This window comes from Cajanus cajan, chromosome 11, assembly GCF_000230855.2.
Source record: "Cajanus cajan strain Asha chromosome 11, NIPB_CcT2T_4, whole genome shotgun sequence".
NCBI classification, from domain to species: domain Eukaryota; kingdom Viridiplantae; phylum Streptophyta; class Magnoliopsida; order Fabales; family Fabaceae; genus Cajanus; species Cajanus cajan.
The window spans coordinates 31,488,462-31,560,550 of NC_138527.1; the positions used below are offsets into that span (position 1 = coordinate 31,488,462).

The following is a 72,089-nucleotide window of genomic DNA, read 5'->3' on the forward strand; positions in this document are numbered from 1 at the left end:
TTCCACAAAGTGAAATCATTCGATCCATTGAATTTATCAATATCGAATTTGTACGAAGACATTGCGTTTCTTCAGATCAGGCCCTAGCGTAACCTAGAGCTCTAATACCAATTGTTATGACACTATGTAAAAGAAAGAGATCAAGAGAAAGAAGACGACACACAAATTACGTGGTTCAGTCAGTGTGACGTACGTCCATGGGCAATTCAAGAGTTTCTTATTTATGAATGAATAGAGATGATGATACAAATGCCTTTTAGCCTTGTAACAAGAATAAAATATAACAGTCTTATTACAACCCAAATAAAGATAGAAATAGTAACGGACAAGATATAAATTCAAGGCATCTCAACAGTTTTATTATGTATTAATGTATTTTATTCTTCTTTAAAGGTTTTTATTTCGAGTATTTATTGTTTGATGTCCACAATTATCTTTTCCTCCTATAAATACCACATTTACTTATGAAAAAGGACATGACAAAAATTTCCTCTATCTCTTGTCTCACTTCTCTCTCTTTAATTTGAGTTTTGAACTTTCATGCTTCTTCAATCTCTGACCTCCATTTCTTAAATGAGATGTTCTTATTGCATCTTGGTGACTTATGTAAAATACTTTAGATTTATTTGTCCTTTAAGATAACGCTGAACACATCTCGACATTATTATATCCTTAGTTATTCTTTTACTATAGGTTGTTGCTTTGGTAATTATTTATTTATTTTTGTTAAATTACGTACATTCTCAATGATAGAAATTAAAGCTCCAATAATAATAATGGAAGATTTAAGTAGAGCATTGCACAATTGTTGATTCTTATTTTGTTTTGTTATTTTCATTGTAAATCAAAAGGAGATATTTTATATATGCTAAAATAAAGTTAAATTATATTGATGGTTTTATAATATTGGAGGTATTCATAAATCATTTGGTTTAAATTAGGGGTAAAATAAAGTCCATATTAGTGAACAATTGAAGTTGAACCGAATCTTCAAAAGTAAATCAAATGGAGAAACATTAATCTATATATATCGTTGTTGTTTCTTGTTTTTTCCTGGTTTAGCATTGTGTAGCTCTATATATATCAAGACTTTCATATTTGTTGTTTTATATGTTTTTGGAATTACTTTATAATCTAATTTGGTACAATTTCCTTATTTGGGGTTTATATAACAGTTTGTGAACCAAAGTTTTTATGTTGATTGATATGTGGATGTAAGTAATTTACTTTGTGAGAAGAGTTTCAAGAAATTTGTATTTCTAATTATGTAAGTTATTTACTTGGTACAATTTTCTTATTCGGGGTTTATACATACGTTTGTGGATGTAAGTTATTTACTTGGTACAATTTTCTTATTTGATATGTGGATGTAAGTTATTTGCTATGTTGATGGAGAAGGTTGGAGAAGTAGATTGAGTTTCTTCTGTGGTTTTTACCAAGCACAAGATCACCTTCTTTGAATTGGGAATCCGATTGAAAAGAACAAGAGAGAACTCGGATTAAAGACTTGAAGCTCTTAAACTAAAGATGGAAGCATCCTAGCAAAAGAAGCAAATGAAAGTTCACTTCAAGAGTAGGAAAAATGGTAGGTTTTCCTAAATCTAAAGCTAGCTCTCGGTGACCTTTGAGAGAAAATGTAGTTGAATGACTTTTCAAAAAATTCTCTATTATATCAAAAGTGATCTTACAAGGCAAGAAGGACTCATAATAGGTGCGGAAGTGACCTTGGTTGGTGCCAATCCGTGGCCACCTAAAATGGCCCCAAGTTTAAATTTCAAATTTGAATTTAAAATTCAAACTTTGGTTAGCCATGTGCTTCAACCGGTTCACTCTTCAATTACATGTAATTTAAAGGTAATTTAGGTTGAATTTGTGACTCACATGGCCGGCCATCACTATGCTAATCCATGTGACTCAAATTCAAACTAAATGACTATTAAATAACATGTAAATGAAACCTAATGCACCTAATATTGAATTCCTTGTGTAATCCTAATCTAGTGGCCTATACAATGGCCAATTCAAATATAATGAAAGGAAAAATTACAAGAACGAAAATGAGCTCAATATTGAGTATCAAAAGCCCAAAGGCCCATGAAACCCAAAACTAGGTCCAATAAGCCTAAAGCCCAAAAATCCTAATCTAGGGTCATTCATGTAAAATCCAAGTGAAAAGCACCCTAGGCCCACCAAGCCCATTAGACTTACTAAACTCTGAAACAGTCAAATCTTCAAGTAGTCTTCTAGCCATTGCTCTAGTGGTTGGACCCTTGGTCCATACTTTTCCATCATGTGATGAGGAGTTTTAAGAAATTTGTATTTTTAATTATGTTATGTTTGTAAAAAAAAATTATTTTTGGATAAAAGGGCATCACAACAAATACTTTGAAGGTCTTATTGATCTCCATTACAATTTAGATTCACACTCCATCGAGTGTAATTGCTGTGGGGCTCCACTTGATATTCATTAGGTATTTTAATGTTTCAACTTTCTTCGGTATTAATTTTTAATTTGTCAACATAGACTTCATTAAGAAAGCATTTGGTAAAATAATTTCTTTTTATATGAATCAAATACTTAAGAATTATGATTTTAGAAATTATTAAAATGTATTTGATTGATTATAAATATTTTTAAGAATATTTATATCAGTAATTTTTACTCTATTAAATAGACAAGTAAACGTGCTTATCAAAAAAAAAATAGACAAGTAAATGTTAAGTGATATTTTTATCACAATAAGAATATTAAATTTTACTTACTCCCCTGAATAGTTTTATGGGAAACAATATTTTTTAAGAAATATTATTTTTATTAATCAATAAATCAATCACAAAAACTAACTATAACCACTAGGGTTAGCCTAGTGATTGAGTAGAGAACAATTGAGATAGTTAGAAGCATGGAAACCTAGATTCAATTCTCATTGCGACCATCTTTGTAATTTTTCCTATCTTTACAAAAAAAAATCACAAAAACTAACTTTTTCTAACTTTAGATTGATGAAAAAGTAAAAATATTTTTTTACCAAACGTCTCCTAAATATGAATAAGTCAAGTTGAATTAATTTTGACCTAATTAAAATTCCAATCCAATGAAATATAATTAAGTGTGTTAGATTTGCATTTTTTACGTCAAGCAACCCAATTTGAAATAATTGGATCATTTATTAAAATATTCTAAAATTTAAAAATAAATAATACAAAAACATGTAAAATATATAATCAATACGTCTTAATCAAATACAAATTTAATATTTTATTATTAATATTAATTTTAGGCTGACGGCCAAATTAATCGGATTAGAAATATATTAATCAGTTATCTAACTTACTTTTAATAAGGTAAACTAAAATATGCCTGATTTAACTTAACCTAACTTGTTAAAATATAATGGAATTGGTAAGATAGATTGGGTTCGTAAATCTATCGATCTCCACTCTCTTACATGCCTCGACTTTATTACAATTTCTCTTGAAAAAAATTAAGATTTACATCTTTACTCTATATAAACTCTAACATAAACTAACTACCATGTACGTTACAATATATTTCATATTTATGAGGAGAAATCAATTCACGCTTAATCATTCATTTCAACAATAAACAAAATTTAAATTGAACAAGAATTCAAACTTATTTTCACATCTCTCCTTTAATTTGGCTCGTCAGTTAAGAAATTAAAATTTCCCAATTTTATTATCAACTTTAATAAAGCAATACGTGTTTCCCTCTGGACTTTCACTACAAGAAATGTTACATATAGTGACATATAAAAAGTGTCACTATAGGTACAATATATGTAGGTATATGTCTATGTGACATATAATTACACACAATTTTAGTGTTGATTTTAAATGAGATTTAACAACATATTTTGTGGGTCACTATAGCATATACCCACACTTTTTAATAATATACCAACATATATTGTAGTTATTGTGTGGGTAAAAGTAATTTTTAGTGACATGTATAGTGTCTCTATAGGGTATGTGTCACTATATGACAATTTTCTTGTAGTGTTCTTTACAGCAAGGTCCATTCTAGATTTTGGTTTGATGATCATATTCCAATTTAATTAACCCAATGGCAAGAAGGTTTACCCCCAAATGAACCTACAAACAAAATTATCAATAATGTCGCACAATCCCTTAGGCAACCAAAGATTTTGCATGGAATAAATAGGAATTTAAGATGTAGGAAAAATCCCAATTCTTCACTCTTCTAGTTAGTAATTGAAAACCCAATATTTCCCTAGAGAGTGTCTTGAAAGTCGATGAATCTTGAGATGTTTATGCACACTAACCTAAAGCCCAAAGCATGACAAAAAAAACCTTTCAGAACTAGAGATACCAATCTAACTTGAGACACTAAGGGCACACTTATTTTATCATTGAAGTTTGTTGAATAGAAAAAACACATATTTTAAAATATTAAATCCAGAAGTAATTTTTTCTATCTTTTTTACTAAATGTGATTTTGTGAGTTTTTAACAGAAAACTAAACACACACTAAGGCCTTAGTAAAAATGAGATAATCATTAACAAAGAATAAATGAGTAATTGTAGAGTCTAAGGACAAACTTTCTTAATTAAGTTCCCACACACCTTCATCTACTTTTTGTTGAATCAATAGTGTGATTGGATGAGAAATTTTACAAATTCAAGGAATTTTAAATTTTTAGTATTTGAATTACTTTGATTTTAATTTCTATCATTCTTAAAATATTTTGTTTGGATGAGTCAATTCAAATTTCTTAAATTTTAAATTGTTAGGTTGAATATGATAATTTGATTTCATCATAATAAAATTAATTTTAAAAATATATTTATATGTTGAGATTTTTAAATTAAATTTTATAAAAATAAATATTAATTCATTTTTAAATATTTAATAATTTAAAAAATTAATATTAGATAATATTTAATAATTTTAAAAATTAATATAAGATAATATTTAATAATTTTAAAAATATTTTTGAATATCCAATAATTAAAAGAATAAAGAGATAATTAAAAAAAATATGAAGAATTTCAAATTCTTCCATTTTTTGGAGAATTTGAAATTCTACTATTTTAAGGAATTTCACAAATGCTTGGATTTCAAATTCTTTGGTAAATTCCTCATCCAAACAAAGCATTTCACCTCAAGGAATTTGAAATTCTTCAAATAAATGAATTACCCTATATAAATTCCTCGTCCAAACACACCATAAGGCAAATTTTTTCATGCAAAGGAGAGACAAGTAATGGAATAGGGGTTCCCTTGTCTCAATCCTATTTTGAAAGTTACTATAAAAAAATTATAAAATGATATATTTTATAATAACACAATATTTATTATTATAAACTAATTTTATCTGTATTATATATATATATATATAATATGTTGTTATATTGTTAAAAAGTGTAATTATAAATTATAGTGGTATTAAATATATAATATTAAGTTTTATTTAAAATTAATACTAAAATTATATATAATTATATGCAAGGACGGAGCCAAGGGGGGACCTACGGGTGCCACGGCCCCCCCAACAATTTTAATTTTTTTTTATATTTTTTTTTATATGCTTTTGATACTTTAATTTTCATTTATTATAAATTATATATTATTTATTCTCGGCCCCCCAGTATTGAAATCCTGGCTCCGTCCCTGATTATATGTTAAAATGAATTTATATTTATATATTATATTTATAATGATATTTTTGTATGTTATTGCATGTATTTTTTTGTGTGTATATTATTAAATTTCTCATTATTCCATTTTAGAGCAGGATTAGTAGTAGTGGTGCAACTCATGATCATGTTAGAAAACCAAACTCCAACAAAGTGAGTCTCAAAAAGTTCTAATTAATACAACCGTAGACTTTTTCAAAATCAATCTTGAACATAAAAAGACTATTCTTCCTTTTTTCTTTTTTTTTTTTTAATCTGAGCATAAGAAGACTATTTTTCCTTTCCTTTTTTATTTTTTTAATTGTTTATATGCATGCAATGGACCATCTTCTGAGAAATAAGAACACTGTGCAATGATGACATAAAATTACTTTGAAGAGGTCCTATATATATCCGTGTCCAAATGTGGACAAATACAATCATAACCTTAGTAATGATCTTAAAAGGCACATTGGAGAGACTAATTTAATGATAATTCTTTAAAAATTATTTAATGATCACATCACCACTTAAAAAAAATTGAGAAAGAAAGAAACGAAACATATATAATTTTGAATTCTAGAAATAGAAGATATAGAGACCTCATGTATGACCTTTGTATATTAAATGGTTAAAGGATATCCTAATTAAGCTTTATAAATTATAGTTACCTTTATGTTAGGAATTTACGAGGGTAGAATAACAGGACCCGAATAGAACTCTAAGACCTAGGGAGGGTTGGAACTCACTAAACCACAAACAGAATATTATGCATAATGTCTCTTGTTGTTGTTGTTGTATTTTTTCATCTAGTAAATATAAATTCTATTGTTTGATATACTTTCTTTCATTCAATAAGTATAATTTGTTATTCAATATGTTTTTTCATCCGGTAAATATAAATATTAAATAAATAATATAATACTAGTATATTTATTATTTAATAAAATTTTTATACAATAAATAATATAAATTTATAATATTAAAATAGCGATGTATTAAAAAAATAATGAGATAAAACAGAGTTTAAAAAATAAAAGACAAAAGTGTTCATATATTTATATTTACTGTATAAAAATATATTAAATAATAAATTATATGATTTATTTGCTAAAAAAAATCTTATTATGTAATTTTTATTAATTAATTTCAAACTAAATTTAACATTCAATAAGAATTTTAAAAAAAATAATTAACTAATGTAATAATGTTATATAGAATATAGTCTTCATATTATAACTCAAAAAATTAGATGACCTAGATATTCAAATAATAAATTTGATAGTTAAGTCAAGGTCACTAATTCTGACTTCCATCATTCATGTTAACATTAAAATATCATGTCAAAGTCAATATATCATGTTATCGTCAACTAGTGAGAATGGTCATGCACTTGGAAGTGGAAACATATGAAGTTAGATTAGGCTTGACGTACCTGAAGTTGACCTACAATAAAATTAGTAAGCTAGAGTTTGATTTGTTTACTTGTATGTATTATATTTTTTAATGTGTTACATATGGTATGTTTAAAAGTATAGGCTAACTTTAAAATCTAATTTATACAAAAACCTATATATAAATAAGCTAATAGAATTAAGTATTAAATATATTTATTATTAATAATTATTAAATATGGTTATTAATTAAATTAAATTAATATAATATAAAATATCATTTTATATCTTAAATAGGTTGATCCATTGACCTATTAAGTTTTTTAATGTCTAAAATTTGATTTTTTTAGTTAATAAGATTCTAAAAGCCTTAAGTTTATAGCTTTTTTTAATAAATAGGTCAACTATAATTTTTGATAAATTGTTTCACCTATTTTTATTCTAAATGTAATGAGATACTTGTTTTAATTAAGATTATAAATAATGATTCCAATATGAGTTCAATAAAAAATAGGTCAGAAAAATACTCATTTTTAAAAATATTTTTCAACAAAAAAATAAAAATAAAAAATTCTCCTTAACATTAAGCCTCTAATAATAAAATAATTTCCAAGTCCAAGTTCAGAAAAAGCATCTGTTTTAAGATTCTAAATAAAGAAAAATAGTTTTACCAAACCAAAGTTACTTAGAAAGTTATTATTAATATTCTTTTTATTAGAAATAAAATAAATATTGTACTAATATAGTCCGGATACATACCAAGACCAACTACATAAAGACACGACATCATAAAAGCCTCTCGTCTTTGTCATGACTCGAGTCCTGGGTAGTTTGTGCATGTACTTGGTACTAATGTTTTTTTTTTTTTTTTAAATTTTAGGTAAATAACAAAATTAATTATAAAAGATAAAATTATCTTAACTTTCCTAATATTTCTTCTGCGATATTCATGAATAATTATTTTTTTAACTATATATATCATGTAGAACTAGAAAATACTATGATATTAGTTGTTTTTAATTTTGTGTTATCTATTATACTCATTTTCTTGCGATTTTCATTATGCTTATGATTCTCGTTTTTTGTTTATTTAAATATAATAGTTGGGTTCAATAGTTTTCATGTAGTTAAAATTAATTAGACTGAGTTAGTAAAAAATATTCAAAATTGTATTTCAAAATTGAAAATGATGCCAAATTATGATCTAATTTAAAAATAAATGATTAAAATAAATATTAAAAAAAAAAGAACTAAAATGAATCTTAAAATAGTATGATATTAATGCATGAACTGAAATTTATTCTTAGAAATGAATAAAAAATTTAATAATAATGGTTTTTTTTTAACATTCTTTGAATTGATGTTCCTAATTTATTTTGTATCATTTTTTAATAAAATAGTTTAAATGTCTATATTTGTTTGAAAAGTTAAAAAAAAAATCAGAAACACTATTTTAATCAAATAAATTCAAAAATACCATGAATTCATTAAATAAGCTTTTTCATGTATATTATGAATTTAATAAATATTACTTCTTCTGTTCTAAAAATAACTACACTTTTAGCATTTAAAAAATATTTTAAATTAAAATGATTGATATTCTCAGTTTTCATTATAATATTAATTTTTATTTCGTGATTTATCTGCTCTTAAATTCTTCAAACACAATAATTAAAAGTAAAAAATTTATTATTGTAAATGAGACTATTTTAATAAAATTATATTAAATGATATGTTTATTACTGTGCTTAATTTATGTGTAAAATATTTGAATAAAAATTATTTTAAGACGAAGGAAATGTGAATTTAAATTCTGGTTTAGAAATTTCTGTCAAAATTAAATGGATGAAAAAATTACTACGGGCATAAAGAAATCGTCACATGAAAAAAATAATAAAGAAATCGTCAATTGAACATATAAAAAATAGTTTATGTTTTCAATTGATGTTCCTAATTTATTATGTGTATCATTTTGCTATAAAATAGTTTGAATGTCTATATTTATTTGAAAAAAATATCAAAAATAAATTTTAAAATACTATAATTATGTCAAATAAATTACTGTAAGAAAATTCCTATTGTCATGAAAATTAAATGGATGTAAAAAAAGTACTAGAGGCATTAAAAATTCATTAAATTCATGAGATTGTTAATAATAAAATTACAAAATCTCTACATGAACCATTTAATTACAGTCAACTCAAATATTTAATGTGGAGAAAATAAAGTGATTAGAGGAGAAAAAATAAAAGAAAAATATTTTAACCTTCTAATTGCTTATGTATAACTTAATTAGAGATTTACTTCTAAAATTGAAACTTTAAAATTAAATTATTCATCTAAAAAATTAAATCTACTTGACGTACATTCATCAATCACATAATTTTTTTCTTTCTAAAATACATATATTATTTGTAAAATAGCAATAATAATTCCTTATATATATTTAAAAAATTAAAATATTAAAAAATTACCTAAAATATAAGTTATGTCAAACAAATATTAAATATATTGGCATATTAATTGTGGAGGAGAAAAAGAATACATTGGATCTCAAAATGCTCGAAAGTTAAATTTGAAGCAATATTATAATAGCAAGCTAGAGGATACCTCAAAACTCGTTACCATATATTTCTCATTGTCTATGTATATATAAGCACATGAGAGCAAAGAAGTTCCATAGAACTTGAGAGAAGCAAGTAGTGGATTGAGAGTTGAGACTCCCTTTGTGATCAAAATAAATTAGCAAGAAGAGTATTCAAACATGGTGGTTGCAACCAACAACAGCTTCCCTGGTTCCAATGGCACTATTTTCTCACCCAATGACATCATCGACCTTGAGAGGTAATAACCTCTTTAATTAGAGTCTTTCAAATCACACCAGATTCGAACATAAGATCTTGTGCATACTACACTTTAATCTCTTGACATATTTATGTTCATTGTTATTGTGACGTGAATTGTATTAATTGAATTGCATGTGACGTATAGGGGTGATCCATTGGTGTTTGAGGCATACTGGAAGAAGATGAGTGAAGCTTGCACAGTGGTGATAAAAGGGTGGGAGCTGATGAGTTATCTGAGTGATGATAAGAACGTGTGTTGGTACATGTTGCCAGAATTTGGAGAAGCTGTGAGAAGGCTCCACCACGTAGTTGGAAATGCTGTGACACAAGAGAGGCACATAGTAGTGGGGACTGGAGCCACACAACTCTTCCAAGCTGCTCTCTATGCTCTCTCTTCTGACTCACAGGCTCCTCAACCCATCAATGTTGTGGCTGCTGCTCCATACTACTCGGTAGCCCCTTTTGCTCTTATCACCTCTTCATTTCAGTCTCTCTAATGTGTTTTTTTTAATAACTATGATATGTTTTTATTGGTACGAAATGCTTCTTGGTTTTGTTCATAACTAATCTATATGTTGTTTAACCTTTTTTTAATGAGTCATTCTAAGATTTAGCTGTTGTTTCCTTGCTAAATTGTTATAATATTTGGTTTATTTTCCATTCATGAGTTAAGGGAAGACACAAAGGTAACATGTGATTTAGATCCATTTGCAACCATGTACCTCTTATTTAAATTACCATTTTTTTAAGCATCTTTGAAGAGTGGTCATGTTTGCTTGAATTTGTTGCCCTAAATATACTCTACAAAAAAATAGTTTTTTTTTTTTTTAAATTCATAGTGAAATGCAAATTTATATTTTGTTTTCAAGGGAAATACTAAATTGCGCAAAACTTAATGGCGCGAAAAGTGATGAATGTCGATGATATGATTTTTTTTTTTTTAATGTTTATCGGTCGTTATTTTCTGCCAAACATACACGATGTTTTTGTTGTTTTTAAAATATTTGCATGTACTGATTCGCATAATTCGCACACGACTGATCAATCTTTTATATTTGTCGATCGTTATTTTCCATTAAACATACACATTTTTTATCCTTTTTTTAAAAGTATTAACACACATTAATTTGTATAATCTGCCCAAATAAATTTTCGCTACGAATGTTAATGGTTCATCAATTTTTAATTTGTATACATCGACCATTATTTTTCATTAAACATACAATATCATTTTTTTGTTTTCTGAAAATATAAATGAATTTTGATTGGTATAATTTGTGTATATCATTTTTGTGTGACAAATTATGGCTTTTTTCTCCCGTATTTAGTATACTAAGATTTCTTTTTATTAACATGAAACTTTCAATAACAAAAAAATAAGAAAGAGAAGCTAACATGAAGCACTTCCTATATTCATATATAAGTTATATTAATTATTTATACAATATTTTTATAAGATTGTTTTTTCTTTATCTTTATTGCATCACCGATCTTGTCCTACATTTCTCTTTCTTCTCATCCTATGTATCTCATACTTGTAAAATGATTATTTTAAATGAATTTTTTTTCATAAAGTTTGAGTTAGATTTGCTTTGAACGTATATAGAAGAAAGACAACGACCAACCGAATGGAGTTTTTTTTTTTTCTTTTTTAAAGTTAAGCATAAATGTTTATTTTATTTGTCTTAATGTTACTTTTTTAATTTAAAATCTCAAAATATTCATAAAGAGTAATTTTTTTTAAGATCGTGTGATAATATTTTATAAAACTTTGAAAATAAAAAAGGTTAAAAAGGATTTTTTTTTTGGTCAAAGTTTGATCAGTTCACTCATATATTTAAGTTGAAGAGAATGAAATTTAAGAAGATAGCATTCACTCGGTCAAAACGAGAACTGCGAAAACCTCTTTCAACTAACTAGTTTTGATGATAAAGTAGTATTTGAGGGAAATGTCCGTGTTTGTCATGTGGGAGTGCGTCCACGATTGATCTCAAAATGCGTGTCTCTTGCCTAAGTTTGTGTTTTACGAACTAAAATTGTTATGACGGTTACAATAACTTAGAATACTGAGTTGACCACAATGACCAGTACCTCTTGTTCCCACTGTGGGAAGTGGAAATGAAAATTCAAATGAAACCTTCTCATCAATGTTTTAGGAGGCCAAGAAGTGACAGACATGTCTTTTGGAAACACTAGGCAACATGGAAACATGCAGCAAACACATCCACGTAGACACATGAAGATGTAGATTTGATTCTATATGCAAACATGGGTAACATGGTGTGTCTCTCTGGTGTCCACCAATTTCATAACCCTCGTTTGGTCAACCTCTCAGTATATATGGTTTTATTATTATTTTTTTATTTTATTTTTTTTTCTTTTCAAAGAAGCACTTAATTTTCTAATGGTTGACTTGATCTAATTAAGCCTGTGACATGCATTTGCATATTAAGCGGGGTATCAATTTAATGACATGATTATCGTGTGAATGAATTAGCAATTAATGTTTTGCAGGAATATCCAAGTGAGATTGAAATTTTGCGTTCAAAGCTGTATCATTGGGCTGGTGATGCTGCTTTGTATGACAAAAATGAACCCTACATTGAGGCAGTAACCTCCCCAAACAACCCTGATGGGGTTATTCGAGGACCTGTGGTGAAATCTGAAGCTGAAGGGAAACAGGTTTATGATTTTGCCTATTACTGGCCACACTACACTCCCATTACTCACAAAGCTGATCATGACATCATGAACTTCACATTCTCCAAGTGTACTGGTCATGCTGGTTCCCGTATAGGGTGAGTCACACACTTAATATATATACAATTATCCATGTCTCTTTTCATATAATTATGTATTATCAAGTGATTAAAATTCGATATACCATTCAAATCCGATGCACTATTGTACCAAGGGAAATATTAGAAATATAAATTACACTACTTATATATAAACTCAATCATTATTAGTTTTCAACTAACCCTTGGTTATATTAGTTTAAAAATGATCTTGAGGTCCAGTGTCATGTACTAATTTCAACCTATAATAATAGTCTTTATTGTCTCATAGAAAATAAATGTCAATCTTGTGCCAAAAAATCATAATAGGTTTGCATTCTTTTTAACTCTCATCTTGTATTTCTCTTACTCCAATATGGTGTATATTTATACCCTCAAGGGTTTCAAATATTATTTTTCACGTAGTCATGACCTCTTCCATTGCCATGGAGTTATGGTTAGCTAGTGCATGGAAAACTTTATACGTAAATGGTGCTGTTGAAATATGCTAAGTTATGATTTTGCTGTGAAGGTGGGCCATCGTGAAGGACATTGAAATTGCTAAGAAGATGACTCGGTATGTGCACATGAACTCCATTGGTGTGTCAAAAGAATCCCAAATTCGTGCTGCTAAGATCATTGGAGTGATTTGCGATGGCTACCAAAACTTTGGATCCATGGAATCTGAGCTCTTCTTTGAATATAGCAAACGCATCATGAGGGAGAGGTGGGAGAAACTCTTGAAAGTTATTGAACAATCCAAGGTCTTCACTGTGGCCAAGTTCCCAACATCCTACTGCAAATTCACTAATGAGTCATCTGAATCAAACCCTGGTAATTAATTAATTAGTTAATTTACCCTATGCTATTGCTAACTAATTAAGATATACGTTACATATATATATATATATTTTATCTTATACTGTACGCATGCATTTATGTTGTGCAGGTTTTCTATGGTTGAAGTGCGATGAGAGCATAGAAGATTGTACTAGTTATCTGATGGCAAAATTGAAGGTTCGTGCAAGAGGAGGACAACGATTTGGTGCCAGTCCAAAGTATGCTAGACTTAGCGCCATTGGAACAGAAGATGAGTTCAATGAATTGCTGAAAAGGCTTTCAAATGCTGATTAGATATGAATTGGAAAAATGTCATGTAGCGCTATGGATCCAGCACCCGCCTGATCGCAAATATTATAGTTTTTAGTATGTGATAAAGGATGAGTGCCATAGAAACTGAATAAACAATGTTACAAAGACATTTCATATATACATATATACAAATAAATCTTTACCTAAAATTTATAACAAGTGCTACCTGTTATTAATTATGTTCGAAATTTAAGTTTTCATCTCTTTTTTTTCTCTTCTCTTAATTTTAGAGTTCGATATATGAAAAAAAAAATGGATTCTCTTCAACCTTACGTTTTCCCTCTAGCACAACAGAAACAAAGGTATCAAAGATGAAAAAAAATGAAGAAATCATAAGTAAAATTAGAGAGTGACAGAGAGGATAAAAAGAGGTTGAATATATGGAGCTGTCAGAGAGGGGATCAACCCCTAAAATTTAATTTGAAGTTTGATTAGTTTGAATCAAGTTGAGTTTGCTCCAAAATCCAAATTATGCTTTTATCTATTATAACATAATATTTGCTGCATGAATTAATGCATGGATATTTATTGGGAAAGGGCTGCTAATTAGTTAGAACAGTTACAGTGCCAATTTATTATAAGTTTACATGTTTATATTTTATTGGACGTCAACAGTTAAATTAAAATTAATAAGGGATTTGGAATACATTAAGAAGTCGTGCAACAAATTTGAACCATGAAGCATATATCTAATGAAAATGAATGTCTGATATTTAATGAAAAATGGGTTGCTAAATGGGTTTCGGAAGGTGAACTGCGAATGTGACTGCCTGGGAGCTGTTAAATTGTTTCAAGATCGGCCAACGGATAGGGATTATCTGCACAAACACTATGATGTTATTCGGCGTGTTCAGCGATGGCTAGCCAGGGATTGGGTAGTTTACGTAAGTCATATCCCTAGAGAAATAAACTCAGTAGCTCATACGCTTGCTAGTTGGGGTGTAAGGAACCTAGGTTCCAATGTATTTTGGAGGAGTCCTCCAGATTTTGTTTTGTTTTCGTTAGGGAGAGACTCTATGTCTTGAGCTGTGTGCTTTGTTTAGTTTTCCTACTTTACCAAAAAAAAAGAACAGTTCTTGCATGAATTTATTACAAAGACAAATATTATATATTTTATTGGACAAAAGTTAAATTAAAAATTGAAAAACAAGTAACAGATTTGACATAAGTTAAGCATGGTTTTGTAATACAGCTTTCATCAGTTAAATTTGTTCAATAAATCCATACCATCGACCGTTTCTCTAATAAAAATGAATGTCTAGTTATTATTTAATAAAACCAAGGACTAGCTCCTAATTACTCAGAACCAGTATGAAGTTACAAATTTATTACAAAGTCACGTGTTAATATTTTCTGGGACAAAAATGAGAACAAATAATGGATTCGCATAATTTCAGCTTGGTTTGTATTAAAATTTTGGTCAATTTAATTCATACAACAAAATCGTAGAATGGAGTTTTTCTCTAACAAACATGAATTCCTGCATATTAATTTTAAAAAAAAAAAGAAGAAGAAGAAGAGAGAGGCTAATTAGTTAATTAGAACAAATATGCTGCAAATTTATGACAAAATATGTCTTTGTCTCTCAAATTAATTTATTTATTTTAAAAAAATTCTTTTAGTCTTCTAAAAAGTTTTTGTACTTAGTCTCTATAAGTTAAAAATGTTTTGGTATTTGTCTAACTGGTTAACTTTGTTAGACCCAATACTTATGTAGCAAATAGAGATACACATGTAATATTAGAATAAATTTTTTTATTAAGAGATTTTCCACATAATTTTATTATAAGTTTTGGGGAAAAAATAATTTCTTTTTTATTTTTTAGAACGAGAATACAAGCTCAAAACAAAAATAAGTTTCTAACTAAAGGGACAGTCTATGTCAGAGAAAAGCATAAACCTAAGTTGAGGGGGGGATACATCGGTGAGGAGCCTTGTCTTACTAACCAATATGTACATTAAGGTTACATTTCCTTAAGAGTATAGTTGAATACTTTAAGGATGTAAGACTTAATATGCTTAATACCAGTAATAAGTGACGGTAATACCAGTAATAACTAGCGAATAAAAAAATTTTGTTAAGTGGGGTTAATAAAATATTTTATAATATTTTTTATTAAAAATATAATAATTTTTTTTAAAAAAGTATATTTTTTGATAAAAAATTTAATATATCTATTTTTATAAATTAAAATTTTTCATAAATAGAGTGATAATTTTTATTTTTATTTTTTTCTGTCTGATATTATATTTGAATGTGACTTTATAATTTTTAGTAATTTATTTAATATATTAAAAGAATAAAATATTATAAATTATTAAGATAAATATAATATAATTATTATTTGTTTTCTTTTGTATCTTTTCTAAATTTTCACGTTCATTTAAAATAAAAATATTTTATGAGAACACTTTTTTTTTATAAAAGTAAATTTATTTTTTAATAAATATGTTTAAATAAAAATAAATAAAAATTTTACGTAACAATTATTTTCATTTCTCTTAATTTGAATCATCTCCTACTAACACACAATGTACATATACAAGATCAAAAGGGTTAAAAACTAAAATTAAAATTAAAAAATAATCTATATATTTGTAAACTAAATTATGACATCTTTAATGAATAAAGAAGTAATAAATTTTTTGGCCAAAAAATAAAATATATTATAATAATAATAATAATAATAATAATAAATTAAGACAATTTTGTGATAAATTGAAAGAAATTATACAATAAAATAAAATATAAATGAAATATTAATATATTTTAACAAATTAAATATAAAAAATCATTACAAAAGATATTACATATACTCACATAAAAAAAATGTTACTGTAATTTATATTTAATCTTTTAATAATATATCAACATATATTATATCTATAATATGTATAAAAATAATTTTTAATAACAAATATCATGTCTTCATAAAATTTGTTAATTTACTTAACAATTTTTTTGTAATACATTAAAATATAATTAATATACATAATCATATATATATATATATTATGAAAAGAAAATAATAATATATATAAAAATGAGAAAGAGTAAAATTTTAGAAGGACACCTACTCCCACTCCCATAGCCATGGATTCATCCCTGCAACTATAATGATGGTTTCATAGAATGCTAAGATGAAACTTCTTTTGTAATGAGGTTTAACGCCATTAGAGTCTCAGTTTCACATATGATCATTATGAATCTTTCATCCCAAGCTACTCTTAAATTAACCATGTAAGATCACAAGCAACTCGACCTTCATGTCGGTAGTGTATCCACAACTACTTGAGTATCCTACTTTTGAGTTGTCAAGAGATTCACAAATGACCCCGCCAAAACTAGACAAATTGAGATTTCCACTTGAGTTGCCATTAGTGTTAACCTTGACACAAAGTCTTCACAAGGTTCCTTACTAAAAGTGACAAAACATTGCGTTGAGGTGGAGGCTGACAAGTAAGGTTATATACATGATAGGTTGCATGGATTTGGCTCGTTGTATACCATCCAAACCATCATATCCTTAAAGATGTTGCCATTGTCCACAAGAACCACACACATCGGTCGCTAACTCCACTAGGTATGTAGGTGGCGAGAAAATCCCAGCATCAACAACTATCATCCAATACTTCATTTAACAACACTTGGTTGTCACTAATATGGACAATATCAACACTAGGTCCTCCTCGTTATCCTCCCTTCTTCGACGCACTACGATCTTGCTCTTAATGGCAATCACTTTGGGGTCACTTTCAACCGATCGAGCACCCCCACTTGTCGCGCTACTCAATGATGCAAACGATGATGATGACAACTTTAAAAGAGAGTGATACCTTAGAGCAATACAACTAGTTTTACGTGCTTAAAGACCTTTAGGATAAATGTCCCTATGTAAGAGTCATTTCCCTTTAATTCAGCATGAATGAAATGCTAATTAAAAAGATATTGGTCTCACATTGTCATGATGACTTAACTTATTCTATTTTCTTATTCTGTTTTCTATTTGTATTTTTTAATTCAGTTAGGAGGTTAGGAGGTTAGTTAGTCATAGTTTGTTTTCTGTTGTATTGCTGTAATTATATATACTTGTAGTTGATCATTGTTAAATAGGGTTTTTCAATATATTTCTGATTTCACATTCTTCTTCTTCTCCTTCTTCAAGAAAGTTTCTTTCATGATATTTTCATGGTGATTTCTTTATCAAAATTGTAATATGGTATCAGCCTGTGCCAGGGCTCTGTGTTTTTTTTTTCCTTCCCTCTTCCATCAATTAAAGATCTAATTTCTTGATCTGTTCCCCTTCTTTTTTTTCCATCTTCAAAATCTTCAATCATGACTGTTCAAACAAACCCTCTCCTTGATCCTCTCAGTCCATATTTTCTTCCTTCCAACGAAAATCCTTCAATCAGTTTGGTTTCTGCACCTCTAAATGATCACAATTATCTTTCTTGGTCGCAATCTATGTTGCTTGTTCTCGGAACCAAAAACAAACTCGCATTCATCGATGGATCTCTCGCTCGACCTGTCACTGCCGGAGTGGATCAAACAGCTTGGGATCGTTGCAACAAGTTGGTTATTTCCTGGATCGTACAATCGCTGGATACATCCCTAATTCCAAGTGTAATCTGGATGCCAACAGCTTCTCAAATATGGAACGATCTCAAGAAACGGTACTACCAAGGTGATGCCTTTAGAATCTCTGAATTGCTTGAGGAAATCTACTCACTAAAACAAGGTAATATGTCCATTACACATTACTTCACAACCTTACAAGGACTATGGCAAGAATTAGATCATTTCTGTCCTATACCTTCCTGCACTTGCTTTACTACCTGTTCTTGTACACTCATCCCTACCATTCAGTCATACAGGGAAAGAGAATGTGTCATAAGGTTTCTTAAAGGATTGAATGAGCAGTATTCCAATGTAAGATCTCAAGTAATGTTGATGGACCCTTTGCCATCGGTGCAAAAGGTTTTCTCCATGATCTTGCAACAAGAAAGAGAATTCCATGGTACCAACGATAATCAGGTATTGGCAGTGACTTCTAATAATGAAAGGAACAACTATAAAGGATCCAAAACATTTAAAAGAAATAAAGACTACAACACAAAGGTATGTTCCCATTGTGGGAGGATTGGTCACCTAGTTGATTCATGTTATAAGAAACATGGTCCTCCACTACAACACAAGCATGGCAGAATTGTGAACCAGTACCAATCTGTTTCTGATGAGGATACTGATGATGATCAATCTGTCCACTCTCAGAGAGTAGTCTCCCATAATTCAGGGAACATGTTTACTCCAGAACAACATCAAGCCCTTCTAACCCTTCTTCAACAATCAGGTAGCACATCCAGTCACTCTGTGAATCAACTTGCAGGTCCTTCTATCCTTTCTTCTCCAAAGCCACCAGGTATGATTCTGTCTTTCCCTTATTCTCATAATAGTGATTGCTGGATCATAGATACTGGAGCCACAGATCACGTTTGTAAAAACATCAATTTTTTTCAATCCTATAGAAGAATCAAGCCTATACTGATCCAACTTCCAAATGGATCACAAGTTAGTACTTGTGTATCTGGAACTGTTCTGCTGTCCAAAACATGTTACCTAACGGATGTTTTATTTATTCCTAACTTTCATTTTAATCTTATTTCGGTCTCCAAGCTTGCTAAAACTTTATCCTGCACACTTACCTTTTCTGATTCTGATTGTCAGATTCAAGCAAATCACTCCATGAGGATGATTGGTGCAGCTGAGTTGCGGGCAGGATTGTATGCAATGGTTTCCTCACCTGAGTCAAATGTTGTTCATCACTGTACAAGTCATTTTTTTACTTACCAATCAGATTTATGGCATTTGAGATTAGGACATTTATCACATGACAAACTTTCTGCTCTCAAGGGATCTTATCCTGAAATTCAATGCAATAAAATTTCTTTGCCTTGTGAAATTTGTCATCTTGCTAAGCACAAAAGATTACCTTTTCCAGATAGCTTAACCAAATCTGAAAATGTGTTTGATTTAATTCATGTAGACATTTGGGGACCTTTATCTGTAGCTTCTATTTTTGGTCACAAATACTTCCTAACTATAGTAGACGACAAATCTAGATTCACTTGGATATTTTTCATGAAAAATAAGTTTGAAACCAAGTTATTGTTGCAGAACTTTGTCTCTTTTGTTCAAACTCAGTTTCAGCAAAACATTAAAACTATAAGAACTGATAATGGCTCAGAATTTCTTTTAAAAGATTGGTATGCTAAATTGGGAATTGTGCATCAAACCTCTTGTGTAAATACACCACAACAAAATGGAGTAGTCGAGAGAAAACATCAACATATTTTAAGTATGGCTAGAGCACTTATGTTTCAATCAAATGTAAGCAAAATGTTTTGGAATTATGCTATTGGACATGCTGTCCACTTAATTAATAGACTACCTACTAGATTTTTGCAACAAAATTCTCCTTATTATGTGCTTTATTCAGAAAAACCTGATTTCTCACATTTGAAGGTCTTTGGTTGTTTGGCTTTTGCTTCTACTTTATCTCATAATAGAACCAAACTTGAACCTAGATCAAGAAAATGTATGTTTCTTGGATACAGTTCAGGCACAAAAGGATTTATTATGTATGATTTAAAAACAAGAGAGACTTTCATTTCTAGAGATGTACAATTTTATGAGAATATTTTTCCACTACAAAAGGATTTTTCAATTCAATCTACTGATGGTCCTGTTGTACCTATAGCACAAATGCCTTTAACTAGTTGTGACCCTATTCCTAGTCATACTCATGATAATCTTGATGAAACTGAACATGAACATAATTCTTCAACTTTACCTATGACAAATTCCAGCAATAGTGATCAACCTAACATTGAAATTAATATCCCTGAAATTAGAAGAACATCTCAAAGAGTCAAAAACAGACCAGGATATTTGCAGGACTACCATTGCACTCTTGCAGCTTCAAAAGTTGACCAATCATCATCTACAGCCAGGTATCCTATCTCTGATTACCTTCCCTATACATCTTATTCTGCAGTTCAACAGTCTTTTGTTTCAACTATTTCTTCAATCATTGAACCGAGGTCTTATCAAGATGCTATTAATCATGATTGCTGGAAGGAAGCTATTAGAGCAGAATTAGATGCTTTAGATAAACAGAAAACCTGGATATTAACTGATCTTCCTCCTAATAAAAGGGCTGTTGGTTGTAGATGGGTATTTAAGGTGAAATATCATGCTGATGGATCAGTTGAAAGATATAAGGCTAGACTAGTAGCCAAAGGTTTTACACAAATACCAGGTTTGGATTACATTGACACTTTTAGTCCTGTAGTAAGAATGACCACTATTAGAGTTTTTTTGGCTATAGCTGCTGCTTCTAATTGGTCAGTACATCAACTAGATATTAACACTGCTTTCTTACATGGTGACTTAGTAGAAGAAGTTTATATGAAACCACCTCCTGGCCTTATCTTATCTTCTCCTAACAAAGTATGCAAATTGCAAAAATCTCTTTATGGTCTCAAACAAGCCAGTAGACAATGGAACATTAAACTCACTGAGACACTCAAACTGTTTGGCTTTGTTCAGTCAAAGTCAGATTATTCATTGTTTACTAAAAGAACTAATATCGGTTTTATAGCCATCCTTGTGTATGTTGATGACTTGATTATTTCAGGTAGTGATGAAACAGAGATTATGAAGGTAAAGAGGCTTCTGGACAAACAATTTAGTATCAAGGATCTTGGCCAATTGAGCTACTTTCTTGGTCTTGAGTTTTCTAGATCAGATCAAGGCATTTCTGTTTGCCAGAGAAAGTATGCCCTTGAGTTGTTGCAAGATACAGGACTATTAGCATCCAAACCATGTTCTACTCCAATGGATCACACAACTAGGCTTCACCATGATCCACTTGATCTCTATTCAGATCCATCATCATATAGAAGACTAGTTGGCAGATTGATTTACTTAACCCACACAAGACCTGATTTGGCCTTTGCTGTTGGAAAATTAAGTCAATTCATGCACCAACCAAACAATGCACATTTTCAAGCTGCTCGGAAAGTGCTTAGATATGTGAAAGCTACTCCAACAAAGGGTCTATTCTTCCCATCCTCATCAGATCTTAAGCTCACAGGTTATACAGATTCAGACTGGGCCACTTGTCCTGATTCAAGGAGATCCATTTCAGGCTTCTGTTTTTTTCTGGGCAATGCGTTAGTTTCTTGGAAAAGCAAGAAACAAAATGTGGTGTCTAGATCTTCATCTGAAGCTGAATATCGAGCCTTAGCATTAGGAGTTTGTGAAGCTCAATGGCTTCATAAGCTGTTGACAGACTTTCAACTGCAAGATCTCATTCCAATATCTCTGTTTTGTGATAATCAGTCAGCCTTGTACATTGCTGCTAACCCTGTATTCCACGAAAGAACTAAGCATGTGGAAATTGATTGCCACACTGTCAGAGATCAAGTTCAAGCAGGATTTATTCATCTAGCTCCAATCACTTCATCTGGACAGCTTGCTGATATTTTAACTAAGCCTCTTTTACCAAAAATGTTCCAGGATTTTGTGTGCAAGCTTGGACTTTCAAACTTTACCACTCCAAGCTTGAGGGAGGGTGTCATGATGACTTAACTTATTCTATTTTCTTATTCTGTTTTCTATTTGTATTTTTTAATTCAGTTAGGAGGTTAGGAGGTTAGTTAGTCATAGTTTGTTTTCTGTTGTATTGCTGTAACTATATATACTTGTAGTTGATCATTGTTAAATAGGGTTTTTCAATATATTTCTGATTTCACATTCTTCTTCTTCTCCTTCTTCAAGAAAGTTTCTTTCATGATATTTTCATGGTGATTTCTTTATCAAAATTGTAATACACATAATACAAACCCAAAACTTTGGCTCATTCAATGTCAACCATGGATGCATGACAAGATGGGCAATATTAGCCTCATGAGAATGGCAGGTCCCTAAGCCTAATTATATACTTAGGTTGGATAATAGTATACTCACGCAATTCAATAGTTGGATGATTCACCCCAAATATTTAACATATTTAAAATAAAAATTAAGAATGCGGGAAATAGATTGCTATTGGAAAATACAAAAACACATAATGAACCAAACTGAAAGCAAAAAATCTACAAACCCTAGCTTTCTATGCTTTTAAATGCACATATTGTCTTTGAATACACGTATTGTCTAGATATAACAAAATCTGGAAGTCTCATCGAATAAAGATCCTAAATATTAAACCCTAAAATCTAAGTAGGAACCATATTGTATGTGTTCTATATGAAAATGATCGCCATGTGGTTCTATAATGTGTTTTTTTTCTAAAATTTTATAATAGTTTAGGGTTACAAGACATGGTAGAGATTACACAACTTGAAGTAGTCTCAATTCTTTTTAAGCCTTGACCAATGGAATAACGCTTTCCAATTTTTCTTTTCTCTCTATCTCTATTTACAATGAAAAAACTAATTTTCTTTTTCTTTTTATAGAGATTAAGGAATAAAAAACAAATAACTAAGATATAATTCCTAATGATACATGTGATTCAAAACTCATTTTCAAAAAATATTAGATTAATTTTTGAAATCAAATATTTAATAAAAGAATCTTTTAGAGATAATAAACTATTTAAAAAAACCATACATCAACTTGAAGAAATCGATTCCTTTTGAAGAGAATCAATTCCTTCATGCATGTGTGAATCATTTTCTTTTTAAGGGAATAATTCTATATGATATTTTACGATCAAAAGTTAATTATGATACTTATAATTCATTTTTACTTTACGGGAATCAATTCCAAAGCCAAAAGCATTGATTTTAGGATAAAAATGAGTTTTTTCAAATATATTTTTTTATCTTAAAATCACTTTTAATTTTTTCTCAAACCATCCCTACGAGTTAGACTTAATTAGTTAGAATTAAAAATTCTTACAATCTCAACTTCATTATTTTGATCAACATTGTGTCTTCACCAAGGCTGTCATTGATATATGACTTCTAATTGAACTTCAATAAGGCTTAATTGATTTTTCGCTTTGTCTCCATCAAAACATTGTGAATGACATGCTTCAAAGGTGATGTCCAACACTTTGCAACTTCAATTTATGTGGAGCCACAACTTGAACTACATGTTACACTAGTGTGCATAACACTTTTAATGACAAATGAAAGAGATTTTCTATTTCAATTCTAAACATGTTATAGATCCCAACATGACTTTCTATGTCGGTTATAAAAATAACCAACATAAAAAGTATTATTTTTTTACATTAACAATTGTTTCTCTATCACATTTTTTTTCTCTTTTTATGTGGAGAAAAGATAAACGCTAAAATAGGAGTTGAATAGTATGTATTAAAAGTTTGCATGTTTTTCATAATGAAGTAGTAATTCTAGTCAAATAAAGCGTAAAGAGTAGTCAAATGGAACATTAGTTATTTTTATATTGAGTTCCACTATCTATAAACAAATATACAAGTATTCTTTCAACAACTCACTTTTGAATCAATCCTAAGTATGCATTGACTTTGTAACACTTTGATTCCAGCTCACAAGTTTGTTTCATTTATCTTCATTATTTTTCTTTGTGATGATAGGTAACTGTTCAACTCATTTAATGTAAGCATTAAATACACTTAACCAAATGGTACCTCTTATTTGATCAAGGAGGCTAGTTATCATCTTTTCATACTAAAGGGAGCTTGTAGGAGTAATGTTAATGTAGTGCAGTAGCAACGGTGACTTTATCTATTTTTCTTTGTGATTTTAGGGATCTTTATCCTTAGTCTTAAGGAAAAGTATCATCTTGTTTTCTAACAGATTTGTTAGTTCCAAGATAATTTTCTAGTTTGATCTATTAAGGAATGAAGTATTCAAGAAATTTTTGTTGTTAGTCTCAATAAATAATAAATATTTAATGTATATGAGATAAATTATATCTTTCGTTTGATTTACAACGTCTTATAGACGATTTACGTCTTATACTTCATCTAATAACTGTTTTTCAAAAATATTTTTTGAAGACGTTTTTGATGACATTTTCTCTTATAATTTTTTTTTTGTTTGTTAGCATTAAAATTTTAAGTTCAAGAGATCCAAGACCGTCTTTTGACTTAACACTTTGCATTCAATGTTGTGCTTTTTTGCTCTCATTGTTTCATCTCTTCATGTTCTGCCACCATGCTTTTGTTTTTCTCTCACATCTCTTTATGTTTCACTACTACCACTTTCACCACTACATTTGTTTCCACAACATCATCTTCACATTGTCTTCTACCACGATCTTTGTTACTATCATGTTTGCCACGTCTACCACCATGTTTGCCACTTTCACCATGTTTACTTTCAAACCATCATACTACCAACATTTAGTCAATGCAATTGAATATGCAAAAAAAAAAGTAAAAGAGGAAAAAAAATTACCTAGATATGCAAAGAAGAGAAGGATGAAGAAAGAATTACCTAGAAATGTTGAATAATTTCCTAGAAATGTTGAATAATTTCTTCTCCCTTATTTTTCATTTTTGGCTATTTTCGAGATTTTCTCTTTCGCTTTGGTACCTTTTTATGATCTTGGAAATCACTAGACCCACCTTTTATTTTAAAAGTATTATTTGTTCCTCCTTTCGATATATAATTTCCTCATTATTGAAAATTAATGCATTTAATTGATTACTTCATATTTTTTATTTACCTTGATTGATATGCCGCCCTTGTCACATTATGATCTTTATTTTTTCCATTATCACACTACTTGGATTTGCTTTGGTGTTTTCCCTACGTTACAACAAAAGCCATTCATTGCACGTAAAGATCTTGATTAGCATGATATATTGACATTAGCCAAACTTGAGAATATATTAGAGTTTGTATATTAACCACTATTTTGCACATGAATTGAACCACCTTTATCCTAGTTGGCTACAAGTGATGGTAGAGCAACTCTAGGAAACTCCTTATTTTGTGACTATAATGACCACATCTCTCTAAAATTTTGATCATACAGTTTTTTTCTTATTTTTTAACTCCCTAAAATTTAAAATTATCATTTTTATTCTATGTAAAATTAAAAAAAAAAATTATTTTGGTTCTTATAAAATGTTTTTGTTTGATTTTTCATATTTTCAAAATTTAAAATCACTAATTTTGACCTCTAATGTTCATTTTAAGATAGATATTTAATATTTATTAATTTTTGATATTTTGAAGAAAAAAAAAGTATAGATCTCACGTGTTGGTAAAGTTCTGCATACAATAATAGTAAGTGTCACATAAGATGATTATTTGATCTATTGTTAAAAATACAAGTACTTAAAAAGTTTCACAAAATAGTAAAAACTAAAAATATTGATTTACATGGACCAACATCAAAATCCTCTTAATTTATAGAGATAAATATATATATATATATATATATATATATATATATATATATTTAAGCCTATGTTTTACATCATTTTCTAACTAGATATATAATATTAATAATTTATATATTTAAAAATTATGTATTAGTAAGATTTTTAACTTAATAAATAATATTTTGTAAAATGTCATATTATATTCATATAAAAATTAATTATCTTAATATCCATATATATATATATATATATATATATATATATATATATATATATATTAATTTCTAGTTCTGTTTTTCTTTAAAATGTAATTTTGTCTTTCATGGTGCTATGAGCATGCATGTTAGTTATGGATCCTCTATTTACGTCTCTCTCTCACTCTTTTTTGTTTAGGTCATAGGCCCTCCCTCCTTTACCTTAAAAAAAATAGTATGTTAAAATTATTGCCAAATATTGATAAAATATTTGTTTTTTTTATAATGAAATATTTTAATTTATTATTTTTTCTAATTTAGACTTGTAATGACAATTAAAAGTATCATTTTATTTTTATAAGAATGACTTGATAAAAACGAGTTATTCCTAAAAAAAAAAAAAGTTATACCAAATTGGATCTTTATACATATCATAAATGATGAACAATAATTTTGGACCTAATTTTGTTCATGTTATTACAATTCCAAAATAAAATCAAACAAATTACATAATAAATGGACCAGATTTGAGAATTTCTCACTCAAATGCCTGACGACAGAAAGAACAATAATAGTAACTAAAATGAAAAAAGAAAATAGAATGAAATATTTGGTGACGTGAGATATTTCTTGGTAATCAAGGAAGAGATTTTCAAAGACACAAACCCATGGTGGCACCATACACCACCACCTAGTGCCTTCTCTCTCACACACATCTCCCTTTCTTGTTCCCCCTTCTATGCGTCTCTTTCTCTCTTACTCATACTACTTCTTACATCTTATAGACCTTTTAGTTGCTTACAAGAAAAGGTAAACAAAAAAGGTAGTAAAAAAAATTATAAAATTAAATCTTACTTGTCCATAGTAAACCATGTATCCAAGTTAAACACTATGATCTCCGTCATTGAAAATATTTAAGAAACTATAAAATAAAATAAAAAAGTGAAAATATAGGTTATTTTAAAAGTAATTACTGGCAAGAGTTTTTCCAACTGATGGTATTTTGCTGTAAACTATTTGTTACAGTATGCACGAAAAATAAAAGAAAGAACGAAAGAGGAGAAAAACATTTATCTTTTCTTCACTTCATATTTTTTTTTTCAAAAAAAAATGGGAGGAATGATTAAAAAGTGGGTAGGCCCACAAGTTTATTAATCTCTCCGAAATGGATAAAAAAAGAGAGAGAATGGTGTTTTACATTATTAAATACCTAAAATATCTTATATTTTTGTATATTTTTTATTAGGAACATTTGTGACATTCTTTATACATACTTAACTTTATTTATTTATTTATTTATTTTTATTTTCATTTCTATCAAACATCCTATAAAAGTGTTTTACTTTCCATTCATTTAAAAAAAAAACCTCATTTTTTATAACTAATTTTTTAAAAGAGCCCCAACTTGTATATATTTGATTAGATTATTGAGTAGCTCACACGCGTTCTAAAGAGGTTATAAAACGTAAAGTATACACAATTTCTTGATATTTAGTATTGTCAGGTTGAAATAAAAATAATAATAAAAATAATAATAAGAATAAGGGAAAGAAAAGTGTGTAAAGAATAGGTTTTCTTTGGCTTGGTTTGCAAATATACAAGGAAAAAAGTTTTGTTACACACCAAAATTTGTTCTTTCCAGTTTGAAAAGAAATGGTGTGGATTTGAATGAAAAAAAATCTTTGAGTTAATTTATATTATTAATTTTATTTTTTATTATTTCAAGTGATATCAACTTAGATTAATGTGAGTGACAGGGAATATGTTGCTTGATGAAATGATTAGAGATCAAATTCTTACACTTGCAAATATAGAAAATTTAAGTTAAAAAAAATGTCTACTCATTATCTGTCAAATCATATTCAACGAAAAAAAAACTCCTTAGCAATAACCTACAAACTTTTTTTTACAAGTAATAAAATATTTTTAATTAACTATTTTATTAATTTATCTGGTGTCTTCTCTTGTATTTTTTTTAATTATTCAAAGCATATTTTATGTTTTAATTTTTTTATTATATTCCATCTTTGTTTACAGGTATTATTATGTCAAATAACAACTATATATTTTCTTTCTTATTTTCTACTCAATTAAATAAGAGAAAAAGGATTTTGTGACAGGGTTTGACAGGCACCTAGTCGTCTCTTATTATTTTCTTCTCAATTAATGATTTTTATATTAGATAATAGTGAAAAAGGATTAACAAAAATTTATATCTTTTAAAAATTAATTAAAATAAAAGTTTTGTGAAGGTGAAAGACTGAAATGATCAACATTTACAATCTAAGATTTATTCCAATTTAAATTGATAAATTTCTCCCCCAATAAAGTTCAATTATTGTCTTTTACATGGGAAAAAAATACAAATATAAAAATCCACTTACCTGTAACATCTCAAGTCCAGCTAGGTTTTTCTAGGCCCTCCACGAGAAATATTAAAAACAAAAGAGGATTGAACTCTCGTTTCCCGCAACATTAAATGGAACTAATATTTTCTTTGTTTAGCTTAATATCCAGATGAAAATTATCTATATTCTCTGAAGTTTACCCATATGTTACCCACAACTTTATAATAAAACACACTGACCTGCAATCAACGTTTTGAATGAGTGGTTAAAAATACGCAGTTTTAATCCAGAAAGAGATATGGCACAATATTGATACAAAAAGAAGGGACAAGTAGTGGATACAAATAAAGAGGAGAAAAAAAATTCAACCTTAGTAATACAAAAGCTAATAATTCTCTTACAAATATGAATCAAATTGAAGACAACGGGAAAAGATTGACAGATCGTAAATAAAAAACAAAAGGAAAAAAAAAATCAAACATTTTCCCAACCAAAAACAGATTGAACAAAAGGTCTTACACAGAAGATACAGCCTTACACTTGACAATTCCTGACTTGTAGTTATGAACTTTATAGACAATGAGCAACTTACGATCCGTTGCCAAAACAAACAACTATCATAACGGGAGATATGATCAGGCCAAGTAAACTCTAACTAATTTCTCTGAGTCCCTCTCCCATCCACCAGTTTAAAATCATTGACCATGGAAGTTGACACGATTATTTGGTGGAATTCAAGCTCCAATTCTCCAAAGAAAGATACAAGTTCTTAAATAAGCCTTAGTTCATACTCTCCAGCCATCGTTATGTATCTCACCCATGGAAGAGCCTGATACCCACTTTTCTCAATAATCTTCAAATATCTTACCTATAAAACCAAAACATTTACACGTTTATTACCATCTTCAAATCAAACCATCAGCTAACTGAACAACAACATCAAAATATGTACTAAATTTTATTTTCACCAATATATCTTGTGGCTACACATGTTTCACATGGATCAAAACAAACTACTTCCCAAAACTATTAATCAGGGACAATGGACTAAAATCAAGTGTATAGTTTTATTTTCTAATCTCTTTCTGATGTTATACTCATTTTTCCACAATCAATTCTTCTCTTTTTTTAATATTACTATTTATAAACATTTATCGTGAATTTCTGAATATCAACTGAACTGTGAAAATAATTTGAACTAAAACAAATTCATCTAGTTCACTACAGCGCTCAATCCATTGAAATCATCAAAATGTTAATAGGAAAATGGAGAGGGAAGGAAGAATAGTATTGATAAAAATAAAGGAAAACATTCACCTAAATTTAATCAGAGATACAAACAAACATTATTTCCTATGCTGAAAAAAAAAAAAAGTCTAGCAACATTAACCATGGAATGTAGCAATACCTGTATTCCAGAAACAGTAAAATATGGTATCTCAAATTTCACACGTATAGGAGCTTTTCTCTCTGGAGTTGCTTCCTCATCTGTTATACTGGGAAGACGAAACTCTGCTCTTAACATATACTCCTAAAAGTGTCAAAGAGGAAAACCAGATCCAATAAATCATGATCAAAAAGAGGTATCAAGATGGGTGTTATTCAAGGATTTAATGTCAATTTCAAGTGAACTCATACCTTGCCTCCAGGAAAGGATCTAATTTTCCAGACTAATGCATCCTTTTCAGGTGCATATGATGCAGCTCCCATTGAAGTTCGGACATTAGGATTGGTTGCATCAACAGGCACAGGTAACTCAATCTCAACGTTTGTGGCAGTGCTATAAAATAAATTATATTAGTTGTAAGCAAAGACATTTGAGGCAGTCTAACTTCTAGAGCTATAACCTGATTTCCCCAATATCGGGGGAGGGAGGAAACGTAACAGACATAAGAAAGGAAGAAATCTCAGTACCTACGTTCCTTAAATTGACTCCTAGCTTTAACCATAATCTCAATCCGACTCTTAGAATGCTTTTCAACATTTGCTTCCACCCAAATTAAAGGCTTAACCTGAAAAAAGAGATGGTAGAATCAACAGACTTAAAAATGCTTTTATTCTCTATTTATCTGTGTTTACCTCTCAAAACAGAAACTTATGTCATATCTAGAGAAAAAAAAAAAAAAAAAAAACAAAGAAACAACCTGTGTACTGAGCCTGTACGTCATCAAATCAAACGACCCATCAGGTGGTATAAAGGAAATTGTACGATCATTTTCAAATCGAGCCAAACGCACACACCTTCATAAAATGCCAGATATAATTTGATAACTAGCATCAAGAAGAGGAAGAGGAAACATGCTTGAAAAAATTATACAAAATTTTCACTCTAAATGACCAGTTTGTAAATACAAGTCAAGCATACATACTGATGAAATTTGATGTCTTCCAAGTCAATAGCCTTTCCCTTGGTTGCTCTACCTTGCGCCTCTAATAATACTCTATCATTTAAGCCAAGTTTGCACTCAGGCATACCACTGCATTAGATAAGCCATGAATGGCACATTTGAGTTTTCAGATAAATACTCTACCATTAAGTTGGTTAGAATAATAATACTCCATGGTTAACATGGTCTTCAAAACAACTATCAACAGTAAAAAAGTAGAGTAAAATATGGGTCCAATGGTTGGACCTGCCAGCAAAATATCAATCAAATGGACAATGGACAATGGATATGTATATTTAGCACGTGCTGTTAAAGAAAGCTTCAGGAGTACCAAATAAATAAAGCTATCCAGAAGCATGTGTAATCAGTTCAAAGTAAAAACAGAAAATAACATACTCCAAGTCCAGATTGCTAATTTTATTTGCATCCTGAAATTTTACTTGTACAATATTCAAAAATGGTATTAAAAAAGATTCGATATAAAGACTCAGTGTTGGCTTGGTTCTCTAATCCCTTATGTACCTCTTCAGTCCTCACCATTAACCACACACAAATGAGTAGACACAACAACAAAAGCACCCAAAATAGAAAACCAGAAAACTGAGATTGGCACATAATAGCCCTAACCTAACATATTAGAATGTAGACAGAGCAATCAATAGTAGAAAGCCTAGTTAGTTAACAGCCCATCTCAAACCAATAGCAAGAAATTCAATAGATCTCACGGAAAGTAGAAAAGAATACCTCAAATACGTTCTCATCTTCAATGCCCCAACAACATCAGATCTAATTATTTGTCCATTGCTATTGACAAGTATATTAACATTCTCCACCACATCCAAGAAAACCTAAAAACACGATCAAAAAGTACAATTCAGCTGCTTAGACCATCAAATTACAATTCAAAAAGCTACAGATTCTTCACTTTTTTAAATGACTACCTCATTTTTCTTATAGTTTATCCCTTCGCTGCGCCAAGACACAGCATTAGTCACAGCCATGGGAGGTCTCTGCGTAACTTCCATTCTGTAAGCATCGGTCTTAATGAACTCACTAAGAATCTGCGCCTCAGTGTACTGAGGGTAGCCAAAGTCCATAATCTCGTCAAGTAGCTCATACTGCCAACGACACAATAAATCTCAAAACGACACAATTCAACGAAATTCATTCACGCAATTTACACAAAAAAAAAAGATAGATAGCTAAATTCAGCGGCATTTTACCACGACGACGAAGTTGTCTCTAAGCGATTCCTCTTCCAACTCTTCAAAGTAGTGCTTAAACACCTGCCACAACGACACGGATCGATGACTATTCGCAAAAACTAATTTAACTATCGATTAGAATGGTTTAAACGAGAAGAACGCATACGTCGACGATTCGATGCAGGAAGAAGAGAAGGCTCGCGGCATTGCAGTTCTGTCTTGTGGCTATCATGAGGTAAACGTTGCTGTGCTGAATGAACATGTAGGTCACGCCGTTGTCGTGCACAACCGGATCTTGAGACTGCGGATCGGCCTTCAATAAATAGAAAGAGTTCGGGGATGAGAAATTGGATTTGCCAAAGTGAGTGGAAGAGGGAAGAGAGGTGAAGTGGAATGAACCTGTTTCTCGATGAGTTTGGTGAAGAAGCGTTCGGCGTCGACGGCGGAGACGTCGCCGCGGTAGTCGCGCCAGATGAGGACGCGGCCTTTGATATCGAGGAGGAACAGAGCAGAGGCTGCCCCCGCCATTGCTTGCTGCTGCGATCGGATCCCAGATTCGATTCAGATCAACGACACCGTCAACAAAGAAGAAGAAGAAGAACGACTGTAATACAACGACGTCGTTGCCACAAAAGTTATTATTCTTATTGTTTTTTGTTTTTCTAGCGATGGGATTTCAAAAAAGTAATAAATTAATTACAATAATTATGTTTATGGTTTATCTGCTTTTGAAAAAGGTTTATTTTATATTCTTCAATTTTAAAAGTATAAAATGTATTATGTTTTAACATAAATGATTTTTTTTTAATAATTATAAGTAGGGATGATTATGTCTTTTAATGATACATTCCTTTTTATATATATATATATCTTTCAACTAATTGAGCGTTGAATATTTTATTATTAATTTTAATATTAATAAAATAAAATAAATGTTTTTATTATTAATATTAAACCGTTTGTTTCAAGATAATGAAATATATTTAATTATATATTATATAGATTTACGGTTTAAAAAGTATTTATGATTGTTTTTATTTTATAAGTTAGTTTTTTAAGTTTAATTATGTTATAAATTTAATTCCAAGGTAATATTGTACCTTTTAAAAAGAATTTAGTTGATAAGTTATTTCAACTTTAAGATATTCATAACTTTTAAATTGTATATTTTTTATCATAAAAGTTAATTAATCATACTAAAATAAATCATTTTAATCTCGAGACACTCATAACTTTTAAGATTATATATCTTCTAAGATAAAATTTAATTAATTACATTAAATCAAGTCATTTTGAATCAAACATTCATAATATCTAAGATTATGTGTAATCTAAAATGAAATTTAGTAAATTGCATTAAAACAAATTATTTCAACTTGAAAAACTTATGACTTTTAAGTATAAGAAGGTCAATATTATAGCAAAATAGTTCACTCATAATGAAGCTTAGTAAGGTTAATCATGTAGTCTAGTTGCTCTTGAGCATTATGAAGCAAATATTCAATCAAAATGATAGCATTAATGATCATCACTCAAACTACTGTAAATCTCAATCAACCTGCATTCTTCTCCTCTTTTGTTTATAAATATAAGAGTATCATTAAATAAAAACAATTTTCTTTATTCATTTACTCCCATAGGCAAATTGTGAAACTAGGAAGAATTTCCTAAAAAAATTTATAAAAATAGTATCATAAACTATTTTAAATCCATTATTTTTGTCACTTACATTGCCAATACTCAAATACTTTTCAATTTTATAAAATTGAATTATATTTTAAATTTAAATTTTATAAATTAAATTTTGAATTTCCTTCAAATTTATATTTCTAATGTCTAAATATATGTTAGGGATTTAAACTTTAAAAGTGATTGTTTATGATGCCAAGATTCACAAAAGAAAGAAAAATTACTCCAATTAATTCATTTATACTAAATTGAATTATAATGTAACATATTAATATAATATTTTTTTAAAATAAGATTAGTATACTTTAAGTATCTATTAAGCAAAAAAAATATATATATATCATGACAATTTGACTAGTGGTCTAGGCTAGCTAGTGGCAAAAATTTAGTTATTTAGTTACAATTTCTCTCTCAACATAACATTGTTAGCATATTAACAATTTTATGGTACATTAAGGGGTCACTATGACGATTTAACCCTTTAATCTTCTATTCAAAATCTCTACATATGTACACCCTCCAACAACTAAAGCAAAAATTCCAAATGGCAGTGACATTTGACTAGATACAACCGATTAATTAATATATTAACGCAGCAAAGACAAGGATTAGTATTTAGTATACAATTATCATGTAAGAAAGAGTCTTCATCTTCCATCAAATACCCCACTGAAGACCTGGCTGTCTCCACCTAGTGATGCTTCCCACTCTATGGAGGACATCACAATTTTTGACAATGCCACAACCATCTCCATCATCTCAGGCCTCTCATTTGGATCTTCGTGCAAGCACCAATGAGCTAGTTCTGCCATCTGCAGTGCAAGATTGATATGAAGGGAAACTTTATATTGCCAAATATACATAATAAGAAGAGAAATGATGTTTTAACTTCAAATCAATTTAAATAGAATATTTTGATAAATATAACCTTATACACATCTTCCATAGGATAGCTACGTTGAAGATTCCCATCTATGGTGTCTGCTAACACAGTCTCTGGGTCTTCATGCTTGAATATTTGGCCAACCTGAATCAAATGTGATGAAAATAAAGATCAAATTTCTTCCTTTCAAATAAATATTAAAAAAAAAGTGAGTAATAAGTCAACTGCAGATTTAGGTTTCTGAATAAAAGTGAACTAAAATTTTTTTTTTGGATATTATTTATAATACTTTCAACCTTTAATTCAATTTTTCTGCCGTCTCTTTTAGTTCTCTCTCAGAAATGAGTTTGACTTACAACTTTAACAAGTGTTTTCATATTGTTGGCTTCTTGGTTGTCACGAAATAGTGCGCGTTTCCCTGTTATCAACTCTGCTAGAACCACACCAAATGCAAATACATCTGTTTTGATAGTCACTTGAAGCTCCTTCACAGATCTAACAGAGTTAAAACAAGCGATCAGAAGAAAAATTCACTAAGGGTGTAATTTTCTTTAGTTGACTTTTAAGCAAAATAATGATTGCAAGAAAATTGTTTCTGTTGAACACACCAACAGTGTAGTTATGAATTGGAAAGAACGAAACCTACTCTGGTGGAAGGTAGCCTGGTGTTCCAACAAGCCTCGTTGCTATGAATTCTTCATCGTTGGTTCGTTCTACTAGCTTTGCAAGTCCAAAATCTGCTACCTGCGTATCAAATGCCATGTTAATGGATTGAGTTTGAACTAAGAAGTAAGAAGCATAGACTTTTGATTCAATGATACTTTCTCAACTTAGTTTTGCAAATAAATAAAATAAATTCATCTCAGGCTAGTTCTTATATGTTGCATTTAAAAGACAAGTACAATGTTTGAATACCTTTTAACTACATATAACATGTTGTCACTTGTCATATGAAAACTTGAACAGCTGATCATATATAGTTTAACATGTGTCTTGTGTAAAAATATTGATAACTAGTATAACTATTTTTTATGGGGGCATTTTTGGCCAGATTCAGAAGTGAGTAAAACAAATCAAGGATAAGTACCTTTGCTCTAAGCTTCTCATCAAGAAGAATATTACTGGTCTTTATATCACGGTGCACATATCGTGCTTTTGTGTAATCATGTATGTATTCAAGACCTTTTGCTGCATCTAATGCAATTTGACACCTAGCACACCAAGAAAGAGGCTGGTGACCTGTTCCAATACCATGCATGGTTCAGAATTCTTGATATCATATAAACCTAAAATCAAATATTTTAAAAATATCTCGGAGTCTATTTGAATACTTAAAAATGTTTAAAAGTTTTTTTACTAAAAAATATTCATTATTTTTAGTAAAAAAAAATTTAAAAATACTTTTAAATTTATATCTAAATAGACTTTTAATGGTTTCCTTTTGGCAGACGAGTAGATCTTGGAGTCATTATACCTTTCAGCAAAGGATCATGAAGATGTTCACTGAGAGATCCATTTGGAACATACTCATACACCAAATAAAGGTGGTCATCTCCGCTAGCATATCCCAACAACTCCACCTGAAACAGTGATTATATCAATCATAGAATCAAACATCAGATATTTAAGACTGCCAAAGTTCTCTTCATCAGAGACATTACTTACAATGTTAATGTGATGGATCTTACACAAGGCCTTGAGTTCTGCATAGAATTCTTTGGATTTATTGGACCTCATCTTCTTCACAGCAACCTCCTGAAGTTAAAATATCTATCATTCTCCAACTTTCAGTTAGCACAAGAAAATATGCTTCAATATCTAGGTGGGTTTTCATACCTTCCCCTCTAACATTCCAAAATATACACTCCCATATCCACCTACTCCAATCCTTCGGGTTTCATCAAAGTTATTTGTAGCATCTTCAATCTCCTCTAGAGTATAAATTACTGGCCTTTCTGACTCAAATGGTGTTGCATCTGCACCAATATTATTTACCATGAATAAGCAACAAATTTCTTAGTCTCCTTGTTGAGCTGTTAGTATATTACTGATTACTGATAATTTGATATTTTTGAAATATAACTTGCTTTTGATTCCAAAATATTATTTTGAAGTTACCTTCAATTTCTGTATGAAAGTCTCGGTTCATTAAGGAAATAGTTCTATTGGCGATTGATCTTTTAGAGACAGCACTTTGATCATTTTTGGCTGTTGCATTGGCTCTGGATCTCCTAAGAACGACAATGAGAATGATCAGGGTAATAATTGAAAGTAATGACACACCCGCTAAGACGCCAATGATTATTGTGTGTTTCTTTTCTGCAAAGGGAAAACCAGGGAAGAGAAATATTTAGTTTACAAGTTCATCATTGCTCAATTAATCTATTACAAAGGATTAAACATACAGTAGCATTATCTAATGAAGTTCAAATAGATACAGATACAATTAAACACAAATACAAATACAAATACAATTAAACACAATTAAAACATTAACCTGTTATGATACAACATATAAATTAATTTTAAATGAACATAAAATGATATTTTAAATTAAAAGATTTAAAAATGAGTATGAGTTCTTATCAACATAATAAAAATTTAACTAATTTTTCTAATTAATATTAATATAAATATTTAAGATTATAAAAATGCAATGAGGTTAATCTCTGAAATTGTGAGGTTAATTCCTACCGTTTATTTATAATAATGGTAAAATGACTAATACTTGACCGATTATTTTTAGTTAGATTTCATTTGCAATCATTTTTTTTTTCATTTATAGCACTCATCAAATTTAAGGTTTTGTTTAAAAAAATCAAATTAAGGAGTACTCATTCGTAGAATAAGTCTTGTATATCAGGTTTAAAATAACAATAACTTTAATTTGAATTTTTTTAATTTCAAGAACTATTATTAAAGTGTCATGCAATTTGATAGACTAAAACAGTAGTTTTCTCTTTCAGAAGCTAAATTAACTCAGCTCACAGGTGAAAGTAAATATGTAAATTTCATGAATGATCAAATATATAGGAGAGATCGAGGCAGAGAAATCATCACCTTTTCCTTTGGAAGGTAAACCATTCAGTTCCCTGGGAACATACAGCACCCAATTAATATCTATGAATGAGGGATTCTGAGCCAGAACTTCATTCATACTCTTCATGCCATCAAACGTAGCATTTAGCAGAGTAGCAATTGACCAGGTTGTATCACTTTGCTGAACTGTATACGTGACCACAATTTGAGAATCACTTTTTTCTGAACACCCACAAGGAAGATGTATCGCCAAGTCCTCATCTGGGTCCAAACCTTTGTTAATAGGCCAGGCTTGGGCACTATAAGTAACGTTGTTAATATTCACAAACGTGTCATTAGGCTTCACCTTGTAGGTCGTTTCATAGAAATATCCGCCAAGAACGTCGGTGTTTTTGCAAGAACATGGAATTGTTATAAGGTAATCTTGCTTGGTGCCACGCGCTAGAGGTTTGATTTGGGAGGTGTTAACTGAGTAGAAGGTGGCTATGTCGTATATGTCGAGACCGTAGTTTATGTGGTAGAGTGAGGCAATGCATGTGGTGATCTTAGGGGAGCATTTGAAAGGTTCCAAGTAGGTTGTTTTGATTGAAGCTTGAAAGGAAAACACGGTTACACATGATGAAAGAGTGAGGAGAAGAGAAACAAGAGACATGGTTGTGCGTGTTGTGATCATGAAACTTCTTTCCCTAGCAATCATGGGAAGGTTTCTAAGTGCATTCGTTGTTGCACTTGTCATCATGTGGCTGTTGCTTCTTTGAAGAAAAGAAACGTTCTCCAATTAGCATGATTTTGCAAATTTTGATTATTATTATTCTTATGCAATAATTTGGTGCCAATTGTAAGGATGTGGCATACTTGTGTGGGATTTCCGACGGCAATAGTGGCCAGATGATACTCTAACATAAAAGCCAGAGACTAATTCCACCAAATAAAAAAGCCATCACAGGTCACACTCTAGATGTAGTTTAATGCCACTTTAATGTAGACGAGCGGCAAAAGTCAGCTATTCACCTGGGTTTTTCTTTTTTCTTATTTTTTTCCCTCACGTCATTCATTTTCATTTGAAGTGTCCTAACTTATATTTAAAAGAAAAATAAGTGTGACAAGAATAATCATTTTTTTAATCTATGAAATAACTGTGACAAGAATCTAATTCTTGGGCATAAACTATTATGTCATATTCGAAATTAACTCCCTAAGACTAAGACACTGTTGGTGGTTGCAATCGTAAGCTTTTGATTTTTTATTTGAATATTTGAATATGAAAACAAAAATTATTTTGATAAAAAAAATTCCTCTAGTTTTATGTTTTTACAAATATATATAATTAACATGAATGATACCATAAATTAATAAATAAAATAATATATATAGGCATAAGTTCATATATTAGATTAAATTATATCAATTTTCAAAATAAAATATGAAATTTTGATTCAATTCAATAAAAAAAATTCCATAATTTTTAGTTTTTGGTTATTCTATTTTTTGGATATTAAATTATAAATACCCCTAGATATATATTTAGCTTTTAGAATATTTATACATTTATTTCACATTTCGGATATACGTGGGCCTGTAAATTTGCATTATTAAATTTATAAAAAAAAAAAAAAAAAACACACTGTAAAATTTGTTTCTAATAATAAACCATTAGTTTTTTAATTCTGTCTTGAACAAGTAATTTCTGGCGCCAATTATTTCCTTCAGCCAAAACAAGTAAGAATATAAAAGGATAAAAAATCCAAGGTTGAGAAAGTTGTTTGACTCTCTAACTTGGCTCTTCAAACGGTAAGCAATGAAATATAGAATCTAGCTATTCTTAGACACCCTGAACCTGTGTTTCTTCCAATAACAATTTGTCCATAATAGGTAGCTACCTCAAACAACGTTAACACTTTGTTGCGTTATAAAAGGTTCCCATACCTATGGTCCCATTTCACATCGAGTTTCTACAAACACATGAAAATGTCACGAATCTTCCTGGCCACCCTCTCCCTGTTGCTCTTGTTCCTCGTGGCTTCTTCCAAGGAGGAGGGACCTCCCAAACTGCCATTCCACTTTCATTCTCTGTTTCCATTTCTTGGTCATTCCGACGATCTTCCACAAATTAACCCGCAGGACGTACCACCTGTAGATCAGAAAATACCTGTAGTGTCTAATAGCCTCAAAATAGACTTCTACAAATTTAGTTGCCCCAACGCAGAAAAAATTATCGCAGACACTGTTGCTGAGATGGAAAAGAGCAATTCGGACACAATCGCCAATTTCATTCGCCTTCAATTCCATGACTGCTTCGTTAATGTACGTGACCCTTTCCAAACCATTGCACACCGTGCTTGTCTTTCTTCTCTCTAAATTAATCATATCATAACCAACAATAGCATGTAACTATGGTCTATTAATTGCCTCATGTCCATTATGGAAAAATTAATACTTGATTTCGACGTGTTTATCATTTGTTTATGCATGCATGCACGTAGAATTAATCATTAGTTTCTTCATTGACGATTGCGATTACTTGTCTCATCCTCTAAAGTGAATTCAATGGAGACAAATCCTTTCTTTTATTAACCACGATGGGTTGATGTAATGGTTTGACACCATGGCTACCATTTGGCAAAAAACTTGAGTCTTATTTCTACTTGGTGTGAAAATTCGTCGGACTAAATCTGGTAGAACTGAAAAAGAATCATTTCTTTTCATCGAAAACTAAATTCATTAGTAATGTTAATTTAAGGAATTAAATTGATGTGTTTGGTTCTAATGTCATGATCAAATTGATGTTTTACTAGTTATTTTTTCTTTGATAAATGTTGATAGTGCATGTTGAGGACATATATATGATATAGCTATGAAATGACATAGTGATGAGTTTCTAAACCGAAGTTGGGCATGGTGGAATTAACTAAACAGGGATGTGATGCATCGATCTTGCTGGATTACTCACCAACTGGTGACAAAGTGGAGAAAAGTTCAATGTTCAATGGTCTACTCCTGAAAGGAGCTGATCTGATTGATGAAATTAAGACAAGGCTGGAGAAGCAGTGTCCTGGAGTGGTTTCATGTGCTGACATATTGTCATTTGCAACGAACGAGGCAATGACACTAGGAGGCTTGCCCCCTCGGAAGCCCCTAGGTGGTCGAAGAGACGCCATTATTTCCCTTGCAACCGTTGCAGAAGCCAACAACCTTCCTTTACCAGACTGGACCATGGACCAAATGATAGAACTCTTCGAAAGGAAGGGCTTCAGCGTGGAAGAAATGGTGATCCTACTCGGTGCACATTCTGTTGGTATTGCTCATTGCGATGCCTTCATGGAAAGGGCTTACAACTTCAGAGCTACTGGGAAACCTGACCCTACCCTCACTTTGGAAGTGGTTGAGGAAATCAAAAAGGCGTGCCCTGGCGCTGGCACACCTCAGTATAGGAACCCCCCAGTGAACTTTGATCCCACCCCAACTGTGCTTGATAACCTCTTTTTTAGAGAGATGGTGGACAGAAGGAAAACATTGCTCATTACGGATTCCCATTTGTTGGAAGATCCCAGGACTTTCCCAATTGTGCAAAAGTTGGCGACTGACCCTGACATGTTCCCAAAGAGGTTTCCTGAGGTCATGACTAAGCTGAGTTCTTTGAATGTGCTCATGGGGAAGGAAGGGGAGATCAGGAAGATTTGTAGGTCCACCAATGTTTAAGCATGCCATCAAATCAATGAGTGAAGATTCATGTTTGACTAATTTTTTATTCCTTATTTTTTGGTGGGGCATTGTACATGTTTTGATTTTCACAATGATCAGTGCCTCCTTGCTTGGTTTCTTTTCATGTAGAAATTCTATGTTTTACGGCCAACGACATTTTAATAGTAATGTTTGAGAACTGAATATTCATAGTCTCATTTTAACTAGTTAAGCAATATAGGAATTGTTTCTCGTGGAAGTAGACAACTTGTTTAGACAGAATTTATCTTTTCTTGGCCTTGGAGTTTAATATAAACTAATTAAATGTTAATTAGCATGTTTTCTAAACGACACCACGTCTTTGTTTTGCTTAATGATCAGCTTAATTAACTTTCATTGGATATACTTTTCTCATTGAATCTCAACATAACTTGACTTTCTTTATAAGCGATATAACTTCAATCATAATTTTATATATTGAATTGAAAGTGTTAGGAATATTTTTTTTAATACATTCTTTATTGTATTCTGAAATTTGAGAATCGATCATGAAATATAAATATGATTCACAAAATAAAGAATGAGACTTCCATAAATTTGTAACTTTTATTCAATATCAAAAGATATTTCAAATATTTTTAAATGAGTGTGGCATTATAGGGTGAGTTGTAAAATCTGTCGAAAATCATTTTCCACTTGTATTCTAAGATTTTTTTTTATTTTTTAAATCAGATACTTTTAGTATGAGTTTAAGTAGTCTCAATAAAAGACATATCACATTGTAAAAGTGTAACGACCCGGCTGGTCACTACACACACTACTGTACACCGGAAACGCCAGACAGAAAGGACAAGTATATAAATATAGGATCTAGAATATAAATATATACAAAGTCTCTATCCGACTAGAGTTAGAGTGTACAACACAAAGTACAATCAATGCTACTATCCCAAGTAGCTACATAACAAAATAGTCACAAAAACGATCAGCTCTACTGGTCCACCGAAGACTCATCCTTAGACGTATCCCTGTTCTGCTCCCATACATAGTATGATCATCGCAATCCAATATCATGGAGATAACAAAAGGGTAAGCTAGTGTAATGAAAATTCAACATACAAATATATATATATATATATATATATATATATATATATATATATATATATCAATATAAATAAACAACAGATACAATTATCAGCACACTTATACAGCTTATACCACTCAATAATATCAGCACCGCAATGCGGCAATATCAGCACTGCCTTAGCGGTTAGAATCAACACCACATATGTGGCTAACAACAGCACCGACTTAGCGGCTATAATATCCCCCAACTCAGCACAACCCAGCACAGCACAGCACAACACTTCAACACATCAATCAACTTAACAAAATTCATTTAAAACCACATTATTTAGCCATAACAGCACACATCTTCAGCATACAACTCCTCGATCTTACAGCATAATCAGCAATCAACACACAATGCGTCGTCACGCATATCAACTCGGAGATCTCCTACAGCAACTCAGCCATTATGGCCTACAACAACTCAGCCATTTTGGCCTATAGCAACTCAACCATTATGGCCTACAGCAACTCAGCCATTATGGCCTACAGCAACCCAGCCATTATGGCCTACAGCAACTCAACCATTATGGCCTACAGCAACTCAGCCATTATTGGCCTACAACAACTCATATCAACATTCAACACAACACAACGTTTGCAACTCAACATATCAACTTGCAACACAACACAACTGTACAACTCAACATCAACTTTCAACACAACTCAACTGTACAACTCAACATGTCAACTTGCAGCACAACACAAATATACAACTCAACATCAATCAACCAACATCATCCATTAGTCATCACATTATATTCGTCTACAACTCAACTAAGCATAAAACAACATTAACCAACATATATAAATTTCTCATCTCCGCGCCCGGCGCACTCATGGTCGCGCCCAGCGCGGTACAACTAGAGAGCACCAGGAGCTAGCGCGCCCAGCGCAGGTATGCATGCGCCTGGCGGGGCTCAACCAGAGAGCCCAAGGCTCACACGCGCCCAGCGCATGCCAGGCAGAGACTCCCAGGAGTCTCGCGCGCCCGGCGTTCCCATACCCGAGCCCAGCGCGGGGAAGGCAGAGACCTCCCCTTGGTCTCGCGCCCAGCGCAATTCAAATTGCACCCAGCGCCCACAGGGCAGAGACTCCCAAGGAGTCTCACGCCCAGCGCGACAAGGGCCGCGCTCAGCGCAGCTGTTAAGTCTCAATTTTACCTCTTTTTGATGAGACTTATTGAACAAATTCCACTCATCCTTTGAACCATTGCAATATAATTGTTCTCTTTTTGGTTCATTTTGTATGCAGATATAACTAACCCAAATTCATCTAACAATACCTTAATCCACCTCATTTTTTGTACAGGTATTGAGCTAGAGATTTGAGGATTGAAGATCTTTTGGATTGGAAACATAAGGAGCCAAGGAGCAGAGCAGAGTGTCTGCGCCGGGCGTAAGATGACGCTGCGCCGGGCTTGAGAAGAACAGAGCAGTGGACTTTTGGAAGTTGTACATGCGCCGGGCGCGAGACTCCACCACGCCGGGCGTGATCGAGGTAGAGAGTACCTCAATACTCTCTGGAACGAATTGCGCCGGGCTTAATAGAGAATTGCGCCGGGCTCGCTCTAAGGCAGAGAATGCTTGAAAGTCTCTGGAAGACACTGCGCCGGGCGTAAAAAGTAATTGCGCCGGGCTTATAACGAGGCAGAAAGTGCTCAGAAGACTATGCGCCGGGCGCGACAACTTATGCGCCGGGCGCAGAACCCTAATATGACCTCCCAGGCTCGTATTTGAAGCCATTTTCGAGGGTTTCTCCCTCATTCACACATTGGGCGCGTTTTGGGAGCTGTGGAAGGGATTCCCGGAGCTTGGAGCCGTTCGTGTGTGGGTCTTTCCTTCGGTTCTTCATTTCTCCCTTCATCTCTATTTTGTATTTACCCTCTTTGTTGAGTGGTTTCACCCATTTTTGTGGGGTTAGATGTAACCAACGAATTCTATTGTAATCCTTACGGTTTTTATGATATATATACATGTTGTTTCATTCATTGTTGTTTATGTTTCTATTCTTAATGCTTGCTTTGGATTTAATCTCATTGCATGATATAGGTTCCATTGGGTATTGGAAAATAACCCTTGAAACTAGCTCTGAAACAAATGCCTAGTGGGAAATGTATCTAGGAATGGAGCTTAGCCCATTAGTAGTCTTAAACCCTAGCCCGTAATGCGGATGTAGATATTGGGTACTCAAGGGATTGATATTCAATATCCACATCTAGGCTCTTGCTCTAAGGGATTAGGTTTGAGTAAACTATTGGGTTGACTAAGCAATGAATTTAACAAGAGATTAAGGATTCATTAGTTTGACGTTTGGTGAAATCTGACCCCACAATCTCACAAAACCATAAAATCATTTCTACCCTTTCCACTCACAAACCAATATTTATTTACAGCTTTCATTCCAATAGTCTTAACTTTGAATTCACATGACAAATTATGAAATTGGAATTATTTTTTAGTCACGAATAGTCAATAAATGCTTATTTTACCTTCTAATCCCTGTGGATACGATATTTTTACTACTTGAACGGCCGGTATACTTGCCGTGTTTGAGACCGTTGATAGAATTAAACTAAATTTCAATTATAACAAAAGTACTTCAACGGAAATCTCAACAAGTTTTTGGCGCCGTTGCCGGGGATTAGAATGGCGATTTAGTATTTATAGCTATTTGTGACTTGTTCCTTTACTTTTATTGCTAATTTCTATTTCAGCAACTAATTCTTTGGGCTGACTTGTGCACTCTAGTCTTTGGTTTTCTCTTGTATGCAAGGTACCATCCGAACTAGAGGTACTGTTTCTTCTGAGCCATTGTTGAACGATCCTGAGATTGAACGCACGGCAAGGAGGAATAATAGCAACAGGAGGAGAAGGAGGACTAGAGCAAATCCAGTTAGCCAACCAACCATTCAGTTTCCTGAAGCTTTTGTTTCTGACATTCCTGAGTTCACTATGGAAGGTGGAGATGGTACTCACAATAACAATCACAACCGGAGGCGCACTATAGGTGATACTTTCACCTACACTAGCCCGAGGGAGTTCTCAAGCATTGTGAGGCCTACAATGAACGACAAACTAGCAGAAATGAAGCCTGCACTGCTACAGCTTATCAGTTCTCATCAATTTTCTGGCCTGGATCATGAAGACCCACACACTCATCTCTACACTTTCTATGAGTTGTGTGGTTCAGTTGGAGTTTCTGGGGCTGATGAAGAGGCACTTTTCATGAGGTTGTTTCCATTTTCTCTGAATGGTAAGGCTAAGGCTTGGCTTCATTCTCAGCCAAACCAAAGCCTGACAACTTGGAGGGATGTGGAGACCAAATTCTTAGCCAGGTTCTTTCCCCCATCTAAGAACACTGAAGCCAGAACTGCTATTGCTACTTTTGCTCAAGGTGCTGATGAGCCACTATGTGAAGCATGGGAGAGGTACAAATCATTGTTGAGGAGGTGCCCGAATCATGGTTTTGAGGTGGAGCTTCAAGTTCAAACTTTCTGTAATGGGCTACAACCTCAAACCAAGATGATATTGGACGCTTCTTTTGGAGGGTCAGTCATGTTCAGAACTGCTGAAGAAGCTATCACAATCATTGAGTCCATGGCTTCCACAGACTTCAGGAGCCAGCATGGTAGAAGTTCTTCAACCAAGAGAGGAGTTTTGGAGTTGAGTACTCAAGATGCGGTGTTGGCTCAAAACAAGATACTTTCCCAACAAATTGAAGCTTTGAATCAACAGATGGCCAAGCTTCCTCAACAACTTCAAGCTATGCACTCTAATGCTCCTCCTATGCAACAAGTGATGGCATGTGATTTTTGTGGAGGTGACCACCCTAATGGTTATTGTGCCGGATCTTCTGATCCCCAAGGTGCAGAAGTGAATTACATGGGGAATCAAGGGCGGCAAAATTTCTCTCAACATCCCTATCCGCAAAATTCAAATCAGGGGTGGAGAAATAACTATGGTGGAAACAAACCAGACATGAATGCTTCATCAAGTAGCAGACCTCCACATCAACACCAACACTCACCTTTGTATGAGAGAACCACCAAGTTGGAAGACACCTTGCAACAATTCATGCAACTGTCTATGTCCAACCAAAAGAACACTGATGCCTCAATTAAAAATTTGGAGATACAGGTGGGGCAAATAGCAAAGCAGCTAGCAGAGCAGCATAAAGGTTCTTTCTCAGCCAACACTGAACAAAACCCGAAGGGGCACTTGAATGTAGTATCTACAAGGAGTGGTCGGGAGTTTGTGGTGAAGGAGAGTGAGAAGAATGATGAGAGCAAGGAGAAGAATGACACAGGCGAAGATGATGATGATAGTGTTGATGAAGAGATCATCTTAGAGGGCCCAGGAGTGTGGAGAAGGAGTGGAGGAAGTGAGTCGGTTGTAGAGAATAAAGAAAAAATTGAAAATGACAAAAAGAAGGAGAAAGAAAAAGAACTTGAAAAAGAGAAAGAAAGAATCAGTAGAGAAAAGAATAAGGCGCCCATGGAGGAGAGGAATATTGTGAAGGTGCCACCCACCAAGAGCTTACCGTATCCTCATGCACCTTCAAAAAGGGATAAGGAGAGGCAATATGCTCGGTTCTTGGAGATTTTCAAGACCCTGCAAATTAACATTCCGTTCTCCGAGGCATTAGAGCAAATGCCTACATATGCCAAGTTCATGAAAGAGCTCCTCACCAAGAAGAGAAAGTATTTTGAAGAGGAGACCATTACATTGGAGGCGGGGTGTAGTGCCATTATTCAGAAGATGTTGCCAAAAAAATCCAAGGACCCTGGTAGTTTCACTCTTCCAGTCACTATTGGGAGTTTAGCTATTGGGAAGGCCTTGCTTGATTTGGGGGCTAGCATCAATCTCATGCCCTTATCTATGCTTCAGAGGATTGGCGATTTGGAGGTGAAGCCTACTCGCATGACTTTGCAGTTGGCGGATCGATCTGTGAAGTATCCTCATGGCATTGTGGAGGATGTTCTGGTGAAGGTGGACCGTTTCTTATTTCCCGCTGATTTCGTGGTGATGGATATTGAAGAGGACGTTGATGTACCTCTCATTCTTGGCCGACCATTCATGAAGACTGCAAGAGTTCTAATTGATGTGGATGATGGGAAGCTTAAGGTGAGAGTGAATGATGAAGAGGTTAACTTTGATGTGTTTGATGCCATGCACTACCCCAAGGACAAGAGCAGTTGCTTCCGGGTTGATGTCATTGATGAACTTGTTGAAGACTCCAGGAAGCATATCTCTTTCACTAACTCTTTGGAAAAAGTCTTAGTCAATATGGTTGAATACCTCCATGAAGAAGAAGATAGAGAGGTTGAGGCATGTTTGAGGAGCCTTGACTCATATAAGGAGGTGACACCGGACTCAGTGCACATGGAAGATTCGAAGGATGATGGGGAGGTGATCACCCCGAAGCTCGAGTTGAAGATACTCCCTTCTCATCTAAAGTATGTGTTTCTAGATGAAGGTGGAAGCAAGCCGGTTATCATAAGTAGCTCCTTATCCCCATTGGAGGAGGAGAAACTTGTGAGAGTTCTGAAGTTCTATCAAGGGGCAATTGGTTGGTCTATTTCTGATCTCAAGGGAATTAGCCCAGCCTATTGCATGCATAAAATATTTATGGAGGATGAGTACAAGCCGGTTGCTCAACCACAGAGGAGGCTTAATCCTGTGATGAAAGAGGTGGTGAAGAAGGAAGTGATTAAGCTGTTAGATGCCGGCATGATCTACCCTATTTCTGATAGTGCATGGGTGAGCCCTGTGCAAGTAGTTCCAAAGAAGGGTGGCATGACGGTGGTTCGGAATGAGAAGAACGAGCTGATTCCTTCTAGAACGGTCACGGGGTGGAGAATGTGTATTGATTATAGGAAGCTAAATAAGGCTACCAGGAAGGATCATTTCCCACTCCCATTCATGGATCAGATGCTTGAGAGATTAGCTGGTCAAGCTTATTATTGCTTTCTTGATGGGTATTCAGGTTACAACCAGATTGTGGTGGATCCGGAAGATCAGGAGAAGACCGCTTTCACTTGTCCTTTTGGTATCTTTGCTTATCGGAAGATGCCATTTGGATTGTGCAATGCTCCTGCAACATTTCAACGATGTATGCTAGCTATATTCTCCGACCTGGTGGAGAAGAGCATTGAGGTCTTCATGGACGATTTCTCCGTGTTCGGGTCTTCATTTGACGAATGCCTGACTAATCTTGAAGTGGTGCTTAGAAGATGCTTGGAGACCAACCTTATACTCAACTGGGAAAAATGCCATTTCATGGTGACCGAGGGGATAGTTCTGGGGCACAAGATTTCTCACAAGGGCATTGAAGTTGACCCAGCCAAAATGGAGGTAATAGAAAAACTTCCTCCACCCATCAATGTCAAAGGTATTAGGAGTTTCTTAGGGCATGCTGGCTTTTACAGGCGCTTTATAAAAGATTTTTCAATGATAGCCAAACCCCTGAGCAATCTCCTAAACAAAGACACTCCTTTTTGTTTTAATGATTCTTGTATGAAGGCTTTTGAAGCTTTGAAGGCTAGACTCACCTCTGCACCCATAATCACTGCACCAGATTGGAAACTGGATTTTGAACTCATGTGTGATGCTAGTGATTATGCGGTTGGGGCAGTCTTAGGCCAAAGAAGGACCAAAATTTTTCATGCCATTCACTATGCTAGCAAGGTTTTAAATGAGGCACAAATCAATTATGCCACTACTGAAAAAGAGTTGCTAGCCATAGTGTTTGCATTGGAAAAGTTTCGGTCCTATTTGATTGGTTCCAAAGTGGTTGTGTTCACAGATCATGCAGCCATTAAGTACTTACTCACCAAACCGGATTCCAAGCCAAGACTCATTAGGTGGATTCTTCTGCTTCAAGAGTTTGATTTGGAGATAAGAGATAAGAGTGGCAAGGAGAATCTGGTTGCTGATCACCTCTCAAGGCTCATAAATGATGAGGTGACCCTGAAGGAGAGGGAGATCTTGGAGGAATTTCCTGATGAGAAGCTGTTCATGGTGCAAGAGCGACCCTGGTTTGCTGACCTGGCAAACTTCAAGGCAGCTGGAGTAATCCCTGAAGATTTCACATGGCACCAGAAAAAGAAGTTCCTCCGTGATGCTACCTACTACGTTTGGGATGACCCTCACTTGTTCAAGATTGGTGCAGATGGCCTATTGAGGAGGTGTGTCTCAAGAGAGGAGGCCAAGAGTATTTTGTGGCACTGTCACAACTCCCCCTATGGAGGTCATTTCAATGGAGAGAGGACAGCTGCCAAGGTGCTTCAATCTGGATTTTACTGGCCAACACTCTTTAAAGATGCCCATAGTCACGCCAAGCAGTGTGACAGTTGTCAAAGGGCCGGAGGAATCACAAGGAAGCATGAGATGCCCTTACAGAACATGCAGGAAGTTGAGGTATTTGATTGCTGGGGCATAGATTTTGTTGGTCCACTGCCTTCGTCCTTCACAAATGAGTATATTCTCGTGGCGGTGGACTATGTCTCAAAATGGGTTGAAGCCATTGCTACCCCCAAGGCGGATGGCAAAACAGTGGTGAAGTTCCTCAAGAAGCACATATTCAGCAGATTTGGTACCCCCAGGGTACTTATCAGTGATGGAGGTTCACACTTCTGCAATACTCAATTGGAGAGGGCTCTAGAACATTATGGAGTCCATCATAAGGTTGCCACCGCCTATCACCCTCAAACCAATGGGCAAGCTGAGGTCTCTAACAGAGAGATCAAGAGGATTCTGGAAAAGACTGTTTCAGCTTCAAGGAAGGACTGGTCTACAAAGCTTGATGAGGCTCTATGGGCTTATAGAACCGCCTTCAAGTCTCCAATTGGTCTCACTCCATTTCAGTTGGTGTATGGAAAAGCTTGCCATCTTCCTGTGGAACTGGAGCACAAAGCTTATTGGGCTTTGAAGCTGTTGAATTTTGATCCTCTCAGCACCGGTGAGAAGAGGAAGCTGGAGCTGCATGCTCTTGATGAATTGAGGCTCCAAGCCTATGAATCATCTAAGCTCTACAAGGAGAAGGTCAAAAGCTATCATGACAAGAGAATTCTGAAGAGAGAGTTCAGGGCAGGCCAGTCTGTGCTTCTGTTCAATTCTAGGCTCAAACTCTTTCCTGGAAAACTGAGATCAAAGTGGTCTGGCCCTTTCAGAGTTAAGGAGGTGAAACCCTATGGTGCCATAGAAATTGAAGATCCTGAGGCACAAAGAAGTTGGGTTGTGAATGGACAGCGGTTGAAACCCTACTTGGGTGAAGAAGTCGAAAGACTTTGCTGTATCCTTTCTTTTAGAGACCCTTGAGGTCTCTTCTTGTCAGGCTCGGGACAGTAAACAAGCGCTTCCTGGGAGGCAACCCAGAGATCTGAACTTTGTTTTTATGTTTATTGTTGCGTTATAATTGTATGTTATACTGGTTCTAGGACTTGTTGTGTGGATGTTTATGTTCTATGCTATGTATGTTGTATTATGTTGTTTGTGTTTGATATTATGTGTTAAGTGTGTGAATCATGCTTGAGTGGATGGATTTAAGTTGAATTTGTGAGGAGTGTGAGGAGTGAAAAATCTAGGTGAAAGCTTCAGAGTTAATCACGCCGGGCCTGTCTTATCCACGCCCAGCGCACCTACAATAATGTGGTCTCTGTCAAGACACACGCCGGGCTCAATTTATTTTGCGCCCGGCCTAGACTTCATTGTAACACTGGAACGACCACGCCCGGCGCATTTATTGGCGTGCCGGGCGCATTAATAGTTAGGTGCTCCAGGGGTTAGCCAAGCCCGGCGCGCGTAGCGCATTAAATTCTGGCACGTTGTAACCCTAATTGCGCCGGGCGCAGAACGGCACCGCCCGGCATCATACCAGAAAGGGCAAACTTTGGGTTTTTACTGATATGGCGCCCGGCGTGGGTAATTTCACGCCCGGCGCGACCGCGCAGATGCCACCCACGTTTCACTTCCGTTTCTCACAACAACTCCCTTCCTAACAAATCCTCTCAACTCCCTCAACTCATCTTCCCTCTCCAGCCTCCCTCTCTCAACCTCCCACTTCACATTCTCAACTCTCAAATCACATTTCCCTCTCTCAACTCAGTCTCACAACCCTTTTCTCCGTACTCCACCTCAAGGGCACGCAGCTTCTTTTCTTCTCAAGTGCACGCGGCTTTCCTTCTCCCTCCACGCACTCCACCTCCAGTAGGTTCACACTCAACATTTTCTTGTCTGGTTTTGCAGTTTTCCTTCTTCTTTTTGGGATTTTGGGGTGTTGTTATGGGTGCAATCACGCCAGGCGCGGTACCCTCGGCTGAAGCTGCGAAACGGCCCGTTCAAATTCCAGAACGGCCCGTTTTGGACTTTGGAACGCCCTGTTCCATGTCCAGAACCGCCCGTTTCGGTATTTGGAACCGACTGTTCCAATTCCAGAACGGCCCGTTTCGAATTTAAGAACGGCCGTTCTGATCTTGGAACAGCCCGTTCTGGCCAATTTTTTTTCTAAAAACGCTTACTCGCGCCCGGCTTAATTTATTTTTGCGCCCAGCGCAGTTGGTTCCAGAGAGTCCTCCCTACTCTCTGCGCCCGGCGCAATTATGTTTTGCGCCCAGCGCACGCGCTTCCAGAGAGTTTTCTGCACTCTCTGCGCCAGGCGCATGAACTCCTAAGCCCGGCGCAATTCCCCTCTGAAACCCATATTTTGGTTGTTTTTAGTTCCGTTTTAAATTCCATTTCCAGTCTAGGGCTAGTTTCCTTTTCGGTAAATTGCACTGGTCATCCTTATATATTTTTATGCTCATGTCTGTCTGCCTGGGATTTCTATTGTTTATTTTCTGCAGATGGCCTCTTCTAGCAAACGCCCGCGCCAAAGCAAATCTGGGCAAACTCCGCGCAAACCGACTCGGCCTTATTCTGATCTCTTCCTCACCGAGCGCAACGAGAAGCACTTTGAGTCAGTTAGTGCGAAGAAGTTCATTCTTGAGAGGAGAGTCGAGTTAGAGCCAGGTGAGGCCCCTGAGTTTCAGGCCGAGCTACGCCGACGCCGATGGGGAACGCTCGGTTCTTACCCACTCCCGGCCAACATAGCAGTAGTCAAGGAGTTCTACGCCAATGCCCTGCGATTGGAGGAGGGCATTGCGCCATTTGTTAGCTATGTTAGGGGTGTGCGAGTCCCCTATGACGCCCAGACGATTAATCAATTTTTGGGGACTGTGCTGAGGGATGATGAGGAGTCAGAGTATAGCAACTACACCATGGAGACGATGGACCCCGCTCTAGTAGAGGCTGCTATCTGCGTACCTGGACGTGGGTTCCACAGGAACCGATCTCAGTTGCCTCTCCACGTGAAGCGTCGGGACCTTCTTCCAGTGGTCAGGATCTGGTCAGCCTTGGTGCATGCCAACATTCTCCCGTGCTCCCATGTATCTGACCTGCACTGGTCTTGGTCCATGCTCATGTATTGCATTATGACTCAGAGAACCGTGGACCTGGGCGGCATTATCTGTATGGAGATCGCTGGCTGCGCCAACTCCGCACCTGGCTCAGCACTAGGACACCCATCCCTCATCACCCAGTTATGCCAGTTGGCAGGGGTGGATGTCCACTCGCCACCATTTGAGGGTCCTGGCAGGGCCATTGACAGCAGATACATCTCTGCCTATTGCCAGGACCGCGCGCCACCAGCAGCCCCTGCCCCCGAGCCTATTCATATTGCTGGGCCCCAGGAGGACGTACCCATGGATGATGCTGCTGCCTCAGACCCTCCACTCACTATCCATCAGCGTTTTGACGCCTTGGAGGGTCGCATGGCCACATTCATGCAGCGCCAGGAGGACCACCTGGATACTTTCATGCAGAGGCACGAGGGCCAGATGGCATCACTCCACCGTGGACAGACTTTCATGTTTGATGCCTTCAGGAGATTCACACTCCACTCTGCCCCTGATTACCAGTTCCCCACCACCGCTGACTATCATGCTTACACGGGGTGGCCTGGGGACCAGGCTCCTTTCTTTGGGGGGGGTGGAGCTTCCGAGGATGCTGGAGGTGCTGCTGAGGAGGGTGGAGCTGACCCCGGAGCTGCGGATGATGACCAGGCCCATGATGATGCAGATAGAGCTGGCCTTGGACCATTTTAGTTTTATTATTTGTTGTCATTTAATTTTTCTGTTTTTCAGTTGTAGTTATTTAACTGTTTTAGTCCCAGAACCTTATTTTATATATCCATTTCTTTTTGGTGATTACTTTGTTGGTTCTTTTTGTGAATATTCTGCTTTAGCATGGTTTTTGATCTTGTTGATACTTGCTTTGCTTGTGGTTGATTCTGGATTGTAGTTTGCTTGATGTTTATAGTGTTTGTACCCTGGACATTTTCAAGTCACATTAGATCTTTAGTTCATGACTAGTTGCATACGGGTTTCAATGTTGATCATAGAACTGAGCTGAGCTTGATAGTTTGTGGATGCATAGCCGGGTGAGGTTTGAGCCTAAACACTGATGAGTGAACTACGCTTAGGTTGCATGATAGACTTTGCTTGAGTTTCCCTGGTGGTTTGCTTATGTTATGCACTTATATGATCAAGGCATTCACACTTCCATATTTTGTTAACCATCTAAGCCAAAAAGCCATATCCATTTTCCACTTGACCCATACCTTCCTAAGCCTAAACACCATACCTTCCACTTGTCCCAAACCATGAAAAATTAACCATAACCCTTGCTTTGGTTAAGAGAGCAAACTGAAGACATCAAATAAGTTTGGGGGAGTTGAAGAATGGGAAATTTTGGGAAGAAGAAAGTATGTGGTCAGCCATTCAAAAAAAAAAAAAAAAAAAAGAAAAAAAAAAAAAGAAAAACAAAGCAAAACAAAAACAAAAATATTAAGATGCAAAAATGTAAATATGCATCTCATAAAGGCTAATGGCTTGGATCCGGTTAGGGGCATGTGCTTAATTGTTGTAATGGGGTATGGAGAGGGACATCATTGAAAAATCTTATTTGCTCTCTTAAGCTATAGCACCTTTAATCCTTGAAAAACCATAAAACTGCTACCGCTTGACCCTGCTTGACCCAGATTGCCCTAATAAAGACCTTGTGATAAGTGTCTGCATTTGTTTTACCACTGGTTTCATTTGGAAACGAAGAGCAAAGTTGAATTATGTGGCGTGAGTAGTAGACTAGAGAGAAACACTCACCCTGATACACTAGTGTGCATAGAGAGAAACATTTTCCTAGTGAGGATGCATACACAGATAGTCATTACTCCTCTCAGCTCTTTGATCTCTTTTGAAACCTTTGTTTGCACCTTGTCATGTTCTATTGCAATAATTGTGATTGGAAATTCATCTGAGGTTCATGCTTGCGAAAAGAAGATACAAGTGAACTAGGATGTAGAAATTGACTCACTTGCATTACTTGTTATCTGCTAGATTAATTACCTTTTGCTTGAGGACAAGCAAGGTTCTAAGTTTGGGGGAGTTGTTAAGTCTCAATTTTACCTCTTTTTGATGAGACTTATTGAACAAATTCCACTCATCCTTTGAACCATTGCAATATAATTGTTCTCTTTTTGGTTCATTTTGTATGCAGATATAACTAACCCAAATTCATCTAACAATACCTTAATCCACCTCATTTTTTGTACAGGTATTGAGCTAGAGATTTGAGGATTGAAGATCTTTTGGATTGGAAACATAAGGAGCCAAGGAGCAGAGCAGAGTGTCTGCGCCGGGCGTAAGATGACGCTGCGCCGGGCTTGAGAAGAACAGAGCAGTGGACTTTTGGAAGTTGTACATGCGCCGGGCGCGAGACTCCACCACGCCGGGCGTGATCGAGGCAGAGAGTACCTCAATACTCTCTGGAACGAATTGCGCCGGGCTTAATAGAGAATTGCGCCGGGCTCGCTCTAAGGCAGAGAATGCTTGAAAGTCTCTGGAAGACACTGCGCCGGGCGTAAAAAGTAATTGCGCCGGGCTTATAACGAGGCAGAAAGTGCTCAGAAGACTATGCGCCGGGCGCGACAACTTATGCGCCGGGCGCAGAACCCTAATCTGACCTCCCAGGCTCGTATTTGAAGCCATTTTCGAGGGTTTCTCCCTCATTCACACATTGGGCGCGTTTTGGGAGCTGTGGAAGGGATTCCCGGAGCTTGGAGCCGTTCGTGTGTGGGTCTTTCCTTCGGTTCTTCATTTCTCCCTTCATCTCTATTTTGTATTTACCCTCTTTGTTGAGTGGTTTCACCCATTTTTGTGGGGTTAGATGTAACCAACGAATTCTATTGTAATCCTTACGGTTTTTATGATATATATACATGTTGTTTCATTCATTGTTGTTTATGTTTCTATTCTTAATGCTTGCTTTGGATTTAATCTCATTGCATGATATAGGTTCCATTGGGTATTGGAAAATAACCCTTGAAACTAGCTCTGAAACAAATGCCTAGTGGGAAATGTATCTAGGAATGGAGCTTAGCCCATTAGTAGTCTTAAACCCTAGCCCGTAATGCGGATGTAGATATTGGGTACTCAAGGGATTGATATTCAATATCCACATCTAGGCTCTTGCTCTAAGGGATTAGGTTTGAGTAAACTATTGGGTTGACTAAGCAATGAATTTAACAAGAGATTAAGGATTCATTAGTTTGACGTTTGGTGAAATCTGACCCCACAATCTCACAAAACCATAAAATCATTTCTACCCTTTCCACTCACAAACCAATATTTATTTACAGCTTTCATTCCAATAGTCTTAACTTTGAATTCACATGACAAATTATGAAATTGGAATTATTTTTTAGTCACGAATAGTCAATAAATGCTTATTTTACCTTCTAATCCCTGTGGATACGATATTTTTACTACTTGAACGGCCGGTATACTTGCCGTGTTTGAGACCGTTGATAGAATTAAACTAAATTTCAATTATAACAAAAGTACTTCAACGGAAATCTCAACAGCAGCACATCAATATCAGCATATACATATGTATCCATTACAGCGTAGCATTTCATCATCAACAGCATAAAATAGCATGATCAACAATTTCACAACGTACGACATGTTCAACACATACTACGACTCAATCCTCTTATTTACAACTCATCTATCTTGTCAAATTACCCACCCAAACAACACCAATCAACCTAAGCACCTACAACAACTTTAAATTTAACCAAATCATTAAATGGAAAATGGCAACCTTCACAGAAAATAGCACATCATGAGTTATACTACTCCTACCATGCTCATCCTTATCTCATATGAAAGATAATCAAATTTCCTACAACTCTCATGAATACACCAAGTCTTAATTCATTCATCTACCTTGTTAAATATTCTAAAAACCGCAACAGCTATAGGTAAAGCTGGCAGCCTGACCCCTCTTCACTAAAACGGCCATATCTGGAGTTCTAAAACTCCTATTTGAGTGATTCCAGTGCCATTGGAAAGCTAACATCCAAGGCTACAACTTTTATGAAGACTATAAAGTCAAATTCTGAAACACAAATGCGCGCCCAGCGCGTTAAGTGCGAGCCCGGCGCAATTCTCAACCAGAGACATGTAAATTCTATTGTGCCCAGCGCTGTCCTCATCGCGCCCAGCGCGATTCACCCAGAAATATCCCATTTCAAGTCGCGCCCAGCGCGAAGAACTGCGCCCGGCGCGAATTCAAACGGGGACCCTTACCTGTTACGAAAATTTCACCAAAACCTGCGAAAAATACCAGGAAAACAACATGCAAACCACCCAAAAGCTTCCTCTTTCATCAAACATCAACAAAAACGTTCCATTTTCGACATGCAATCACAAAATCATCAAAACCCCAAAAATTTATCCAAACTCCGAAACCCCCACCAAAACCCATTTTCAGCAATCTCAACCCGACATCCCGCAAGCATCAAATAGCAAAGGAGTTTCGGGACTCATTCACCGCCAAAATACACAAAGTAACTAGCTTCCCTTACCTCGGTGAAGAGAAATTCGAGCTCCGAGAAGAAGAAGCGGAAGAAAATGTAGAAGAAAAAGCAGGCTTGATAACTCTCCGCACGGCTCCAAGAAAAACCAGCACCTACTCAACACACCCAGCTAGCAAACCAATCCCCTACTCAGCACCACCACCTAATGGTTCCAGAGAAACGAAATCAAGGCAAAGAGAGGGAAGAAGAAGGTGTGAGAGAATGATAGAGAAATTGGAGGAAGAAAAGTGAGAAAAGGGAGGAAGAGCTGCAGGTCTCACAATCTCCCCAACAACAAGAGTTTTCGTCCCTGAAAACAGACGTACTTGGGAAAAGAAACGGATGCCGCTCCCTGCACTGCTGCTCCACCTCCCAAGGAGCCTCACCAGTAGCTGCATCCCACAACACCTTCACCAGAGCAATGGACTTGCTCCCCAACTCCTTCAGCTTGTGATCAACCACAGCTATCAGCAACTTCTCAAACGTCAGATTTCTCCTTCACCTGCACATCATCTAGTTCAACCACATGACCAGGGTCATAGACATACTTCCACAGCAGGGACACATGAAATACATGTTCCCCTTCCGCAACTCCAAAGGCTTATGCCTTTTATCTGCATATGATTTCTGCCTACTCTGAGTAATCTTCATCCCTTCCTGAATCAACTTCACATTCTCAGTAGTCTGTAGGATTAGCTCCGGTCCCACAACCACCGACTCACCATCTTGATACCAACACAAAGGAGTCCTACATCTTCTGCCATATAAGGCTTCAAACGGCTCCAACCCAATACTAGCATGAAAGCAATTATTATACGCGAACTCAACCAGCGGTAGGACCTCCTCCCAGCTTAAACCAACAGTCTTCTCAGTTCCCAGCAACCAAGAAGTTTCACCAACTCCACATCTTACAACTGCTACTGTCCAACCTACCTCAAGAACTCACTAGTTATGGTAATCATCCCATAACTAATGTGATCCTAAGCTAACTCCACACAGAGATTCAGATCTCTGAACTCCTCAACCAGTTCCAGCGCTTTCACCATCATACTAGACATGTGGATGGATTTCCTACTCAGCGCATCCGCCACAACATTGGCCTTCCCAGGATGATACATCAACTGGAAGTCATAATCCTTCAGAAACTCCATCCACCACCTCTGCCTCATGTTCAGCTCCCTCTGATCAAACAGGTAATTCAGACTCTTGTGATCACTGAAGATACTGAACCGAGCACCATACAGATAATGCCTTCATATCTTCAAGGCGAAAACAACTGCTGCCAACTCAGTTGCCTTGAAGCATATGTCACTACTTTCCTGTTTTGCATCAGCACGCACCCCAGACCCTGGTGAGAAGCATCACAATACACATCAAAAGGTTCACCAGAGTTGGGCAACACCAGCACAGGAGAAGTAGTCAACCTCCTCTTCAGCTCATCAAAACTCCGCTCACAAGCATCAGTCCAAATGAACGTTTGCTCCTTCCTTGTTAGCTGGGTCAGAGGCGCTACTATCTTGGAGGATCCCTCAATGAACCTTTGATAGTAACCCGCCAAACCCACAAAACTTCGAACATCAGTGACAGTCCTGGAACATTCCCACTGCAATACCGACTCCACCTTAGCCGGATCAACAGCAATCTCCTCAGCTGAGATCACATGTCCCAAGAACTTCACCTTCTCCAACCAGAACTCACATTTTGAAAGCTTAGCATACAGCTGCTTCACTTCCAAAATCTTCTAGCACTAACCTCAAGTGCTCTCCATGCTCCTCCGGTGTCCTTGAATAAATCAGGATGTCATCACCACCACCAATTTATCCAAAAACGACCGAAAAATCTTGTTCATGTAATCCATGAACACAGCCGGGGTGTTGGTCACACCAAACGGCATCACAACACACTCGTAGTGACCATACCTAGTCCTGAAAGCAGTCTTCGGTATGTCACCCTCCTTCGCTTTGATCTGGTGATAGCCTGACCTTAAGTCAATCTTCGAGAAAACGGATGCTCCCCTCATTTAATCCATCAAGTCATGTGAATATTTGTTCTTAATGGTCAACTTGCTCCACTGCCAGAAATCAACACACAATCGACAACCTCTATCTTTCTTCTTCACCAACAACACGGGAGCGCCCCACAGCGATACACTCGGTCACACCAACTGCTTCTCTAACAGGTCCTCCAACTGACCTTTCAGCTCAACCAGTTCAGCAGGAGCCATCCCATAGGGAGCCACCAACACTGGCCCCGCACCTGGAACCAAGTCAGTGCTAAACTCCATCTCCCTAACAGGAGGCAACCCAGGCACCTCATCAGGAAACACCTCAGTAAAATCCCTCACCACATCAATCTCAACAATGACCCTCTCGGTCTCCACACTCATAGCAGCAAGCGGAAGACAACACTCGGCTCCATCCCTCAACAATGATTCAGCTTGACTAGTTGAAATCAATAGCTCCTCCTCTACCTGAGGAACGATCAACCGCCTGTTGGCACAATCTATAAGGATGCGATTGGCAGACAACCAATTCATCCCTAAGACTATGTCAATATCCACCCAAGGTAAACAAATCAAGTTCACCTTGTACCCCTCCACCAATGCTCAGCCTCCCCAACCAGCATGTAAACAGCATACGCCAGCCTCCTCTCTTGAGAACATCCCAACACAGTGAAGATCTTCTCCATCTCACAGATCCAGTGGTCAGCTACCTCTATGTCTGCATCTCTCTTGAACTGAGTAGGACGGCATTTCTGGAACTCAGCTAGATCCCGACTCTCCTACGACCCCAAGGGCCTTGCTGCACCAGCTGCAGCTCTATCAGCGTCCATCATAGCAAAATAGGCATTTTGCTGCTATATAGCCATAGCCATCATCTCCATGGCACAGGCTACCTACCAATTGGTTCTAGTCATTGTCTACCGAAGTAACAACATCTTCAGTATACAATAACTAAACCAATCAACCATCACCAGCACAACAAAACACCACAACAACCAATACAACAAACAACACAACAAGACAGCACAACACAGAGTTCAGCACAACAAAAGCCTAAAGGAACCACCCCCAAAGAGTGTCCACTAGACTCGAACTGCTCTGATACCACTAAAGTGTAACGACCCGGCTGGTCACTACACACACCACTGTACACCGGAAACGCCAGACAGAAAGGACAAGTATATAAATATAGGATCCAGAATATAAATATATACAAAGTCTCTATCCGACTAGAGTTAGAGTGTACAACACAAAGTACAATCAATGCTACTATCCCAAGTAGCTACATAACAAAATAGTCACAAAAACGATCAGCTCTACTGGTCCGCCGAAGACTCATCCTTAGACGCCCACCTATCCCTGCTCTCCTCCCATACATAGTATGATCATCGCAGTCCAATATCATGGAGACAACAAAAGGGTAAGCTAGTGTAATTAAAATTCAACATACAAATATATATATATATATATATATATATATATATATCAATATAAATAAACAACAGATACAATTATCAGCACACTTATACAGCTTATACCACTCAACAATATCAGCACCGCAATGCGGCAATATCAGCACTGCCTTAGCGGTTAGAATCAGCACCACATATGTGGCTAACAACAGCACCGACTTAGCGGCTATAATATCCCCCAACTCAGCACAACCCAGTACAGCACAGCACAGCACTTCAACACATCAATCAACTTAACAAAATTCATTTAAAGTACCACATTATTTAGCCATAACAGCACACATCTTCAGCATACAACTCATCGATCTTACAGCATAATCAGCAATCAGCACACAATGCGTCGTCACGCATATCAACTCGGAGATCTCCTACAGCAATTCAGCCATTATGGCCTACAACAACTCAGCCATTTTGGCCTACAGCAACTCAGCCATTATGGCCTATAGCAACTCAGTCATTATGGCCTACAGCAACTCAGCCATTATGGCCTACAGCAACTCAGCCATTATGGCCTACAGCAACTCAGCCATTATGGCCTACAACAACTCATATCAACATTCAACACAACACAACGTTTGCAACTCAACATATCAACTTGCAACACAACACAACTGTACAACTCAACATCAACTTTCAACACAACTCAACTGTACAACTCAACATGTCAACTTGCAGCACAACACAAATATACAACTCAACATCAATCAACCAACATCATCCATTAGTCATCACATTATATTCGTCTACAACTCAACTAAGCATAAAACAACATTAACCAACATATATAAATTTCTCATCTCCGCGCCCGGTGCACTCATGGTCGCGCCCAGTGCGGTACAACCAGAGAGCACCAGGAGCTAGCGCACCCAGCGCAGGTATGCCTGCGCCTGGCGGGGCTCAGCCAGAGAGCCCAAGGCTCACATGCGCCCAGCGCATGCCAGGCAGAGACTCCCAAGAGTCTCGCGCGCTTGGCGTGCCCATACCCGAGCCCAGCGCGGGGAAGGCAGAGACCTCCCCTTGGTCTCGCGCCCAGCGCAATTCAAATTGCGCCCAGCGCCCACAGGGCAGAGACTCCCAAGGAGTCTCACGCCCAGCGCGACAAGGGCCGCGCTCAGCGCAGCACATCAATATCAGCATATACATATGTATCCATTACAGCGTAACATTTCATCATCCACAGCATAAAATAGCATGATCAACAATTTCACAATGTACGACATGTTCAACACATACTACGACCCAATCCTCTTATTTACAACTCATCTATCTTGTCAAATTACCCACCCAAACAACACCAATCAACCTAAGCACCTACAACAACTTTAAATTTAACCAAATCATTAAATGGAAAATGGCAACCTTCACAGAAAATAGCACATCATGAGTTATACTACTCCTACCATGCTCATCCTTATCTCATATGAAATATAATCAAATTTCCTACAACTCTCATGAATACACCAAGTCTTAATTCATTCATCTACCTTGTTAAATATTCTAAAAACCGCAACAGCTATAGGTAAAGCTGGCAGCCTGACCCCTCTTCACTAAAACGGCCATATCTGGAGTTCTAAAACTCCTATTTGAGTGATTCCAGTGCCATTGGAAAGCTAACATCCAAGGCTACAACTTTTATGAAGACTATAAAGTCAAATTCTGAAACACAAATGCGCGCCCAGCGCGTTAAGTGCGAGCCCGGCGCAATTCTCAACCAGAGACATGTAAATTCTATTGCGCCCAGCGCTGTCCTCATCGCGCCCAGCGCGATTCACCCAGAAACTTCCCATTTCAAGTCGCGCCCAGCGCGAAGAACTGCGCCCGGCGCGAATTCAAACGGGGACCCTTACCTGCTACGAAAATTTCACCAAAACCTGCGAAAAATACCAGGAAAACAACATGCAAACCACCCAAAAGCTTCCTCTTTCATCAAACATCAACAAAAACGTTCCATTTTCGACATGCAATCACAAAATCATCAAAACCCCAAAAATTTATTCAAACTCCGAAACCCCCACCAAAACCCATTTTCAGCAATCTCAACCTGACATCCCGCAAGCATCAAATAGCAAAGGAGTTTCGGGACTCATTCACAGCCAAAATACACAAAGTAACTAGCTTCCCTTACCTCGGTGAAGAGAAATCCGAGCTCCGAGAAGAAGCGAAAGAAAATGGAGAAGAAAAAGCAAGCTTGATAACTCTCCGCACGGCTCCGAGAAAAACCAGCACCTACTCAACACACCCAGCTAGCAAACCAATCCCCTACTCAGCACCACCACCTAATGGTTCCAGAGAAACGAAATCAAGGCAAAGAGAGGGAAGAAGAAGGTGTGAGAGAATGATAGAGAAATTGGAGAAAGAAAAGTGAGAAAAGGGAGGAAGAGTTGCGGGTCTCACAAAAAGTAATTATATTGTTGCGTCAACTAATTAAAAATTATTATAAATATAATTTTAAATTAGCCACTTTTGAAGTAATTAAACAAACTTATGAGAATTTATAATCATGCATATCACATTGTAAAAGTCATTTACATGTACGTACACTATTTACTAGCAAGATTTTATCTTCCCTCATCTTTGCATATGTATTTTTAATGTTTTTAAAATTAAACAGATAAATTAAATTGGTTAAGATATTAATTTAAATTATTTTATAGTACTAAATAGATATAATATTATTTTTATAAAATTAAAATTAAAGTAATTTTACAAATAACTAGAATAGTATTACGACTTATACTCGTTTTTATATATATTAAAAACTCATTTATTTATAAAATAAAAAAAATATTGAAATAATATAATTAATTGTTTTAGTTTTTCAAATATATAGAAAGAATAGAAGTATTTAATTTGGTTATGGTTTTATTAGGGTTGATTGACCATTGTAGTGTACTTTTGAAAATAAATTGCGTAAATGGTGCTCTTTTGAAACTATTTACGCATTTGGGATTGTTTATTACAGTGTAGCTATGGCTTATAGCGGCACTACTGTCACGTGTAATTTTTTGTGTTTTTTGAAGCCATGAACGCTATATTACAAAAGTCAATACAGCCCACAACGCCTCACGTAAAGTCGTTACAGCCAATAGCGACACATAACGGCTTCATGCACATTTTTAAACTATTAATTATATTTTTATAAAAAAAAATTATTTAAAATTATAGTATATAATAATATTAAAAAACATGTGAAATAAACGAGAGAAAAAAAAGAATTATAAAATAAAAATTGTAAATAAAAAATATAAATTAAATGTTAAATAAAAAACATTAAACAAAAGAGGTCGTTATGGCTCATAGCGACACTAAGTCGCTAAAAATGAAAAAAAAATTTAAAAAAATTACCCTAAACTCTCTAGTAGATAAAAAAAATGTAAAAAATTAATTTTAAAAATATATATAACGTAAAAGAAAAAATTAAGCGAAGAATAAAATTGTATAAACCACGAAAATAAAAGAAATATAAAATATAAATTATTTTAATAAATGATAAGTTATATGCTAAAAATGAAAAAAAATTAAAAAAAAGAGGTCGCTATGGGTCATAGCACATCTGTTATGCATTAAAAGAATGTATATATTTAATTTTAAAAATATATAAAATAAAAAATAAAAAAAATAAGTGAAGAAAAAATATGTATAAATAACTAAAAAAAACATAAGTAGAAAAAATAATAATTTTAAAAAAAATCATAAATTAAATGTTAAAAATGAAAAAAAAAATTGAAAAAGAAGTCGTTATGGCCCATAGCGAGACAATGTCGCTATAGGCTATAGTAACTCTAGCTTTCCCCAGCAGCTGTGCGCCAAATGTTAAAATTACCGTACCAGTAGCCAATCAGAGTGTGACACGTGACAACAGAAGAGGATAAAAAAAAAGGATAAAAATACATCTTTTTTGTGCATTTTTTTTTAATATTTTTTTCCTTCAATTTATTAAAATACATCTGGAAAAGGATAAAAAAAAGAAAAAACATAAAATATAAAGTTGATTGAACGAATAAAATGAAAAATAGGCAGAAAAAAATAATTATAAAATAAAATTTTTAAAAATAATATATAAAATAAATCTGGAAAAACTTATAAAAAAAATTAAAAAGGGAGGTCGCTATGGCCCATAGCGACATTGTGTTGCTATGGGCCCTAGCACCTCAAATAAATATATAAATTTTATTTTAAAAAATATTATTTTGTTGTAGAAAAATTATTAATATATTTTTAAACATCAAGTTTTAAAAAAAAATATATTTTAAATTATATTTTTTTCTATTAAAAATTATCTTTTTATTATAAAATTAAGTCATTTTAAATGGTTTAGAAGCCTATAGCGACACTACCTAAGTCGCTACAGCCAGTAGCGACTTCTACGTGACTAAATTTAAGCCGTTCTTAATTTTAAAAAAAAATTACACGTGGCACTGGTGTCGCTATGGCCCTGGTGTCGCTATGGGCCATAGCGACACTGTAGTAAACAACCCTAAAGGCGTAAATAATTCCAAAAGAGCACCATTTACGTAATTTGTTTTCAAAAGTACACTACAATGGTCAATCAGCCTCTTATTAGAGATCTCAAAACAAACTAGTTTGGCTACATTAAGTTTGTCTTGTCGTTGGTTTATCAAAAAAAAAAAATGATGAACTAGTTTGTTAAGTGAAAATGAATTGGAAATCATGACTTGTGTTTGTCTAAGGCAGTGTTGGCAAGTAAAAAAAATATTTGCATATTTATTTTGAATATTTCTTTCAAGATATTTATTTTTCAATATCTAAATGATCCACACAAATTAGTGTACCTACATAATAAAAGAAATATCAAATTACAACATATTTGATTTAATTTGTTATGTGAAAAAATTTAAATTTACTACATAATAAAATAAATATGTAATAATAAATAAATAAATAAATAAATAACTCTTCCAGCAAATTTGTTAAATAAAAATCTCAAATTACAAATAATAAAATAAATAAAATGCATAACATATATTATTGCATAATAAATTACAAATTACTTACATAATAAATCTTATGTGACTTATTTAAACTTAATATTAAAAATAAAAATTATAAGTAATATTTTGAATTTTTATAAATTGATAAAAAGTTGTTGAAAGTGGAAGTGATAGAAAATTTTAAATTTTCCAAATTTTTTAAGTATTATAAAATAGTATCATAATAAGATTTTTTAAATATGAAAGTGTGTAAAAGTAAGTGAAAAGATATTTAAAGAAAAAAAAAAAGAGATTAGCAACATAATTATACAAATGTTAGAAATATAATGTTAATAGTGAATGTATAAAAAAAAGAGATTAGCAACATAATTTTTAAAAAATATTTTTATTTAAGATTATATTTTTCATTATAGATATACCTGAATGTATCTTAACATACATAAGTGTGTATGAGTTATCTCTCTAATTTTTATTTTCATTTCAAACTCTAAATTATAATAATAATAATAATAATAATAATAATAATAAATAAATAAATAAACTAATTTTTGTAACTCAAATTAAAAATAAATTGTACACATATTTAAAAATAGATTTGTTGACTTATATAAAATTAAGTTTATTAATCTACTTAACATTGTTAATATAAAATAAATTTTTAAATAAATTAATAAGTTAAACCAAAATTTTAAAAATATTAAGTTAGACCTAAAAAAAATATAATATATAATAAATCAGACTTAAACTTTAATTTTATAAAATAAAATAAACTTATATATTTAAGATATAAGACAATTTGATTTATTCTCATTCTTAATAAAGATGAATCTTTCTTTTATTAATAATAAGATTAACATCCAAAATATATGTAAATGTCTAAATTAAATTTAACATAATATTTAAATTTAAATTTTAATAAAATATAATAATATTTATTAATGATAATAAATTTATATGTAAGATAAAATGTGTCAAATCAATACAATACAAAATTATTAAAAATTAAGATATGAAAATATATATTAATATAAATAATTTTAAATTATATTTTATAAGTAAAATATTAAAATAATTAATAAAATGATTTTTTTATTTAATAATTCTTATTAAGTATTTTTTTTCTTAAGAATATTTTAATGTGTTTTATATTTCTTAAAAATATTACACCAGTTTTTAACCCATTTTGAAATGTTTTGATTTTATTAGTTAACATTGGTCACTAAATTAGTTAAATTACCTAAATTATCCATAATTTTTTTTAAAATGGTGTTATTTCATATATTATTCACAATTACCTTTTTTTTATCATATCAAATTTTTTTTATGTCTAATTTTTTAATTGTCCATGTGTTTCTTTATTTTTACTTTTAATTCCATTTTAATAATTATTAAATATTATTAGTTAAAGTAATCTTATTTCTAATTTAAATATTTATTATAAATATAAAATATAATTATATATTCAAATATATTTATTTAATTATCTACCATAAATTTAGTTATAACATAATTTATATATTAAACTATTTTATTTATATAAATTTAAACCGTATAAAAATATTTATTTTCAAAATTTTATATATAAAATATTAACTAAATAAAATTTTCAAAATAATATATATGAATCTAAGTCGGTCATAGAGTAATTGAGTTTGTTAGAAAACTTGGAGCAAGAGAGAGGTTTGAACGCCGATGATGATGACGAAGAGAACATTGGAAAGCTTGAGCAGGAAGCCATTAGAGAGAGGATGGTCTTATGGGTTTCGCTGTTTCAGTTCTTCTTCTCCTTCCTCTTCACGATTCAAGGGCACCATCCCCACTCTGCTTCAGCCCCGAGTACTGGTGTACGACGCCGTTTCCCGCGTTTGCCACCGAGGTATTCATTTTTCAAGATCATCACTGTGTTTGCACTTTCTTTTCAATTCATGGGGTTTAGGGTTTTGTGTGATCCAACTCGTGGGGTGTCTTCTTTAGCTTGTTTGCCGCCTTCGCTGGAATAAAAATGGCTCCAAGAATCTGGAAATCTGGGAAATTGAACATGGTTTTTTTTTCCTTTTACATATGTTTCGTTTAGAAGAAAAATAGAAAGTAGAAAAAAAAATAGAACAGAAAATGAAATTATTTTTAATTGTTTGGTATAATTGAAAGCCAAATTTCTTTTAACCAATTGAATAGAAAATGAGATTAATATATATATATATATATATAAAAGATGAGTTATAATAATACTTTTGTAACTTTTACTAAGTATTACACGATAACTCTATATTAAATATGAATTTTATAAATTCAATTGTTAGATTAAAAGTTCTTTACTCTCAAATCTTTTCTATATATGTATAATTTTATATTAATTTAAGATGATTTGGTAAAATTTAATCCCCTTTATATATATATATATAAAAGGAATGCACCCTTCAATAAATATACATATACAAGGATATATTTTTCTTTTCAATTACAATGTTTGTCTTTTTCCCTTTTGTTTCCAAATTGGAGAGAAAATCTTGGATAGCATGTAATAGGGATTGAAGATGTTACATGATGTTGTAGCAATTGCTGATGAGCGTTGTTTGTTCATCCTTCAAACATTTGTATTGACAGGAGTGAAATGGGTAATCAAAACAGACAAGCATGAAATGATAAAATTTTGTTGCGTGCAATCTGATACGGCTGAGCTGTATTTGAGAGCTTGTGGTCTTGAAAGAGAGGATGTTTTCAATCGCATGTTATTTGTTGAAGGGCTGAATTCATACTATCAGGGATCCACAGCTGCATTGCAAGTGCTGTCATACATGCCAATACCTTACTCTGTTTTAAGCTCTCTCCGAGTGATTCCAACTCCACTCAGGGATGTTGTGTATGATTGCGTAGCAAAACGAAGGTATGAATGGTTTGGCAAGTCCCAAGATATTTTGATTTTGCAAGAGAAAGAGCTGCTTGGCCGTTTTGTAGATAGGGAAGAACTCTTGAGTAAAGCTCATGATGTGTAGTTTTAGTTGCTACCTTAAGGTATCACCCACTTACAATCTGCTTTTTTTCTTTTCTTGCTGTATTCTACAGCCCAAGATTTTAACTTTCAAATGCTTTCAACAACCCAAAATGACTTACCCCTCCTTCAAATTAGAGATTTTTCAGTATATTTGGAATGTCATTCTTCAGAATTACATTGATATCAATATGGAGTGTAGACATGTCATTCCTCACACTTGAGGCTTTTTAGATAAATTTTTTTAAATGATGTTGCGTTGCAAATTGATTGGAGTTGTGTTATTTATGCACCATATTTTACACCCTTTGCTACTGAGAGAAAAAGAGAGAGAGAGATAGAGAGAATGGATTGGTGTATCCACCAAGAGGGAATAGTTGTAGAATCTGATATCTGAAATGAATCAATTTGTAAATAAATAAATATGTATATATATATATATATTAATTGCTGTAAAAGATGGGAGTCGCACTACATCTTTCAAAAATATGTTATTTCTTAAAAAAATTTTGGTCTATTAATTTTTAGCTTTGAGTAAATGATGTTCTTTTAAAAAAAATGATCACTATTGTAAAACATTTTAGTCTATTCAGGAAGCATTATTGACTTTAAGGCACTACTTAAAATCTTTTATTAGTCTATTCAGGAAGTGAAACTTGTCTTATTAAATTTATCTAAATAAAAATTATGAAATTTAAATTTATCTAAACAAAAATTATGAAATATAAATTTATCAAAAAAAATTATGAAATTTAAATTTAGAATATGAAATTTAAATAATATTTAAGTAAAAAAGAGCTATGTAGAAAATCAATTGTATGGAAAGTGGGTTTCACGTAGCTTGAAAAAAAATCTGATATTAATCATAAATATACATTATAATTTATATATATATATATATATATATAATAAACATTTAACTTATACATTCTACAAACCAAAACAAAAGTACTAATTAATATAATGAATTAGAAAAAAGTTGATCCGTAGTGAATTATTTTTTTTATCGATCCTTGATCGGTTTTTAAATGACTTTTTTCAGCTCTTGGACCAATTTTTCGATAGGCCAATTTTGTGGTTTATCTGAACCGGTGACGTAACTGGTTCTCCAGTTTTTCAATTAAACCGGCTGACTCAGTCCGGTATTCAGAACACAGATCAAAATAATTAAATCCCTAAATATGTTAATAAATAAACTGCAATGTTAGGACCTCAAATAACGTTGAACTAAAATGAAGCATTTTTTTTGGCACTTACGAATTTAAATCTTCAAAAAGTTCTTTAGGCAAAATTTTAAAGATGGACACTTGAAATCATCATTTATTTAATTTAAAGACACAGCAAGTCCCGCAAACTTTCACATATTAAGGAACATCACTAAACAGCAATTTCTAGATGAAAACAACATCGGTAGATGTCGCAGTAATAACCATGGCAAAATTTGATCATAAAGCTAGAAGGGGAGAGACATTATTAAAGATAAACCAGTTTGTGCAGTCTTTTACTCCCTTGCATGCATGCATCTCATTCGTCACTATAAGCCGCATACTGAAGTCTAAGAGCTCTACTAACCGGGTCTCTTCTTTTGTCCATTTTATTTTAAGCATGCTATGAAAATGACATCATGTTCCCGTCATATTTGGAGACTGGCAGATATGGAGTTAGCAAGGCTGAGAATCTCAAATGGTGGTTTGTTCACCACCTCCTTTACTGTTAAGGGGCATGAATCTGTGATCCAGAAGTAAGTAAATGCAGTCTCTGGTTTCCCTGACCATGAAAGTCAAAAATGACTCGAGGTGAGAAAAGAAAGTGTATATTGTAAGCCATTAAATTAATATTAGATTGATGCATGGAATAAAAGCCTTTTTAACCAAATAAAGTACTCAAAATTCAAGGGTAATTACTAAAAGCAATACTAGATTTGTGCGGGGAGTTTCAGTTATAACACAATGGTATCATAATAGAGTGAGAACTGCTTCTCCCAATATGTTGAAACTCCTCCAAATAAAATAACTAATCAGACACTAGTGATAAGCCATTTAAATCCCTGTTCCAATCACAACTGGAACAAACAGTGAAGGTCCTAGCATGAGTTAGACCTTAGTAAAAACTACAAAGTTGAGTATAACAAGAAAACCATGGTGAAAATGTGGTCAATGATCTAAAAGAATGGTGATTGGACATCCCTTCCAGGTTTGGCATATTTTGTACCAAACAATAAAATAAAGGGTTCAACCCAGTGAGATCTTGAAGAAAAGAAGAACATGTCAAATAAAGCCCACTTTAGGGAAATATCCAGGAAATTCACATCAAATTAAAGTAAGAAAACAGATTAACATGTGGCACCTAGTTGATATCAGCACAAGTTCATCAATTTGAGTTATTAATTTATGAATATTTCAGATGAACCTATTTTCCTTTATAACAATGAACAGGCAATGAACATGGCTTAATGAACAAAATAAAGCAAGCAATACCCCCATTATCATGTCCAAAGCGTTCCCATGATTTATTTGGAAAAATGCCATGAGTTACGTAAGCACTAATCTTAGTTGCTCCATGAGCCGCCAAGACTTTCTGAAAGATGACAAATTAATGGGTTAACAAGATATAAACAGAAAGCACCTTTCCTACAATAAATAAAACAGCATAAGATTTCACCTTTTGTTCCATGTAAGAATCCACACATACAGATGTCTATACCTGGCATTCTCTCAGAGTTCCACCTGATTGAACCAAATCATCAACAATCACAATATGTCGACCCCTTGGGTCTCCTTCCTTAATACGAACTATCCGCTGATCTCCTTCCCGAACTTTTGCACAAACGATCTGCATATGCATTGTGTAAGTGCTAACAGATGGAACCATCATAGCAAGTTAGTCTATGTTCAGACTTCAAACTAGTAGCTGCTAGACCAGTCTCACTGTACCAGT

At 33.9% G+C, this 72,089-nt stretch overlaps 6 protein-coding genes and 1 non-coding gene across 8 annotated transcripts in view; 3 read left to right on the plus strand and 4 right to left on the minus strand.

Annotated features, from left to right (window-relative positions):
- The first annotated feature begins 9,703 nt into the window (after positions 1-9,703).
- On the plus strand, positions 9,704-13,989 carry LOC109801329 (L-tryptophan--pyruvate aminotransferase 1). Its single transcript, XM_020362376.3, has 5 exons — positions 9,704-9,899; positions 10,047-10,353; positions 12,416-12,699; positions 13,211-13,512; positions 13,628-13,989. The coding sequence occupies exons 1-5, from the start codon at positions 9,820-9,822 to the stop codon at positions 13,810-13,812; spliced, it is 1,158 nt and encodes a 385-aa protein (XP_020217965.1). The 5' UTR covers positions 9,704-9,819; the 3' UTR covers positions 13,813-13,989.
- A 15,120-nt stretch (positions 13,990-29,109) lies between these two features.
- On the minus strand, positions 29,110-32,978 carry LOC109800267 (AP-1 complex subunit mu-2). The gene is made up of 11 exons (XM_020361041.3): positions 32,756-32,978; positions 32,523-32,669; positions 32,375-32,437; positions 32,093-32,269; positions 31,896-31,999; positions 31,134-31,241; positions 30,909-31,005; positions 30,679-30,776; positions 30,403-30,544; positions 30,173-30,295; positions 29,110-29,632 (listed from the first exon to the last, which is right to left on the minus strand). The coding sequence occupies exons 1-11, from the start codon at positions 32,882-32,884 to the stop codon at positions 29,534-29,536; spliced, it is 1,287 nt and encodes a 428-aa protein (XP_020216630.1). The 5' UTR covers positions 32,885-32,978; the 3' UTR covers positions 29,110-29,533.
- A 977-nt stretch (positions 32,979-33,955) lies between these two features.
- LOC109800383 (lysM domain receptor-like kinase 3) lies at positions 33,956-38,619 on the minus strand. The gene is made up of 10 exons (XM_020361170.3): positions 37,989-38,619; positions 37,047-37,247; positions 36,765-36,904; positions 36,594-36,683; positions 36,403-36,508; positions 36,016-36,167; positions 35,575-35,672; positions 35,285-35,423; positions 34,974-35,072; positions 33,956-34,857 (listed from the first exon to the last, which is right to left on the minus strand). The coding sequence occupies exons 1-10, from the start codon at positions 38,617-38,619 to the stop codon at positions 34,693-34,695; spliced, it is 1,821 nt and encodes a 606-aa protein (XP_020216759.2). The 3' UTR covers positions 33,956-34,692.
- Positions 38,620-39,891: 1,272 nt separating this feature from the next.
- LOC109801609 (peroxidase 28) lies at positions 39,892-41,852 on the plus strand. Its single transcript, XM_020362721.3, has 2 exons — positions 39,892-40,271; positions 40,884-41,852. Exons 1-2 carry the CDS (start codon positions 39,930-39,932, stop codon positions 41,664-41,666), a joined length of 1,125 nt encoding a protein of 374 aa, XP_020218310.1. The 5' UTR covers positions 39,892-39,929; the 3' UTR covers positions 41,667-41,852.
- A 4,290-nt stretch (positions 41,853-46,142) lies between these two features.
- Positions 46,143-46,248, minus strand: LOC145953625 (small nucleolar RNA R71). Its single transcript, XR_014430908.1, has one exon. It is a non-coding gene; the product is annotated as a small nucleolar RNA R71 (small nucleolar RNA).
- Positions 46,249-67,800: 21,552 nt separating this feature from the next.
- On the plus strand, positions 67,801-69,418 carry LOC109801502 (Putative thiol-disulfide oxidoreductase DCC). Its single transcript, XM_020362585.3, has 2 exons — positions 67,801-68,039; positions 68,768-69,418. The coding sequence occupies exons 1-2, from the start codon at positions 67,856-67,858 to the stop codon at positions 69,154-69,156; spliced, it is 573 nt and encodes a 190-aa protein (XP_020218174.1). The 5' UTR covers positions 67,801-67,855; the 3' UTR covers positions 69,157-69,418.
- A 1,025-nt stretch (positions 69,419-70,443) lies between these two features.
- Positions 70,444-72,089, minus strand: part of PRS3 (phosphoribosyl pyrophosphate (PRPP) synthase 3) — a 4,047-nt gene continuing 2,401 nt past the window's right edge. The window contains exons 5-7 of one of the 2 annotated variants that reach the window (XM_020362670.3): positions 71,856-71,984; positions 71,630-71,729; positions 70,444-70,919 (exon numbers count right to left, since the gene is read on the minus strand). In XM_020362670.3, coding sequence (XP_020218259.1) covers positions 70,786-70,919; positions 71,630-71,729; positions 71,856-71,984 — 363 coding nt within the window. In that variant the 3' untranslated portion in view covers positions 70,444-70,785. Of the gene's footprint in view, positions 70,920-71,629; positions 71,730-71,813; positions 71,985-72,089 lie in introns of both variants that reach the window. The other variant, XR_003804291.2, reaches the window with a different exon arrangement.

Bases quoted from the DNA above. Each gene is read 5' to 3' on its own strand.
- LOC109801329 (XM_020362376.3), top strand. From the start codon at position 9,820: ATGGTGGTTGCAACCAACAACAGCTTCCCTGGTTCCAATGGCACTATT. The intron at 10,354-12,415 runs GTAGCCCCTTTT...AATGTTTTGCAG, and splicing joins CTGCTGCTCCATACTACTCG to GAATATCCAAGTGAGATTGA. The intron at 13,513-13,627 runs GTAATTAATTAA...TATGTTGTGCAG, and splicing joins GTCATCTGAATCAAACCCTG to GTTTTCTATGGTTGAAGTGC.
- LOC109800383 (XM_020361170.3), bottom strand. From the start codon at position 38,619: ATGTCTCTTGTTTCTCTTCTCCTCACTCTTTCATCATGTGTAACCGTG. The intron at 36,168-36,402 runs GTATAATGACTC...GTATTGGAACAG, and splicing joins TCATGATCCTTTGCTGAAAG to GTCACCAGCCTCTTTCTTGG. The intron at 35,424-35,574 runs GTAGGTTTCGTT...TAACTCTGTTAG, and splicing joins CCAGGCTACCTTCCACCAGA to ATCTGTGAAGGAGCTTCAAG.
- LOC109801609 (XM_020362721.3), top strand. From the start codon at position 39,930: ATGAAAATGTCACGAATCTTCCTGGCCACCCTCTCCCTGTTGCTCTTG. The intron at 40,272-40,883 runs GTACGTGACCCT...TTAACTAAACAG, and splicing joins TCCATGACTGCTTCGTTAAT to GGATGTGATGCATCGATCTT.
- LOC109801502 (XM_020362585.3), top strand. From the start codon at position 67,856: ATGATGATGACGAAGAGAACATTGGAAAGCTTGAGCAGGAAGCCATTA. The intron at 68,040-68,767 runs GTATTCATTTTT...TTGTATTGACAG, and splicing joins TTCCCGCGTTTGCCACCGAG to GAGTGAAATGGGTAATCAAA.
- LOC109800267 (XM_020361041.3), bottom strand. From the start codon at position 32,884: ATGGCGGGGGCAGCCTCTGCTCTGTTCCTCCTCGATATCAAAGGCCGC. The intron at 31,006-31,133 runs GTATGTATGCTT...CATTTTATGAAG, and splicing joins GAAGACATCAAATTTCATCA to GTGTGTGCGTTTGGCTCGAT. The intron at 30,296-30,402 runs GTATGAGTTCAC...TGACACTTTTAG, and splicing joins GATCCTTTCCTGGAGGCAAG to GAGTATATGTTAAGAGCAGA.